Source organism: Oncorhynchus mykiss, chromosome 21, assembly GCF_057628025.1.
Source record: "Oncorhynchus mykiss isolate SJ-2025 chromosome 21, ASM5762802v1, whole genome shotgun sequence".
NCBI classification, from domain to species: domain Eukaryota; kingdom Metazoa; phylum Chordata; class Actinopteri; order Salmoniformes; family Salmonidae; genus Oncorhynchus; species Oncorhynchus mykiss.
In genome coordinates this window covers 10,837,581-10,909,669 of record NC_143042.1, presented here as the reverse complement: position 1 = coordinate 10,909,669, position 72,089 = coordinate 10,837,581, and the positions used below count along the sequence as shown (strand labels likewise).

Genomic DNA, 72,089 nt, shown 5'->3' with positions numbered 1-72,089 from the left:
AATTTGTTCTTTTTAACTGACTAGGTAAACAAAGGTTAAATATATATATTTTTAAATACAGTTGGATGAAGCATGAATAATAACCCTCTCCAGCGGGGCTTCCTGCTGTAACTTCAAAGGCAGGCCTTTCTAGCACATAGCAGGATCGGTAAGTTTGTCAGTTTACATAGGTACACATTAAGATTTCGCTCTTGCATTTCAGGTTCCTTAATATGGGTTGTTCAATGTCGAGTTAGGTAGGCCTACAGGTGTAGGATATTAATTTGACCTATATTGTCGCAGCAAAAATGTTGCTTGATTGGTGGTTAAGTTATTAGCTGGTCAAAATTAGGCTACATGAAAAGTGGGAAACTGTTAATATAACCTCAGTAATTTATGTAAATCCCGAAGCTCATAAGCACTGCGCAGGAAAATTCTCAGCATCAAAAGAGTGATCAAATTAAGATCCTACATCTGTATAGCCTACAGTACATACACATGTCAAGTGTCTCTAACTGTTTGAACTCTGAAGTATACAGTTCTCAGAATATTATCTGTCCAGCTTTGTGGCATAGGCTATCCCTGGCTGTCACGATCGTCGTAAGAAGCGGACCAAAGGGCAGCGGTGTGAATGCATCATTTTAATGGATGACGAAAATATAAAGTAAACTGACCAAACCAATAAATGACCGTGACGCTATATACAAAGTGTGCTGACACAAACACAACACATAGACAATCACCCACATCCCAAAATGACAAAACAGGCTACCTAAATATGGTTCCCAATCAGAGACAACGACTAACACCTGCCTCTGATTGAGAACCATATCAGGCCGAACACAGAAACAGACAAACTAGACATACAACATAGAATATAGAAACATACAAAGCAAACTATGGTCAGGGCGTGACACTGGCGTAATGCACGGCCAGCAGACCAGTCAATTAAATGTTAGTCTGTGTACACCTTAATACTCTGATGTGGTACAAGCATGCCTATGCACTGCTGTGTGATGTGCTGGAGTTGTTTTAAGCAGTACATTTTGGAACAGCTCAGCTGTTGTGATGTTGCTTGTTGATCAATGCTCTGTTTTAGACCGTTTGATCAACAATCACAGTAGAAGTTGTGTAGTGTGTGTGTGTTGGGTTGTGCATAATGTGTGTCCGTTTGTACTTCTGTTGTCTATTTCAGTGCTTCTTAAACCTCTCCTCAGGGACCCCCAGACGTTTCAAAACAATTATTTTTCTGAACTAGCTCACCTGATTCAACTAGTCAAGGACTTGATGATTAGTTGACAAGCTGAATCAGGTTTGCTGGCTCTGGAATAGATGAATACATGGAACGGCTGGCGATCCCCGGGGAGAGGTTTGAGAAGCACTGGTCTATTTGATGCACAATACTATAGTATATTTTCTGAGGTCCCTATGTAGTGCTCTGACAGGGCTTACTTTTACCCGTAATCACCACCAGAGAGAGACAAATACCATGGTATAGAGAGGATGTTATGGTCTGTGGCAAGACGACAAGGGATGGACATTTTTATTTATTTATTTATTTTATTGAACCTTTATTTTTACTAGGCAAGTCAGTTAAAAACAAATTCTTATTTACAATGACGGCCCACCCCAGCAAAAACCCTAACGACACTGGGCCAATAGGGCCCTATGGAAGTCCCAATTACGGCCGGTTGTGATACAGCCTGGAATCAAACCAAGGTCTGTAGTGACGCCTCTAGCACTGAGATGCAGTGCCTTAGACAGCTGCGCCACTCAGAAGCCCATACATTCATACAGCTAAAATCAAATCAAATTGTATTTGTCACATGCGCCGAATACAACATCTATACTGTATTTGTCACACACCTTACAGTGAAATGCTTACTTACAAGAACATTGCTACTAGTAATAACATTGTTACACGTTACAGAACCCACACAGGTTAATAGGATAATCACTTTGAACAGTCACTTTTGAAAGAGATAACTTGTTAAAAGATGGAACAGAGCATCTAACACTGTTGACACGTTGGCTCGTCCATGAAAGGATTTGTAGTCACATATTGTGTATTCAGTGAATTACTATGAATGTCTTGGTTTTGCCAGCTATTTCTGATTCATGAGTTATGTTAGATTGGTCTATGTGTTTCATAGATCCGTATTCGAGTAGTGTTGTCAGTTTGCAGACCTACCGTCAACCTGTGTGTCTGACTCATGTTCCCATCTCAATTGATTGGGGTTATAATTGAAGCGATGAGACAAAAGAAAGAGATTGGTCTCAATACTCAAACAATTTAACCAGGGGTAGACAGATCACAAGGGCAGGAAGAGCGAGAGACGAACCTGAATGCCTCATTAGGCAAAATGTCTCAAGGCCTCCAAAGGCTCATTAAATTTGTTTAAAAACCTGTTCTATTTTGTCCTCATTTTATGAAATGGTCATGTAGTGTTCCATAGTTAGAAGTGTGACATTTGATAGAAAAAGGTAGAAAATCCCACCTAAAAAATTGTTGAATTAAATGTACAGGATTCTGATAAAATACATTTCACAATTGTGAAACTGGTAGAGGATTTTCAGCCACACCACTTTACGTTGGGGACATTGAGGGAATTTTCAAAAGAGATAATATCAAAGTCTAAATTAAACTATAACAAATTAAATGAGTGACATTATTATTGTTATTTTATTGTTACCTTTTCGGATTGTATTTTTTACTAAATATTTTCTTAACTCTATTTTCTTAAAACAGCATTGTTGGTTAAGGGCTTGTAACACCTGTTGTATTCGGCACATGTGACAAATAAAATTGGATTGATTTGATTCAACATACCAGTAGTGAAATGAGTCAGAAATTACAAGACAAAGCAAGGCCACTATTCAATATATACCAATCTAGTTGTTAATTAATTTGATTATTTATTTAACAGGACAATGCGTCATTAGTTATTTTTCGACACATTTGTTCATAGTCCAGGAGCAGTACCAATATGTTGCCTGAACCACAGCATGACAGCATGTTGTAATGAAAGACCCAAACTACAGGCCTAGCAGTAATATTTTAGAACCCAGAATCCCAAGTTTGGTTGATTAGGACCTTATGACTTCAAATGAGTCACCATAGACTTAAACAGAGACCATTCTCCCGATTACACAAAGGGCTATTGAATTACTGACAGGGCTGTCTAGATTAAAACACTTTCTGTCTTTCTACATGTCAGGAAGCCAGCAGAGTTGGGCCTTTGCACTTGGCCTCAATCAATCTCAGGTAAAATGATAAGCTGCGGTTTATCTCGCCCAGGTCACTGGGATGAAAATAGGTCATTGATTCCCTTGTCTGCCACTGTAGATTGCAAACAGCCGCTCTGCCCTAGTGCCCTCCTGAACATTGAGGACATTTCAAGCCAATCAAAGAGTGAGATCTTCTGTGGCTGACCATGACTGTTGTAGGGGGAGGAAGTATGTTAGGATGCAAGGGGATCATTCCTTGTGCTACAGGCAGATTCAGAAACCTTTGTAACTTCCTGCTGAAAGAAAGCAGGGCTAAAACATACAGTTTTACATACAGTTTTTACATACAGTAGGAGACAGAAAATGATATCCTGATATCAGAATAACTCCTTTTTGGTGACACTAGTAACAACAATGAATTTAGGCATATTAACATATTGTTGCACTATAGTTTAGTAATTGTATAGCAATTGAGTTGAGCATTTTTTTAATCACACAAGATGAATAGAGATCATAATTACAGTGTTACTACACAAGCATTTGTCTGTAAACGGGAGGGGGTGTATAGCTGGAGGGGGGAAAGAGACATAAGGATGACTGAGACTGTGTTAGAGTGTGTGCGTGTGTGTGTGTGTGTGTGTGTGTGTATGTGTGTGTGTGTGTGCACACGCACACACACACAGGTTGTTTTTTTTGGCAAAAGGAGTGCGATGAGGCAGGCTGGTGCTCAGCCAGCCAAAATCCTATTGCATTCCCAGAGTTGGAGAGTGGGGGTCTGCGCAGTAATTACTTTGGGGGAGTCGCTGTGCTGGGGTGGAGGGAGCTTGGAGCGCGTAGCTGTGCAGCTTTGTAGCCGTGATCTTTCCATCTCATCTCATCACCTTCGTCTGGCAAATTCCCTCGACGGCTCTGTGAAGCCTGCTGCATTCAGCGCTGTCAGTCTGGGCCGTCAACTAAAAAAAAAATCGATGCCCATCTCGTCCACTTCTATATTTAACCAGGTTCAACGACTCAGGCACTGATAGGGAGCCTCCCCCCTTGCCGCTCCGCTCCCTCTCTCTGAGGTTAGATAAGCAGCAGCTCCAGACTGATCAATGCAGGATAATACACTCTGCAGCCAGATCAGATCAGGCTGAAGCTCTGCCTTCTGTTACTAAGCCAATTTGAATTGTAATTATTTTTGTATGCAGTGACGACCCGTCATTCAGTGCAGTTGGGGCACCTGTTTTGCATGTTACTTTTGCACTTTTACGTGTCACATATCAGTTTGCAAACAATGTAAAAAATAAATTAAAAAACATTAATTGAGTTAATAAAGCTGCATACACACTTGGTCTCTTTTTTGCTTTCTTGAATAAGGCAGCTTCAAAATGCAGGTGTTTCAGCCTAGCTCAGTGATTTTTGTAGTGGTGGGGCAGCCAGCGGAGTGTAGGTGTTGGTAATGTTCTCTAGTTGTGCCGTGATTGGCTCAGTGTTGGCTCAGTCACTTATGGGGATACTAAGTCACTGAAAAATATACGGTAGAGCTCAAAAATTCAAGCCCTTTGGGTGCTGCCATAGAGTTACATTAGAAGTGCCCATCCAAGAAAGCTAAAGGTCATTGGCCACAGCTAAAATGATGTCAAATCACATTATATCTACAGTAGCTGTGATTTGATTGACATGTCAACATCATACTTTCAAAATCATAGCTAGCAAGCTAGCAGTCATCATCAGGAATCAAGTCGACAATCTACTGGCAAATCATTTTTAATCCTTGTCATATGAAGAGAAATAATGAAGAGAAATTATAGATAAAACGTATCTGTGCTTATCAGCCATTGGACATAAACATAACACAAGAAGTTTGAAATCGCTAATTCAACAATGAGTGGTTTGGAAGGAATCAGTGGCTAACTGCAAGCATTGCAAAGCAATCACTAGCCTGCTATTCAGTGGAGTGTGTGTGGTCCAAGTCTGGGTTTAAGGGTCTCTTTTCCAAGCTTAAAAAGATAAACCTTCAACATTGGCCATGCTTTTAATCCAGCATGACTTCAGCCGCACTCAAAACAACTAGAAACTCAGAACTGGGACATCTCAAACTTCAGTACGTTCAAGACAACTGGGAACTGAAAAAAACAAGCTCAGACTGGGAAAATAAGTTTTGAACGGCCATCCAACTTGGAATTGCAAGTCGGGAACTCAGATCTCTTTCTAGAGCTCCAACCTGAAGATCACTGACGTCATGATGATTCGACTTTGTTTTTTTCAAAGTTCCTAGTTGTCTTGAAAGCACCATAAATCCAGAAAATGCCAGACTTTGATAACAAAGTTTGATGACAAAACTTACCCACAAAGGACCGCCGCGCCACATTCCTGTTCAAGTGAGCACAGCAAGGTGAGTCCAAAAATGTATTGTATGCTGCTGCAATAAATTATGTAATGTGCAAGGGAGATACAGTGGGGAGAACAAGTATTTGATACAGTGCCTATTTTGCAGGTTTTCCCACTTACAAAACATGTAGAGGTCTGTATTTTTTTTTATCATAGGTACACTTCAACTGTGAGAGACAGAATCTAAAACAAAAATCCAGAAGATCACATTGTATGATTTTTAAGTTATTAATTAGCATTTTATTGCATGACATAAGTATTTGATCACCTACCAACCAGTAAGAATTCCGGGTCTCACAGACCTGTTTGTTGTTCTTTAAGAAGCTCTCATGTTCTCCACTCATTACCTGTATTAACTGCACCTGTTTGAACTCGCTACCTGTTGTTTAAAAGGCAATAAATTAGGCTGAATGAACTGTTTCACTGCCAGACAAGGCTCTGTTGATAGCCAGGTCTAGCAACGGTAAGGGACTGCTGTTGGAACTCTGCTGTTGGGACAACTTTATGTAGGCCCTAACAGTTTGTGGCCACCGTTTATCACTGCTAAAGTGCAATTAATGTATTGTTTAGTGTTATATTGTGTAGTGGCTTTATTGGCATGCATCTAAAAACAATTGGTGGGAGTTTGCCCCACCAAGATATACTTGCTAAAATCACCACTGATTGTATGGACACTTCACAGTTGTGCAAAAAGAATCAACTAAACTATAAGCTAATGACAATACAGTTTCCTCCAAAGACACACTTGAGATGTTTGTCAGGACATTTAGAATGAGAGCCCAAAAGTCAAACTGTAATAAAGGACTTTATCATTATCAGTCAATGGAACATTTGTCCATTACAGTCAAATGTGCCATACTGCTGTAATTGCACACGGTAACGTTTGACATTTCCCTCATTAACGTGACCAAGTGTCCTCAGGAAGAATGAAAGCATATGAACAAGGTTGATTAACATCTTACTTTTAACCCTGTCGCTAAGCGATGGTGAACCCACCTGGATGAAGGGTGGCTGCTAAATTAATGAGTAAGGAATGGGGGAATGAATGAAAAGCGGAGGAACGTGGTGAAGAAGCATATTTGAGACAGGTGGCACAGCCAACTTCATCAAGGGATGAAGCTTTCTCTGGCAAGAGATGGGCCGATAGTGCTGTGCTAATTAATCCTTGGCATCATGGAGACGGCAACAGTGTGTGTGTGTGTGTGTGTGTGTGTGTGTGTGTGTGTGTGTGTGTGTGTGTGTGTGTGTGTGTGTGTGTGTCAACTAGTTCTCACAGTCTCACGTCAGAATTAGACGTTCGTCAATGTTTCTCAAAAATCTAATTTCGAAGTTGTTCCAAATGTCACATTTCAAAGTGTTTAAGGTTACGTTTAGGCATTAACTCCGAAATCTTAATGTTAGGCATTAACCCCAAACGGTCAAGGTAAGGGTTAAAGTTCGGGAAAAGCTTTTTAAAAAATCTAAAAAACAACTTTCTATTGCTGGTTTTGAACTTGCAACCTTTTGGTATCAGAGGCAGATGCTTCAAACGTGCAATCTTTGGAATCAGAGGCAGATGCTTATGCCAATCCACCATCCCCGTCCACAACGCCCTAGCGAAACCAAAACCTACTTGAAGATAACAGCGCTCACTGCTGCCCCTGGTGGCCGGTTTCCACATCATCTCCCGACATCCTCAGACATGGATGGACGTTGAATACTGACTTGTATGACAGGTGACCTGGCTGGTGTGTGTGTGTGTTTGCACTGGTGTGTGTGTACTGTGTTGCTGGTTGCTCTGAAAGCCTGTTGCTATCTGAACATAACACAGGCTTCTTTTTAGTGTCTTTTGTTTGATGAGGCCCTCCACTCTACTTTTGTTAGGCACTTTTTATAGGCTTGGAGTAAGAGAATGAGGGAGGAAATATACTTATTGATTACCAATATAATTAAAAGATAATGTCTTTGAAACCAGGCAATGGAAATTATGACTATTTCTGTGTTCACGTGCTAGTCGGAACTATAGGAAACTCAGAAATGTCCGACTTGCTAACTGGTTTTAGTTCTACACCTGCCGCGTTCAACCATTTAGTAAGTCAAAAATATCTGACTTTTATAGTTCCGACCACGTGAACATGGCATATGACTGCATTCTTGCGTTAAGAAAGCATCTGGCTCGTTGTCAAAAAAGATTTATAATAATAATGATAATATAGAATGAATGTTTGAGAACTTATTGTTAGTATTCTGAGGAAGCACCACGTCTGTCATTTTTTAAATTGCTTTTCCATGAACAGACAGTACATTTGGTAGAAAAGTTTTACAAATAACTTCCTCTATGTCGTTGGCTGCACACCCAGTCAGTGCTCCTGCAGGCATTCCCATAATGATACCAATCAGTGAGACACTCCCATTTAACTAATCCCACTCTTTATGTATGATAGTGGTTCTCTGTATTTACAAACCACCCAATTGCAACATAGCATCACTTCTGACTTTTCAGGATCTTGATGGAGAAAAGTAGGGGTTCTGTGTTACGCTGAATGCTTGAGAGCAAATTACACTAATTAATTTAATCAAATGTGTACAAGGAGGGGATGGAAGTAGACCCCAGTTGTGAGCACTGTTGATCATTGTTCTACCATGCTAAATCAGATGACACCTGTAGGGAGGAACACTTGTCAAGCGTAGCAATTGCATCTTTTAATTGGGAAGACTTCAGCTGGGGCACAGACACAATCAATAGCCCACTGTGAGAGGAAAGTCAAACCCATTCATACGCTGCCATGAGCGTTACGAAAAGTTTGAGAGTACATTTAGTATTTATGCACTTTGTTTCAGATCGATTGCAGAAACCAGAGAGTATATCATAAATAGTCCAAATAGGACAAGAATAAGCTCATATGTAGGCTAACAGCTGTGAAATCATTTGGGACTCATTGTGGCTCCTTTAATTCCACAATGGTTAAGTTTGCCCTGCGGCATTTTGGAATGGCTGACACTCTAGGTAACACAAACTGATTGCGTTTATCATGTATGGATTCAGAAAGGTTTATTCTACACTCTTAGAATTTTTGAGTGTAGAACACCCACTCACTTTACATGCCACTGTACACTCTTACACTCTATCTAGAACCTAAAATGGTTCTCCGACTGTCCACATAGTAGAACCCTTTTTTGTTTGATGTAAAACCCCTTTGGGTTCCATGCAGAACCCTGTGTGGAAAGGGTTTTTCATGAAACCAAAAAAGGTTCTACCTGGAACCAAAAAGGGTAATTCAAAGGGTTCTCCTGTGGGGACAGCCAAAGAACCATTTTAGGTTATACATGGCGAGTGTAAGAGTGTACAGTGGCATGTAAAGTGAGTGGGTGTTGCAGAATCAGCCAACAGCAGGGGGTGCTGTGTCTATTTTAGTCATTACCCAGTATTGGGTTCAGGTGTGATCACTGAGCTGCTTTGCTTATGCACTACCCTAATATACAGTGTTGGGGATCTATGTTGACATTAGTCCATGCTGTAGGTAGGTGGTTGTATGTGTATGGCAAGAAGGGACGAATTGTCTTCAACTGGACATTCAATCAGGTTTCATTTATCTTCAAGCACCTGTTCAGTTGTGAATGCAATTTTCTTTGCAGGAAAACCTTTTTGTATAAACCTATAGAAATGCAGCAGATATAGTATGCAACCCTGTCTGGATGTAATGAATACTCATGGGAAAAAGGTGTAGATTCACAGGCAGAGTGTGGCAGATGTTTATTAAGCCTTCACAGAAGGCAGGCATTGTGGTCGCAGTCAAAAACAAACAATACCTCACAACCATACAAACAGAAAGAACTGAACTAAATAGGGAGCTGATGAGACCAGGTGAGAAACGAACGCAGGTGAAATAAAATAACAAAAATGAAAGACGGCTACGTTCCAGAACACAAAGAAACAGGGCTACGTTCCAGAACACAAAGAAACAGGGCTACGTTCCAGAACACAAAGAAACAGGGCTACGTTCCAGAACACAAAGAAAAAGAACACAAGGTTGACCAAGAAAAGAAAAGCAGAACCTTACACTGGATGGTTGTGGGGAGAGAATATAGCCATTCCTATCGGGACTGGAATTATTTTCCAGCCAACATTATCCAGTTGTTGACTGAGCAAAACTCTAACATTCTCAGTAATTACAGGTTTAGCTTGATACTGGACACAGCAGCAGCAATTGAAGCAATGAATGTTGTTTGGGCAGCTGGGATGCAACACAGCAAAGACCATTAACAAACCATTAAAAAGTCATAACCACTGTGATCACCGCCAGAATGCTGACACACTCGTTCGAGGACCTGGGATAAGGAAGCGTTATTGTGAGATATGTCTTGCTAAGACATATTTAGCCAATAAGACTCAGCAGCAAGGTTCACTATAGGTCAAAGATGACTAATTAAACTACTGGTATTGAGGACGCAGATACTGGCCTTGTCCGAATACCCATACCTACAGTAAACTTGGGTTAAAAATACTGTAGTAGCCAATTTCAACATTTGAGTACTCTTTAAAACAAATACTGTGTATAAACCCTGGATTGCTGATGCCATGTATTGGCCAATAAAATGTAATTACCTCGCTACTATGGCCTATTCATTGCCTTACCTCCTCACGTCATTTGCACACACTGTATATAGACTTTCTTTTTTTCTATTGCGTTATTGACTGTACGCTTGTTTATTCCATGTGTAACTCTGTGTTGTTGTTTGTGTCGCACTGCTTTGCTTTATCTTGGCCAGGTCGCCGTTGTAAATGAGAACTTGTTCTCAACTAGCTTACCTGGTTAAATAAAGGTGAAATAAATAAATAAAAATACAAATATTGGTACTCCTCAGAAGGCGCAGTCATGGGAATTAATGGAATACTATAATATTTCACAAAAACGTTTCAAGGACATAAGTACATGTATTTAAGTATTTCCTTGTTGTAGTTGGGACAGTAACATTAGCACTCTCTAAAAACTACTTTAAGGAATATGTTTTTATATATTATTCATGTTCATGTCTTATTCACATAATATCATTGTAAAGTATGCATTAAGGTGTCTGTATTAGAATATACTTGTGAAAAACGACTGTAGACATTAATAAATGCATTTCTGTAGCTTCATATATTTTTTTTTACAATGGAGTACCAAAATGGCTGTGTGGTGGCTTCCAAACAGCATCCCCCTGTCAGTCATTGTTTAACGCCAGATGTCAAACTAATTTAGGCCTTTCATCTAGTAGAATTGGCTGCGTGCTATTGAGGAAGAGAATCGTCTTTTCAGACCCATGTGTGTTTGACAACAACTGATCATTTGCTGGCAGGACAGGCTGTACCAAAAATGAACAATTGGCGGGAAATGCAATTATGCATTAGATGACGCATTCTCAGTATATGTGAGTCCTAGTATGCTGACATGTTTTGCTTACTGCATCATTTTTACTAAGCAGTACATTCAAAATAGTGTGTACTACGATTAACAGCCTATACAGTATGCTGGTGTAGTAAAATGTAGGCAAGACAGATTTCGGACATGACCATTGAGTATCACTTTCTGAATTAATGGGGAAACAAATATACACATGACTCTGGCTGCATTTACTCAGGCACCTCAATTCTGATATTTTTTTACCACTAATTGGTCTTTTGACCAATCACCGCAGATCTTTTTCAGAGCTGATCTGATTGGTCCAAAGACCAATTAGTGAAAAATAGATCGGAATTTGTCTGCCTGTGTAAATACATCTTAATCCTTTTTAGACTGGCATAGTTTAGGCTACATTTGGCTCACCCTGCAGTTGTTTAGCATGCGTTTCACTCACTGGGCTCATCTGATTCAATATTTGTCAGAAGTTCAGGTTTAATTACAAACTCCCCGAACACACTGCCGAAATTCCATGGATTATCCAATTACCATTTTATTTCCGTGCTGACAAACAAGTGGGCTTCTTTGCGTTCCGCTAATTGCGGTAAGAAGTGGAAGCAGCGCTCGGGGGGAAAAGGCTACGAGGAGGAATTATTGAAGAAAGGAGAGAAGAAATAGAAAAGAGAATGTGTGGTGTGCCGGCAGCAGTCGGATTTCCTCTAGTTTCATCATGAAACCACAAACTGGATCCCCCAGACAAATGGCTGGTGTGTGTGTGGGCGGGTTGCTCCCAACCACAGTGAAGAAGAAAAACATGCTGGTCTTCTATCAAGTTTCCACTTTAACTCAATCACTCACTCCAGACTGCTCCGCTCCACTCTGCTGTCACGGTTCGCCAGTCCCTGCAATCACTCAAACTCTCTCAGGCTTTCCCTGACAATCATGTCCGAAATATTGTTTGCCAAGCCAGTGTCAACTATTAACCCATCAATATTGCCTTGATTTTTTTTTTATGACAACACATTGGCACAAATGTATCAACATTGACCATTTATGAAAGGATTCAACACAGTGCTCTTACAGGTGTTAGGGTCAAAGGTCATGATTGGGTGTGTTTTTTAATTGCTATTTATATACGAAATGAGTAGGAGTTTAGACTTCTTCAACCCCTGCGACAGCCTTTCAGTATTTAATTTGAGAACACAAGTTTGCCTAGGTGTTGCGAAAAGAATGCTTTGGTGTGTGTGTGTGTGTGTGTGTATCATTTAAATAACAGTGCAGATGAGCAAAAGAAACAGATTGGTACAGAAGGTTGGCTGAATGCATAATTTATTAATCAATTCGCACCATTGAAAATATGAAAACAAATGAAGAACGGCAACAACACAAAACACAAAAGAGCATTATTTATTACAGGAAAATCTGCTAGGAGATAGATTCTTAAAAGACAGAGATGCATGTATATAAATACAAAGACTTCATATTAATGCATCAACTCAACTCAGGAAAACAGACAGCCACACGCAGCCTCAGGCAGTGAATCCATTGGCAGTAATCTATTCCAACACATTCTCCCTGAAAGCTTGGAGGTCTATAGAAAACACTGTCAATAATTGATGCTCCTATCATGTGTTGTGATGTAGATTTATAGTGTGAACATTCATGTACATTAGTGAGGGTGTTGAATTATTACACTTCAGCTATGATGGCAGCTAGAAGTAGGTTTTATGAAGCACATAGAATAACATTTCACACTTTACAATGATTCATCTCAGTATTCCAATGTTCATCCTATTTGGGGTTGGGAACCTGGACGAAACTCACCTCAGTTTAGATGGATGTAGTGGACCTACCTTAGCTTGAAGTATTCCATCCATTTGTTAGTAGACCATGGCTTCCCTTTTCTTAAGGATTTCTTGAACAAGGTTGTTTGATAACCAGTGAATTACAGAGTGGTTTTGGACTATATCTTAGGACTTTCTTTGGCTTTGTTACAGCCTTTAGTACTGGGCCTTTGTTGGTGGGTCTTTGAGAGTTGCCATTCTGTTTAGGCCTATGTGTTTGACATTTCTGTTTAGAAGTAATTTTTTTCTCCCCAATTTCGTGGTATCCAATTGGTAGTAGTTACAGTCTTGTGTCATCGCTGCAACTCCCTTACGGACTCAGGAGAGGCAAAGGTCAAGAGCCATGCGTCCTCCGAAACACAACCCAACCAAGCCGCACTGCTTCTTGACACAATGCACATCCAACCCGGAAGCCAGCCGCACCAATGTGTCGGAGGAAACACCGTACACCTGGCGACCTGGTCAGCATGCACTGAGCCCGGCCCGCCACAGGAGTCACAAGTGCACGATGAGACAAGGATATCCCTGCCGGCCAAACCCTCCCTAACCCGGACAATGCTGGGCCAATTGTGCGTCGCCCCATGGACCTCCCGGTCGCTTCCAGCTGCGACAGAGCCTGGGCTCGAACCCAGAATCTCTGGTGGCACAGCCTTAGACCACTGCGCCACCCGGGAGGCCCGTTTAGAAGTAACTTAACGGGTGCATGTAGGCCTAGAGTTAGACAGTAAATTCCACTGTAACATCACCGCAGGCTATTTTCTCTGTGTGGAAAAGGAAGCTTTGGCTCTACTGGCCTGCACGTTGACCTCTCACCGTGTGTTTAGTGGCTTCTATCCCTACATGAACACATCTACCCTCACGTAGGAATAAAAAGCCATAAGACACAGCAGCAATCTCACAGGAGGAGGAGGAGAACGGACATCACCTGAAGGAGGGCAAGGAAGAAAAGAGGGCGAGGAGGAGAGGAGAAACCAGTGCTCGGAAACTAGTGGAGGAGGAGAAGAACAGTGGGGCAGCAGGGAAGTAGGGACAGGGGGAGACACAGAGACAGGGACATTAAGGGAACTAGCTACTAGCAGGCAACAGTCAACATGGACAGGTGGAGGCTTGGCTGGACCGTGTGTGCATGACTCTGCGTGTAGATCATCACTAATACACTTCTCGTCAGATCTCAAAGTGTAACTCATCTCATCTCCCCTGTTTGCATGTGAGAAACTGCCTGTTTATGTGTCGGTTTGTCAGGTGATTGACATGTAGATTTCACTGACCATCCTCACTCAGGACCTCTCATGCTCAAACCATTAGGAATGCACCTCGGTTTCCTCCCTCACTTATGTACCACGACTAAGTTATGCCTGCGTGCGGGTTATTGTGCGAGTGTATTCGTGCGTAAGCCAGGCACACGGCGATAAATATGCATGACTCTGCCGCTGATATCCTGCTTTGTATGGAAATGAGCTTGTGTAAGTTTAATAATGCAATCCCGGTGGATTGGAAAGCCGACACGTTGCAGAGCGGAATTTTAAACAGGGCTCTCCGCCTGTGGGCTCCTCATGGCTGGGATCAGACCTGGCTCTCCGTACAGCAGAGACACCATGAGAGCCTTCCCCTCTGCAGCCCAGGGCTCTGACATGGGGGCCAACGTTAATGAGGGGTACAAGAGAGGGAAGGCCAACTGGATTCTCGTTGAAAGCCACTGTCACAACTAGACTGCTGGGTGGAAACAGCAGGACTGAACAACAAGAGACTGGAGTCAAGTTGGTGATGGGAACTGGAGTCATGTCAGGTTGAGTTCGAGCTGGATTGGAGCTTTTAAACTCCTAGGGCATGATGGGATTCTTGGGATTCATGGCGGGTGAGCCCAGCACATCTTGTGACCTGTTTTAGAAAGAGGGGGGATGGGGGGTTACACAATTGCAGGTACAATTATGGACATGTAAAGTATTATGTAGACCGATAACCTCGCTCTCTCTCTATAATAGATGTCTTCTGAAGACATGACTTACCTGTATGTGAGATGGTGGCACCAGCCGACCCACCTGTTAATGTGCTAATTGCTGACATGTTGGTCACTGAAACAACTTCTTCCAAATGATTTTGTGGGGCCCTGAAAGAAGAACGGGGGGATAGATTATTATAATTATTATATAAAATAATATAAATGTAATGCTGTGACAGTTACTATCACCATTGCTAAACATCACTATTGTTAATGGCAGCAGTAAAAATAGAGTTAGTAGTACTGCCATTAGCAGCACAATTGAAGCCTCCTCGAAGACCCTATGGACCTCATTTGATAGATGTGCAAAAAATAGGTTCTCTTTTCAAAGTGTCCTATTTTTTTCCCCTTCTCAATTTTGTTCCAAATGGTTCAGTATTACATGGCACACAATGAGCAGTGACATATTTATTGTAAAAAGATCGATTGATCTGCCTCAAACTGGTGCTATTGGAGAGACAGATTGCTCAAATTTTTTTGCTCCAATAGCACTACATGACAAATGGGCTATTTACACAACAGATGAATAATGACTCACTCTAACCATTAGAAGTGGACTCTGGAACTACCCCAAAATGCAAAGGGCTTGCCATCTATTAACATGTTGTACATGAATAATTAAACTCCTATAAAGTGCTAATTAACGTGTAATTTATGTACTATCCACAGATTTGATTGGGTTCTGGCTCTGATGGATCTTTGGGTGCGATTTCACAGTGGGAACAGATGTATACTCGTGCATCTGAGAGAGCTACGGTTGCTAGTGATCATTCCCACCCCACTGAGAACAAAATAGCCCTCATATATCCCTGTAATCTGCATTAGCACTGGAGCGGGAGCTCCGAGACAGCAGCTAGGAGGATGAGTAATGGGCTACTGCTGTAATGGCTGCCCCTGAGCCACACCCCAAAACCAAACCAAACTGCATCCAAGAGAATAGGAGATGTTAGTAAAAGGAAGCTCCCCTCAACACTGTTTCTAATAACCAGCATCTCTCCAGCTATTACGACACGTTTCACGATGATACACCTGTTGAGCTAAAGACCAAAGAACACATCCAAGTCAGAAAACTGCCCTAATACTGTAAGTCCCAAGAAAATCATGGAGCAACTCCTCACACAGACTACTGCACTCAATAATTCAACACAACCAAGACCTGGCCTGAAGACCCCTTCCCAACTTAGCCAACAATTCTCTGAAGAGTGTTTCCCTGCAGCAAGATAGGACAGCCATATCTGATGTTGGAGAGCCAAAGCCAGCATTTCACCCTTGAGGATGAAATAGCCTTCAGAATGTCATGATAAAATGCCCTTAATTTAAAAATCAAATCTGTCCTCCCCTGCAATCTTCCATTCAGCTTCTTTCTCCTTCTCTTTCTACCTCTCGTTCTCCATAGCACTCCCACTCCCTTCGACTCCTCGATAAGTGAAAAGATTTTAGAGTAGGCAATAAAAGGCTCATCAGGACAAGCTGGATGATTTCTTAATACGATGGCTTTTTAATGAGGACTGAACGAGACGGCCGTGTGGCTGATGGCAGGTCCCTCTTTATCTACGAGGGCAGGGCAGGAGGACTGATGGCACTTAAACACTCTGGCTGGCAACCCTCTCCACGGTGTGTGTGTGTGTGTGTGTGTGTGTGTGTGTGTGCGACTGTGGATCATTGATTGGCCTTTATTCAGCCTACTCCAATCATAATTTTTTACTCTGAAAACCTGCCTCCTGCATTGTGAGAAGAGAGCTCTGCTATGATATACAGTGCCTTGCAAAAGTATTCGGCCCCCTTGAACTTTGCGACCTTTTGCCACATTTCAGGCTTCAAACATAAAGATATAAAACTGTATTTTTTTGTGAAGAATCAACAACAAGTGGGACACAATCATGAAGTGGAACGACATTTATTGGATATTTCAAACTTTTTTAACAAATCAAAAACTGAAAAATTGGCCGTGCAAAATTATTCAGCCCCTTTACTTTCAGTGCAGCAAACTCTCTCCAGAAGTTCAGTGAGGATCTCTGAATGATCCAATGTTGACCTAAATGACTAATGATGATAAATACAATCCACCTGCGTGTAATCAAGTCTCCGTATAAATGCACCTGCACTGTGATAGTCTCAGAGGTCCGTTAAAAGCGCAGAGAGCATCATGAAGAACAAGGAACACACCAGGCAGGTCCGAGATACTGTTGTGAAGAAGTTTAAAGCCGGATTTGGATACAAAAAGATTTACCAAGCTTTAAACATCCCAAGGAGCACTGTGCAAGCGATAATATTGAAATGGAAGGAGTATCAGACCACTGCAAATCTACCAAGACCTGGCCGTCCCTCTAAACTTTCAGCTCATACAAGGAGAAGACTGATCAGAGATGCAGCCAAGAGGCCCATGATCACTCTGGATGAACTGCAGAGATCTACAGCTGAGGTGGGAGACTCTGTCCATAGGACAACAATCAGTCGTATATTGCACAAATCTGGCCTTTATGGAAGAGTGGCAAGAAGAAAGCCATTTCTTAAAGATATCCATAAAAAGTGTTGGTTAAAGTTTGCCACAAGCCACCTGGGAGACACACCAAACATGTGGAAGAAGGTGCTCTGGTCAGATGAAACCAAAATTGAACTTTTTGGCAACAATGCAAAACGTTATGTTTGGCGTAAAAGCAACACAGCTGAACACACCATCCCCACTGTCAAACATGGTGGTGGCAGCATCATGGTTTGGGCCTGCTTTTCTTCAGCAGGGACAGGGAAGATGGTTAAAATTGATGGGAAGATGGATGGAGCCAAATACAGGACCATTCTGGAAGAAAACCTGATGGAGTCTGCAAAAGACCTGAGACTGGGACGGAGATTTGTCTTCCAACAAGACAATGATCCAAAACATAAAGCAAAATCTACAATGGAATGGTTCAAAAATAAACATATCCAGGTGTTAGAATGGCCAAGTCAAAGTCCAGACCTGAATCCAATCGAGAATCTGTGGAAAGAACTGAAAACTGCTGTTCACAAATGCTCTCCATCCAACCTCACTGAGCTCAAGCTGTTTTGCAAGGAGGAATGGGAAAACATTTCAGTCTCTCGATGTGCAAAACTGATAGAGACATACCCCAAGCGACTTACAGCTGTAATCGCAGCAAAGGGTGGCACTACAAAGTATTAACTTAAGGGGGCTGAATAATTTTGCACGCCCAATTTTTCAGTTTTTGATTTGTTAAAAAAGTTTGAAATATCCAATAAATGTCATTCCACTTCATGATTGTGTCCCACTTGTTGTTGATTCTTCACAAAAAAATACAGTTTTATATCTTTATGTTTGAAGCCTGAAATGTGGCAAAAGGTCGCAAAGTTCAAGGGGGCCGAATACTTTCGCAAGGCACTGTATCTCCCATATGATGACAATGTTATGAAAAATATTGCAGTTAAAGCTGCAATATGTAACTTTTTGGGCAACTGGATTAAATTCACATAGAAATGTTAGTTATAGATCTGTCGTTTTTGCTTCTTTTACTTTTGGTTTTGTACACCAGCTTCAAACAGCTGAAAATACAATATTTTTGGTTATTGAAAAATATTTCCCAACAATTTAGATGGTACAATGATTCTATACACTATAGTTGCTTGTTTTGTCACATAAACTGAAATTAGGCAAACTATTATAATTTTAGCAAACAGGAAATGTGTGATTTCTACATAGCGCACCTTCACATTTCTCTGCCTGTTGGTGAATGACTCGGCAGAAGTATAGCGTTAGGTTACAACTAACATAACCGTACATGCTGCATTGATTCTGACTGGAAAAGTCTAACTTTGTTTGTAGAATTATGTTCTACACCATTCTTCTATTCTTCCAGCATTCCTGTATGTCTGTCCTTATTCAACGTTATTTCTTATCCTCTCACATCTCTCTCTTTCTTTAATTTCTCTCACTCTCTCTTTCCTTTGACGGCTCTCACGTTGGATGAGTGGTCAGAGTTGGCTGACTTTGCTATGAAACCTGGAGGTCAGATTAGAACGAAGGCTTCACAAGACGAAGAAGGGGTGAGGAGTAGCAAGTCGGAACGGAGGAGGAGAGAGGCCCCCTGCTAGGCAGACAACAAAACGTGTTTGCGAATCGCCCGCGTGGGCGTCCCGCCAAGCCGCCCCCCTCACATAATCAGAGCCTGGTGCGGACACAAGGTCGTTTCAACACCGGCTACGCCTCCCCAATTAGCATGCAGCCCGTGGCGCGGCCTGTCTGGGAGCAAACACGTGCAGGGCGCTGCCCTAATGAGCTGCCAGTCAGCAAGGAGCAGGCGGCAGGCACAACGTAAAAACTTTCCCGGAGTGTTTGCGTGTGGTCTCAAGGGCGGAAGAGGACACTCTAACCTTGAGAATACCGTCCAGCCATATACTCCACAGGTCACCCTGCCAGCTCCTTTGGAGAACAGGTGCTAAACTGGTGCTGCTAATTTACTTCACGACTCTGCCCAGAGGTCCTCAGAACTGTGTCTGAACCACTACAGCACTAGAACTTCCAAAGCTCTGTCAAAATTGCTTCTACATATTTGCAAAGGCCCTTTCCAAAGACACAGACTGTCTTTGCATGTTCTGTCCCATTGACAAATAGCATATTAAATGTCCGTTTTCAACTGAAAGTGACTCTCTGTTGTGAGCCAGCTATATAGCAGTCTTCCTGTTGTGTTTGAATCTGTAATACTTTACATAGAATACTGTCCTTCAGCAGTTTATCAGTCTGCATCAAGTGATGATGTGGTCTACACAGAGAAACAGCAATAACACATTCAGGCCAAGTACACCGGGAAGCCTCTGTAACTGGGTCTGTCGCTAAGAGACGTTACTTAAACACAAAGGACAATATTTAGACCTGAGCCATCTCTCTCTGTGCTGAGGATCGATGGTAAGAGGCAGTGGGGGATCTTGACTAGATATAGATGTTTTTTGGGGCTAAGTGAGTGTCAGCTTTCCTAGAAGCTCTGTAAACCGTCTGGAGCGTTCATGATTCAACATTTCGCTAAACAAACACACCACATATTGCCCATTATTCCATTCATGATTTATGTTAGACACCTAGTCTTTTAAAACCCTAACCCTAAAAGAGTTATCTGTCTCAGAAAGTGTAGCTTAAACCATTTATAATGAAGTATATATCAAACCCTGTGTAATGCATGCATACAGTATATTCCTTGACTATTCATAATGGTTGGTCCGTAGTCTGGGGACTTTGCCAAATGTAGCATAACCCTTACGTCACCCTTTAGTATGATACATACTTCGTTTAGCTTTTGATTCCAACAATGATCTGCGACGATAAAACTTTCAAAGTCTAAAGGAGATCCACCGTAACTCCTGTTATGGGATCAACCGTCTGGCATCAGTGGGCGCAGCTGAAATCGATTGAAGGGTGCGTTTCAGGTTTGCCGTCACTAAAGACATTTGCCAATTTAAACAATGAAAACAACCATAACAACAGCTGTTGGTTTATCAACATGCCGTGGCGTGTAACAAGCATATAGAGAGCTGAAGGCAAAGCTCTGGCTTGCAGGCCCACCAAGTGTATGCATTGGTATATTACACTGATATATTTTAGTAAGAGAGGGGCTTTAATGGAGGATAATTATCCAACAGAATCTTCTGCTTCCCACACGTTTGTTCCAGATTCATCCTCCACACCAATCTGTCAAGACAATCTGCTCAGTTGCCGTGCCCAAAGTGTGATCAAACAGCCTGAACCAGCAGACTGGGAAAGGAAATACAAGAACTCACTAGTTTGATACTCCTTTGAACTCTCAATAAAGCACCGTGTCATTCTCAAACATAATAATTTATTTGTTTATTTGGGCATGAATGACTCAATTCATTAAATTCTTTCTTCATCCACCTCACTGAAGACGGAGGGATGTTGGAAGATGTACTGGCATCTAATGGGACCATTTCTGATAGACTGTAGCAGGTTTATAACATGCTGACAGCACTGAATAACAAGAGTACAGTAACACAACGAGTACAACATTAAGGTGCATGTAAGTTTACGTACGGTATTATTAAGATGGACATTAGGCCATGCTTAACATTAAGGTGCATGTAAGTTTACGTACGGTATTATTAAGATGGACATTAGGCCATGCTTAACATTAAGGTGCATGTAAGTTTACATGTGGTATTATTAAGATGGACATTACGCCATGCTTAACATTAAGGTGCATGTAAGTTTACGTACGGTATTATTAAGATGGACATTACGCCATGCTTAACATTAAGGTGCATGTAAGTTTACGTACGGTATTATTAAGATGGACATTACGCCATGCTTAACATTAAGGTGCATGTAAGTTTACGTACGGTATTATTAAGATGGACATTACGCCATGCTTAACATTAAGGTGCATGTAAGTTTACGTGCGGTATTATTAAGATGGACATTAGGCCATGCTTAACATTAAGGTGCATGTAAGTTTACGTGCGGTATTATTAAGATGGACATTACGCCATGCTTAACATTAAGGTGCATGTAAGTTTACGTGTGGTATTATTAAGATGGACATTACGCCATGCTTAACATTAAGGTGCATGTAAGTTTACGTGTGGTATTATTAAGATGGACATTACGCCATGCTTAACATTAAGGTGCATGTAAGTTTACGTGTGGTATTATTAAGATGGACATTAGGCCATGCTTAATGTCCCCTACGAACCAATACGGTCCTTTACTGCTTCAAGTCCTCTGTAACAGTTTCCCATCATTACACAATCACACTACTGAATGGCACATCTACAATCAAGTCTATGCGAAAGCAAGTCACGCCTCGTAAAGCCCTGACGGAGTTCGCTAACTGTCTTTTTTGTCATTGCATCCGCATAGTGCCGGTCCCTGTCGGCAAAAGGGTGTTCTGTTATTGCTGAGCCAATCACCCTGCTGACTGTTTGCTGGCCCCTATTTCCCTTCCACTAATCTGCCAGCTCTCTGATGCAGCCGCTAAATCAGCTTTCACTCCTGAGCTGCCACCCCATGACGACGCAGGGAGCATCCCAAGGGCGCCTCGCGGAGCAGCCAGAGCCCAGGGTTTCCATGGAGATGTGAGCGTTAGGACGTGGATGGGCGGGCTAATGATGCCGTTATCTCCACTCTAATGGTTCTGGCAAGAGGCCAGGGTTATTAACACCATGAGATGACCCTAACAAGGAGGTCAGCCAATGACCGAGGGCCTCTACTGTCCAAATACACCTGCTGTCTACTACGTGTTTTGCGTGTTTGTGTGAGTGACAAAGAGAGAGCCGTTTTAAGGAATACAGGATGTTGAGGCCTTACAGCTCTCAGAATATATAACAACTCATGTGTTACAAACACAATCATCTTTGATACATGTTACACCAGGGTTTCCCAAACTCGGTCCTCGGGATCCCAAGGGGTTCAGTTTTAATGGTGTAACACAGGGTATCCCAAACTCGGTCCTCGGGATCCGAAGGGGTTCAGTTTTAATGGTGTAACACAGGGTATCCCAAACTCGGTCCTTGGGACTTCAAGAGGTGCACATTATTGGTTTTTGCCATAACACTACACAGCTTGATCAAAGCATGATGATTAGTTGATCATTTGAATCAGCTGTGTAGTAGTGGCAAAAACCAAAACGTGCACCCCTTGGGCTCCTGAGGACCAAGTTTAGGATATCCTGTGTTATATTATTAAAACTAAACTAAGGAATACTTTACCTTCAGAACAGAATTTAGTGTCCATTTGGCTGTAACAGTGTGAAATCTTGTTGGTAAGAATTCCTCCACAGGATTGAATGGAGGGCTTATCTCACAACTTGAGAGGGACAAGCGGTGAGAGATGTAGCTAAGAAGTGAATAAACTCAGAGGACGGTGGTATGATTAATATGCGAGAAGTTACGGCTAGCACACAGACACACTTAGCCCCCCGTTATCGAGAAGCACAGATGTGCACAGCCACTTCCCAGCCCTCCCCTCATCCACATCCATCAGAGAAATGCACCTTGGGAGATTAAGAGGATGGCACCGGCGCCAAGCCCACCATCTGCTGTCATTTAGAGATAAATGACGGCCCAAACCTAAGGGGAGCTCTCCATCCGCCTGTCTGGTTCTGCTGCCAGCCCCCGACGTGGTGACGGATCCGCCCAACCTTCGCTTCCAAAATCGATGTCTGAGACCCTGGCTGTCAGAATGGAGCGCACCTCGGAGAGAAACTCAGCCTGGCTTTGGTTGGCCGAGCACAGTCTTTTCCTCTGGAGGGTGGGCAGTTGGAACAGCTCCACTGCCACTGATGCCACTTTGTAAAGGTACTCACTAATACCTTACAATTGGTCAGGTTAATCAAGGCAACATGATAATATTTTGTGAACTATGCATCTAAACAGTTGTGAGTTAGAACTGTATGTAAGGAGCACCTTGGGGAACATTGTTGCTCCAGGTCTAGGAACATCCTCTGTTCCCTGGGAAAAGCACTAAAGTTCCAGTTAGCTAAGTTCTCACACTGACTCCACTATGCCACTATGTCACCGAGCCACCAAGCCATAGCAGTCTGCTGATGGGAGGTTAGCTTGATTAATTTCATGGATTTGGAAATGAGCCGTGGTGATAAGGCTATCGCTCCCTCATCTGGGGCTGACGGGGGCGTAATTAAACAGATAGCCAAAGATGATGAGGAAACGGTCTGGAAAGCCTGGGGAATATGAGGGTGGAATCGTCGGCCCGTTTACGCAGGCGGATGATTAGATTGGCGCTTAATTGCCGCCTATGCTATTTTTAGGGGATCTGCTTACATGAGGCGTTCCCCCACTCCGTCATCTGAGCGGTCAAGGTCAGCCTACTGCCCCCCTACTCAATTGTTAAGGCTGTGTCAAAGGGATGGGTGGTAGGCGATATTGAGAAAAGGTGCCCACGAATCTCCACCGAACCCCCCCCCCCCCCCCCCCCCCTTCAAGACAGGCTGGTGAAATGCCTGCTCTTGCAATAGAAGAAAATAAAGTACATTATCAAGCTCCTTCGGGGTGCATACTCAATAGAACTTTAGCTGCCTCTGGTGCTGAAACACACCTTTCTGCAAGCCAGAGAACAGAAGAAAAAGTCACTTGGGTATTGGAGCCACACAATAGCACTTATTTGCAAATTGAACAGTTCCTATAGTGTTGCAGCAAACAGAAGGTTTGGGTGGTATTACTGAAAGAAAATAGTTTGATAAATTGTCCCCTGGCTAGATCAATATCATAGCCTGATTGTTGCGCCATAGCATCGAAGACCGTGAGACAGAGATGGATAACTGGATAACGGCACAGATGCCATTGTGTATTTCTCACAAAAGCTATTGGATGAGAGCTACCTGAGCAAAAAGTAATCAGGCAAGGCTATTGGGTGAGGTGATTTCATACATACGGACACATGACACGATTGGAGGGTGCGAGTCTTTCGAGAAACAGAGAGGACGATTGGATGAGACAGATGTGAAAACGTGCTGTAGACGTATGTCTCATGCTCGCGCAGTCTGCCTGAACGGCCATGGTGTCTGTGCTGCATGCCGTTTTCCAAAAGGCTCTGCGAAATGCTAAAGCCGTCCATAAAACCATAATCCCGGCTCTGCAGACACAGAAGACAATAGAGCTTTATCGCTTTGGGTGACACTCTGTGTGTTTCCCAGCATCCTCCGGGCTTATCGCGCTACGGCACCCAGCGTATCGTCCCATTATCCCAAGCACCGGGGCAGTCCTTAGAGCTGGAGAATGAGCCGACTTGTCAGACAGCAGTACAAAGAGAATCTGTAGAGCCATGGATTAGAGCGATAGAGATAGATAGATGCAGGGAGGGAGAGAGAGAAAGTCAGAGGGAGAGAGGTGCCTAGAGAGAAAAGGATGTTGAAGGCGAGTTCTACCTTATACCTGTCGTGGAAATTCTACACAGGGACAATCACATACCATTTGCAGTCGTTCAGTGAGTTCTGGGCTGACCAACTGAATTGTTGCTAAAGGTAGCAACAATCTTTAATCAATAAAAAAAACAAGCAAGCATTCAATCAATCAAACAGGATGAAAGAGAAAACACTTTATTTGTGCAATAAAGTGTGATTGCAGAAAACACCTCCTCTCCCGTCCACAATCACTCACACACACCCGGACGCCAACGCTCGTAGAATCCCAATATCACCAAAAAGCTATATGGTGCAGACGAGCACGCACGCCATCCCAAGATCCCACACTTCATTACGTGCCCAGCCAACCTTGACAGGAGGAAATCGATGCAGGATAATAGCCAGCAGACGCCTCCTCCCTCCAACCCACCCGCCGGTTTTATCAGCACTGCAGATCATTCCGCTTATCAGACTGGGCCAGTAATAACCCTCACATATAGCGTCTGTTGTGATCACTGACAGCTTGGCTCTGCTCTGTGTGGTGACAGTATGTATATGTTAAGCTCACTCTCCTGTTCTGTCTACCGTGTGTCAGACTCCTTTCAGTTTGGGGCTGTTCTGTTTGATGTATTTTCAGGTATCTGAGATGTTTGTGTTTGTGAATGACAAAAAAAAAGCCCTGCACAAGGTTATTGCTACCCAGTATCATTGCGCTCTATTTTCAACCATGACAAATGCATGTTTATAACTTAGCCTATATCGGGACATATCACATTTCTTTGTGTGACAGTTAAGGCATTTCTAATAACCAAACGCATTTTTTTTTCTGTGGAATTAAAAGGGAACAAATCAATTATGGGGATTTGTTAAGATGTGAAGAGGGAAAGGAGGTAGAGAAGAAAAGACAGAGTCAAAGGTCAATATCGCAAAGTTTTGCGATATTAGAATTAAATAAAGAAAATGTCTAGTGTGGAGAACCGGTCAGCTCTGTCAAACGAACCATTTCAAAAAATGTTAAAGACACTTCTTAAAACAAAATATGGTAGTGGGAAAGAAAGGGAATTCAGATATTTCAAAGAGCTGTCAAAAAGCAAGGTTGGCTCAGGTGATGATAATCTGTAAGCAGAGTATTGATCAGAATTATGATCAAAGACGGCATCCTTTCACCTTACCAGTGGGAAGCAAAATCCCAACTGAAGGTCTTATCTATGATGGAGAGCACGGTTGGTGAGTTTTTAAAAACATTTTTTTGTCATTTTTAGCAGACACTTTTATCCAGAGCAACTTATAGGAGAAATTATAGTTAAGTGCCTTGCTCAAGGGCACATCAGCATATTTTTCACCTAGGCTGCTACGACATTCAAACCAGCAACCTTGCGGTTCCTGAACCAACCCTCGTAACCGCTAGGCTACCTGATGTCCGATCTCATGGTGTCTCAAAGCTCTAACATTTCTTGCTATCCTCATTTCATTGCCTGGCAGGAGCTCTGTGTAAATACATTTAAAATGCACCCTTCCTTTTTCCTTTCCCTGAGGTAATGACTGCTAGGCATGACTAGACTGGTGTAGCAAACACCACTATCTCCTGACAGGACGGGGACTAAATAAATATCAAAAGACTTACAAATAGTCAAATATCACGTCGAAAGAAAATTGTACTATGAATCAACTGAAAGTCTAAAAACATGTTAAATAAAGCCTACAGCACATAAATGTAAAAGAAATTCAATCACTCTTCAGCTGTTTGGTAAGTAAATTCCACTGCAGACGAGCTAGATGTGAGGTAAACCTATCGGAGGCTGGTGTTGATGCAGAGTTAATATTGAAGCAGCTGCAACTCTCAGTGTGGCGGCCATTAAGATGGGGAGGGTGATCGAGGGGGTTCTCCAGAGAGGAGGTATCTAATGAAGGAACATCGCTCCTCGACATCTGCCTCCCCCCATCCCCGTTTACACCCCTCCCTCTGCCGCAGCAACCCCATCGCCTCCATCTCTTCTTCTCCTTGTTAGCTATGTTTGTTTTCAGCCGTTTTTCGGTGGGGGGTCTGGAGAGTATGAAGGAGGGGTGCCCCCCCCCAACACCTTCTCCCCAGGGCTGCTCATAAACCCACCATCCATCTCCATTATGCCCCAGAAAATGCTGTTTGTCACTTTGCGGGGGAAAAATAATCAATATGTCTTGTGGGGGCAGCGAGCGCATTAGAGGAAGCAAATTGATGTCTCTCGCCCCAGCGCGCCTCTCCAGCACACTGCACCCCAACTAATGGGAAACCTCACAGGTCTGGCAGACAGGGACACATGGCCTGTGTGTGTGTGTGTGTGTGTGTGTGTGTGTGTGTGTGTGTGTGTGTGTGTGTGTGTGTGTGTGTGTGTGTGTGTGTGTGTGTGTGTGTGTGTGTGTGTGTGTGTGTGTGTGTGTGTGTGTGTGTGTGTGTGTGACTGAATAATTGAGTGAGCAGGCCATAGGGAACCGGTAAGTAATGCATTTGGCCAATGGGTTTGGCAGTGTGGCTATATAACTGTATCTCTGTATGTATGTGGCTCATTCTTCCCTAAGCCTTAGCTCTACTAGCCATCTGGTACCAGATCTCTGGGCATGTCTCTCTGTCTCAGGGCCTCCACGGAGCACCTTAAAGACCACCTCCCAGACTGACACTACACTGTCAGGGCCAAGAAACCCCCTCCCCTGATTGGTGCCTTGCAGACAGGAGTGACTCCCACTCACGTCTCATCACCATGTTCCTAGAGAGCTCTGGTCTTAGCTCAGGTGGTCGGAATCACAAAGGTCCAAGTCGAGCCTGCCAACATATTTTAGAATCTATCATATTAAGTCTCTCTCCTCTTCCTGGAAGGGTGATAGTGGTTTCAGTCAGCTTAAGACACTTGTCTTTAATAGCCCCAACCCTGGGTAGGTTGAGACAAGGTATGTGGTTGGGTGTCTCAAAGATAAAGTTGGTCGCAAAATGAGAAAAGACACACACACACACACACACACACACACACACACACACACACACACACACACACACACACACACACACACACACACACACACAGACACAGAGAGAGAGAGAGAGAATCATTCTCAGAATCTGTCAGAGCTCAGAAGGCTACAGTGGGGCAAAAAAGCATTTAGTCAGTCACCAATTGTGCAAGTTCTCCCACTTAAAAAGATGAGAGAGGCCTGTAATTTTCATCATAGGTACACTTCAACTATGACAGACAAAATGAGAAAAAAAATATCCAGAAAATCACATTGTATGATTTTTAATGAATTTATTTGCAAATTATGGTGGAAAATAAGTATTTGGTCAATAACAAAAGTTTATCTCAATACTTTGTTATATACCCTTTGTTGGCCATGACAGAAGTCAAACGTTTTCTGTAAGTCTTCACAAGGTTTTCACACACTGTTGCTGGTATTTTGGCCCATTCCTCCATGCAGATCTCCTCTAGAGCAGTGATGTTTTGAGGCTGTTGCTGGGCAACAAGGACTTTCAACTCCCTCCAAAGATTTTCTATGGGGTTGAGATCTGGAGACTGGCTAGGCCACTCCAGGACCTTGAAATGCTTCTTACGAAGCCACTCCTTCGTTGCCCGGGTGGTGTGTTTGGGATCATTGTCATGCTGAAAGACCCAGCCACATTTCAGGAGGAGGTTTTCACTCAAAATCTCATGATACATGGCTCCATTCATTATTTCCTTTACACGGATCAGTCGTCCTGGTCCCTTTGCAGAAAAACAGCCCCAAAGCATGATGTTTCCACCCCCATGCTTCACAGTAGGTATGGTGTTCTTTGGATGCAACTCAGCATTCTTTGTCCTCCAAACACGACGAGTTGAGTTTTTACCAAAAAAGTTATATTTTGGTTTCATCTGACCATATGACATTCTCCCAATCTTCTTCTGTATCATCCAAATGCTCTCTAGCAAACTTCAGACGGGCCTGGACATGTACTGGCTGAAGCAGGGGGACACGTCTGGCACTGCAGGATTTGAGTCCCTGGCGGCGTAGTGTGTTACTGATGGTAGGCTTTGTTACTTTGGTCCCAGCTCTCTGCAGGTCATTCACTAGGTCCCCCCGTGTGGTTCTGGGATTTTTGCTCACCGTTCTTGTGATCATTTTGACCCCACGGGGTGAGATCTTGCGTGGAGCCCCAGATCGAGGGAGATTATCAGTGGTCTTGTATGTCTTCCATTTCCTAATAATTGCTCCCACAGTTGATATCTTCAAACCAAGCTGCTTACCTATTGCAGATTCAGTCTTCCCAGCCTGGTGCAGGTCTACAATTTTGTTTCTGGTGTCCTTTGACAGCTCTTTGGTCTTGGCCATAGTGGAGTTTGGAGTGTGACTGTTTGAGGTTGTGGACAGGTGTATTTTATACTTATAACAAGTTCAAACAGGTGCCATTAATACAGGTAACGAGTGGAGGACAGAGGAGCCTCTTAAAGAAGAAGTTATAGGTCTGTGAGAGCCAGAAATGTTGCTTGTTTGTAGGTGACCAAATACTTATTTTCCACCATCATTTGCAAATAAATTCATTAAAAATCCTACAATGTGATTTTTCTGATTTTTTTTCTCATTTTGTCTGTCATAGTTGAAGTGTACCTATGATGAAAATTACAGGCCTCTCTCGTCTTTTTAAGTGGGAGAACTTGCACAATTGGTGGCTGACTAAATACTTTTTTTGCCCCACTGTATGTGTCTCATTCCAAGCTCTGGATGGGGGCTGGCACCATAGGATATTATATTATTCATCTATTCGCTGTTGAGTGCTTAAGGGCCTGTCAATCACAATTTACCTGGGCTTTCCACATACTCCCACTCCCGCCAGCTCCCGCTAGCTCCCCCCCCCTGCTCAGCCACACACACAAACACACACACGCACACGCACACACACACACACACACACACACACACACACACCAGCTCTGAACACCTCTATTTTGCACATTTCCCTTAGTTGTAGTCCTTGATCCAAGCAAGGTGATCTAGAGAGATTACATCCGCCTTACAATACAAACCTGGTTGCTTTCGAGCAGCCAGCAAACAAATTCATCACACAGACTCACAAAGGGTTGACATTGCAAGGTCTTTTGGGAGGCATGTAATAGAGAGGAAATAGGATTTTGTATATTTATGAAGCATTCTCTTGAGTATTTACCATTATAAATGGAATATTTTAAATGTTTTAAGCACCATATTATCCAATGACTTTCAGAGATTAGACAATTAACAACTTTACTTGATTAGAATATCTAATTTCATGCAGCAACAAGAACACAATTCAAAGTTGAATATTTTAAAACTTTACAATGTATGCACACATCCCTACTGAAAAATACGTTTTTTTTTAAGTAAGCACAGATCCACCAGGAAAAGGTGGATACTTAGGCTGTGTTTACACAGGCAGACAAATTCTGATATTTTTTACACTAATTGGTCTTTTGACCAATAACATCAGATCTTTTCACATCAGATATTTTTCAGAGCTGATCTGATTTGTCAAAAGACAAATTAACGATTAAAAGATAAGAATTGGTTGCCTGTCTAAACACAGCCTAATCAAACATTCTTCACAGTTAAAATGAGTAAAGATGATGCAGTAGGTGGATAAATACAGACTAATGGTTTCAGTATTAATGCACACAGACACACACATGATGACACACCTATGGTAGAGCTGAATGGTCCTCATGGCCTGTTCCGCTCCAGTCGATGTCAGTCTGTACCACACACCGTCCATAGTAGAATATGAACATCAGTTTATCTGCATAACAAAAACAGATGAGACCCATTATCAAAGACAGTAAGACATCTCTTATCTTTATCATAAAAACTGTATACTCTACAATCCCTTCCATGTAAATTCAGAACACGTTATCTAGCAAGTGCTATTATCCTACCATCTATCTCAAAGGGAGGATGCGAGCAGATTTGGATCTCATTCTCTGGTTGCTGCTGACAGCATGTTTGCACGGCCATTTGTCTGCCTGTCCCTACCTGACTATGGCAATATGTTAAGACTGTCACATAGAAACCTGTGCCTGATTGATGATGACAGCATGTTTGGTTTCTCGTCTGTCGTTATGTTCATTGCTGATGATGATTAATGACAAACAGTTGACTGTCATGACATATTTAAGATTCTAAACTGGGTGGTTCGAGTCCTGAATGCTGATTGGCTGACTGCCGTGGTATATCAAACAGTATACCACGGGTATGACAAAACATTTATTTGTACTGCTCTAATTATGTTGGTAACCAGTTTATAATAGAAATAAAGCACCTCAGGGGTTTGTGGTATATGTCCACCATACCACGGCTAAGGGTTGTGTCCAGGCACTGCGTTGCGTCGTTCCTAAGAACAACCCATAGCCGTGGTATATTGGCCATATACCTCATCCCCTCGGGCCTTATTGCTTAAATAGAGACTGATGATGATTAGGAGAAGTTCTCACTTGCTGCAAATCCAGGATCAGCTTGTGTATAAGTAACTGCTAGATTGTGTATAAACTGTAACTAAGTACAATGTAAGTATTATATAGCAATTTGCAATATGCATTAGTTTGCAAGTAATGTATAATAAATGATGTGCAGTTCAGTTCCAGTGGTAGAGCAGGTGCAAATTGGTTTCAGTGAAAAAGACCTAGCAGTGTATGTAAGGGTTTAGGTGAAAGAGACATTATCATTCTAGTATACAACATAAAAAGCTTCTCTCATGTCATTTTTATGATATCCCCATAATCATTTCCGTTCTGATTGAATAAGGAGCAATGTTTGGCAAAGGAGCCATTTTCAAGAAGAAACATTTTGATCACATCACAGACAGAATGAGATCGAGACGCCGTAGGGTAAATCTGAGCTTTGGCTGATGCCGACAGTGAAACTGTGGCAATTAGAAAAACAGTGTGTGAGTTGGCTGGTGCATGCACCGCTGGGCACAAATGAGTCTAGCAGCCCGGGTGACACAGGCGGGCTGTAGCGCAGCCGCCTAAGACACGCCTAAGACTCCCATTGTACCACGGCTAATCCATTTCCACTCTAACAAGCTGCTGCCTCCGACTGAGTCATCCAACTAGTCGTTTCTCTCCCGTCTGTTGGGCCTCGTTCAGGTCCAAACTCAAGCTGTACTGGGATCTGTGTGAAGCTAACATGATGGCTCTGTTACAAATGGCAAAGTCACTCCCAGGGAAATAGTTACTGGTTCAGGGACTGTCCACGTTTATTGTTAAGTTCAATGAAAAGCTTTAAGGCTGGTGGTGATTATGATCGTAACACCTCAGCAAATGTGGGTGTAATATTCAAAGCAGAGCAATACATGTGCCATGCACAGACTCAATAATAGTACGTTTGAACCGATACCAGCGCAGTGAACATTCTTTAGATGACTGAAATATCCAAACGCGCATTTCTCCAGCATAAGAAGAACATACTCTGTACCTCAGCAGAGAGTTGTGTGAGGTTACTGACTTTCCTCTAGACGTTTGATGCTGACAGGTGGCAAATCAGCTACAGTGCATCAAGTACCCTGCAGTCAATGTGAGATGATGGGAGTTTCTCTCTAACCAGTCGAGTATGAGCATCAAAGCAGCCACAGCAAGCCGCATATATTGTACAGAGAATTAAAACTGCTCTTTCAACTTAACACCATTGTAACTCCCTGGGGAGACCATGGAGAAGATATTGGCATGTCTCCAGTCCGGTATCATGAATGGGATCGTGCTCTTCATCACTTAAGACATGTAACCCCATTTATACATTCTTTAAAACACTGCCACAAAATCTGTTCTCTACGATTCATTTTGGTGATGGAGTGGATTTTGCACAGACAATCTGGTCATAATCGATAGACCTACTTTCCAAGTCAGTAGTTCCTTTTCACATAGTTTAATAATTCAAATGATTGTGACAAATACCTATCTGGAAGTTAGTCCAAACAAACAGATTTTTTAGCAATAGCAATACCTCCCATGAATGCATTTCCCTCACTAGAGACAATACAACTAGCAGAAATTGGGGGCTCTAAAGCTGGTTTAAACAGTCCAGAGCAGTGGGGCTCCCAAAGCCAGGTAGAGGCTTGCAGAGACCTTACAAGGACTCACAGAGAGGAGACATGGGGCTCTCCTAATGAAGCCCTTAGAGACAGAAAGGAGTGACATACATGTACTGCCTTTAAAAGGTCCCATCGAGACTGGAGGTTGGTCCTCCACTTTTTTTTTCTCAATTATTCTATTTTTGTCTGCCTCTAGCCTTCCCCCGCTATAGGCCTCTGACTCTGGAAATTAGAAGAAAGTGTTCATTACATTTAAAAAACCATGGAGGTCCTATTTCAAAGAAAAATGTGTATTGGCCAATTTCGGCCTGTCTCTGTCTAAGCTGGTCCCAGTTTACAATAAATGTCCCTCAGACCATGTTGAGTGCAATTACAATTGTGAGTTAATTTGTAAATCCTTGAAATAGGATGCATGATGCAAACAGGTATTAATGTGTAACAATGTATAACTAAACTGTAGCTATAGTCTATAGAACGACCATGTAAATGCATAGTTACAGTTTGATTTTGGTTTATTGTCTTAAAAAGTCAGCAGTAGACCTGGGTTCAACTACTTGTTTTGTTATTTAAATACTTATTTTCTGTGTGTTTGAGTATTTACAAATAATGTGACCCGAATCCACTACCTCTATTGAAGTATTTTAAAGTATTTTCAAAGACTTATTTAAAATACTATTTTTAAAATACTTGGTTTAAATGCATGGGAGTGTAGTTGAGTTAGTGTATTTGAGTATTTACAAATACATTCCATTATTCAACTACTTTTCAAATAAAAATATCTGAATACTTACTTCCAGAGGTCTTTGAAAGTAATTGAAATAGCCTAAATAGTATTTAAACCCAGGTCTGGCCAGTAGTAAAATTACCAACAGACCAACATGCTTCTGACATACCAGAAGATGACCAAGTGAGAGTCCTCCACATCTCACATAACATCAACAGTCACCACATCTCACTTAACATCAACAGTCACCACATCTCACATAACATCAACAGTCACCACATCTCACATAACATCAACAGTCACCACATCTCACATAACACCAACAGTCACCACATCTCACATAACATCAACAGTCACCACATCTCACATAACATCAACAGTCACCACATCTCACATAACATCAACAGTCACCACATCTCACATAACATCAACAGTCACCACATCTCACATAACATCAACAGTCACCACATCTCACATAACATCAACAGTCACCACATCTCACATAACATCAACAGTCACCACATCTCACATAGCATCCACAGTCACCACATCTCACATAGCATCCACAGTCACCACATCTCACATAACATCAACAGTCACCACATCTCACATAACATCAACAGTCACCACATCTCACTTGACATCAACAGTCACCACATCTCACATGACACCATCAGTCACCACATCTCACATAACACCAACAGTCACCACATCTCACATAACACCAACAGTCACCACATCTCACATAACATCAACAGTCACCACATCTCACATAAAATCAACAGTCACCACATCTCACATAACATCAACAGTCACCACATCTCACATAACATCAACAGTCACCACATCTCACATAACATCAACAGTCACTACATCTCACATAGCATCCACAGTCACCACATCTCACATAACATCAACAGTCACCACATCTCACATAACATCAACAGTCACCACATCTCACATAACATCAACAGTCACTACATCTCACATAGCATCCACAGTCACCACATCTCACATAACATCAACAGTCACCACATCTCACTTGACATCAACAGTCACCACATCTCACATAACATCAACAGTCACCACATCTCACATAACATCAACAGTCACCACATCTCACATAACATCAACAGTCACCACATCTCACATAACATCAACAGTCACCACATCTCACTTGACATCAACAGTCACCACATCTCACATAAAATCAACAGTCACCACATCAACAGTCACCACATCTCACATAACATCAACAGTCACCACATCTCACATAACATCAACAGTCACCACATTCATACGCTTAGGATCTGGAAACAGATTAGGTATTTTCTTAACATACCCACTGTTTACATTGACAGACCAATTTTCCTGCATCATGCTTTCCACCCTGCATTGGATGATGTGGTGTTTTCACAGTGGAGGGAGAAGGGGCTCACAACAATTGGTAATCTATACATAGATGGTCAGTTAGCTTCATTTCAACAATTACAGGGAAAGTTCAACATGCCAACAACAAATTTTTTCAGATACCTCCAAATCAGGAATTTCGTAAGAACACACATCCCACAGAAGCCAAATAGTCCTACATTAGATAGCTTGATCCTTGTCAAGCCCCATTCAAAAGGGTCGGTCTCTAGACTGTATGATGTGCTACAGGCCCACATAGAGGTATCCACAGACACCATTAAAAGGGCTTGGGAACAAGAACTTGGTTCAGAAATCTCAGATGAGGACTGGGTAGAAGCTCTCAGGAATATAAACCACAGTTCAGTGAATGCCAGACACAACCTTGTACAGTTTAAGGTGATACACAGGTTACATTACTCAAAAGTAAAACTGCATAAAATATTCCCGGGCACCTCACCACTGTGTGAGAGGTGCAAGCAGGATGAGGGGAGGTTGACCCACTTATTCTGGACATGTCCTAAGTTACATGTTTACTGGGCTCTCATTTTTGAATACTTATCTAAGAGCCTTTGATAGAGTTCTAGCCCAAGACCCATTGATCGCTCTGTTTGGTACAGTTGATGGGAATAACCAGGAAGGGAAAGCTGTCTCTCATTGTACTCTATTAGCCAAAAGGCTCATATTGCAATTTTGGAAATTGAAGAGTGTACCTACCTTTGAAATGTGGTTACGGGATTTAGGAAATGTAATACATATGGAAAAGATTCGATACAATACCTCCAATAGAAGTCCAATGTTTTACAAAATATGGCAGCCGATACTGGATAAATGGTCTAGTCCCGCTTCATAACTGGGTTGACGATCTGCTGCTACTCTGTGCTGTACTCCACTCAATATTTATTTTTGGCTTAACTACACTGCTTGTAATGACTATATGCTGTCTTCTTATACATGTACCACCTTATAGGATTTTGTTTTATTTTGTGTATGTGTGAGTTAAGTTTTGTTTTGTCCTCTAAATTGGCCATACCATTCAACAAGTACAATGAATGTCATTGTTAGTATTGCTGTCTTTTTTTATTAGATTTTTTATTGGAAAATAATAAACATATTATTTAAAAAAACAAACAGTCACCACATCTCACATAACATCAACAGTCACCACATCTCACATAACATCAACAGTCACCACATCTCACATAACATCAACAGTCACCACATCTCACATAGCATCCACAGTCACCACATCTCACATAACATCAACAGTCACCACATCTCACATAACATCAACAGTCACCACATCTCACATAACATCAACAGTCACCACATCTCACATAACATCAACAGTCACCACATCTCACATAACATCAACAGTCACCACATCTCACATAACATCAACAGTCACCACATCTCACATAACATCAACAGTCACCACATCTCACTTGACATCAACAGTCACCACATCTCACATAACATCAACAGTCACCACATCTCACATAACATCAACAGTCACCACATCTCACATAACATCAACAGTCACCACATCTCACATAACATCAACAGTCACCACATCTCCCTTAACATCAACAGTCACCACATCTCCCTTAACATCAACAGTCACCACATCTCCCTTAACATCAACAGTCACCACATCTCCCTTAACATCAACAGTCACTACATCTCACTTAACTTCAACAGTCACCACATCTCACATAACATCAACAGTCACCACATCTCCCTTAACATCCACAGTCACCACATCTCACATAACATCAACAGTCACCACATCTCACATAACATCAACAGTCACCACATCTCACATAACATCAACAGTCACCACATCTCACATAACATCAACAGTCACCACATCTCACATAACACCAACAGTCACCACATCTCACATAACATCAACAGTCACCACATCTCACATAACATCAACAGTCACCACATCTCACATAACATCAACAGTCACCACATCTCACATAACATCAACAGTCACCACATCTCACATAACATCAACAGTCACCACATCTCACATAACATCAACAGTCACCACATCTCACACAACATCAACAGTCACCACATCTCACATAACATCAACAGTCACCACATCTCACATAACATCAACAGTCACCACATCTCTCTTGACATCAACAGTCACCACATCTCACATAACATCAACAGTCATAGGCTACGCTACACCATCAGCTATTGTGTGCTTTCAATGCAGTGTCCCCTCCACCCACTCCCTGCCAGGGTGTAGTGATATGAGATTATAGATTAACAGGCTGTTCAAAGTGACTGCTACTTGCGACTTTTCTGATTGGCAGAGGGAAAATCAACAAAATATACCTCCAGCCAAGGACAAGGCACGTCAATAACTGCCAACCTCGGCTTAGAGGAGCTTATAACAGGGTCTCATTTCCTACGTTAAAACAACGAGCCCGGGAGACCGGCTCAGTGCAAACAACAGAACAAGAAGCCAAATCCCACTCACCTTCATTTTGAACACGTACAGTTGGTGTTTTGAGCCACAGCAAATATTAGCATTAAAACTAGTGGGATGCTATCTGACTTTTTCGCTGTTGTTTGGTTTCTAGAATCCTCTGTTAACAAAATCAGAATAGACAAAGAATGTACTATTTTATGTGTATGAAATTTTTAAAAGTAACAAACTAGAATGTGCGTCAATGTTTAGATAAGTCTGGACACGACCTTTTGATGTCTGATGCGATCTGGTATAGCCTGGCAGTAACAGCAGTATGCCGTTGGTAAGTTATGACTATGTATGCTACAGTATACACTCTAAAAGCAAACTCGACATGTGCTGACATTGTGTGGTCACCAAACACTTGGGATATTGCAAATGTCAATGTTGGTGTTCTACTTGTGTAGTATCCTGGTGGCAAGCTCTTCCTGTGTGGTATACTGGTAGTTAACATAAGTTAGAGAGGCTACGCAGTGTGGCTTTGGCTATAGCACCTCTCCAGCTCTTACCTAGTTCTGCCTCTGGTAGAGTTGTTTCTCTGGTCACCCACACATTGTGGAAGGATGAGTTTCGCTCAGTGGTAATGTGTGCAGTGAAGCCTCTATCTGGGGAGCGTAGACTTCTATTAGAGCCATAAATCATGTTAGTGGGAGAGGAGGGTGGACAGGGGGAGGTGGAGGGTGGACACGGGGAGGTGGAGGGGGGCTCAGGGTCGTAAATCTCATTACCTGAGACTGTTGCTCCCGTTCTCAATCACTCCCATTATCAGCTGACCTTGACCAGCAGTGCAGACACTCACACTCAATCAGGCCTCGGGGAGATGTATGCTTGCGTGTGTTGTGCGTGTGTGTGTGTGTTGTGCGTGTGTGTGTGTGTGTGTGTGTATGTGTGTATGTGTGTGTGTGTGTGTGTGTGTGTAGTGAGAAAATGTCAGAAACCTCTTTACTTTTTCCACATTTTGTTGTGTTACAATGTGGGATTATAATAGATTTAGTTGTCATTTATTTGTCACTAACGTCAAAGTGGAATGAAAAATAAAACTAATATACTGTATCTTGATTAGATGAGTATTCAACCCCCTGAGTCAGTACTGTACATGTAAGAATCGCCTTTGGCAGCGATTACAGTTGTGAGTCTTTCTGAGTAAGTCTCTAAGTCTCAGGGCTTTGCACACCTGGATAGTGCAATATTTGCACATGAATCTTTTCTTCAAGCTCTGTCAAGCTGGTTGTTGATCAATGCTAGACAGCTTTGAATACCAATTTAAGTCAAAACTGTAACTAGGCCACTCAGCAACATTCAATGTTGTCTTGGTAAGCAACCAGTGTATATTTGCCCTTGTGTTTTAGGTTATTGTCCTGTCTGGGGAAAAGCAGACTGAACCAGGTTTTCCTCTAGAATTTTGCCTGTGCTTAGCTCTATTCCATTTATTTTTATCATAAAAACAGATCCTAGTCCTTGCCGATGACAAGCATACCCATAACATGATGCAGCCATCAAAAAAATATATGATGAGTGGTACTCAGTGATGTGTTGTGTTGGATTTACCCCAAACCTAACACTTTGTATTCAGGACAGAAAGTTCATATCTTTGCCACATTTTATACAGTTTTACTTTAGTGCCTTATTGCAAACATGATGCATGTTTTGGAATATGTTTTATTCTGTAAAGGCTTCCTTCTTTTCAGTATGTCAATTAGGTTAGTATTGTGGAGTAACTATAATGTTGTTGATCCATCCTCAGTTTTCTCCTTTCACAGCCATTGTTTCTATTTTAAAGTCACCATTGGCCTCATGGTGAAATCCCTGAGGGGTTTCCTTCCTCTCTGGCAACTGAATTAGGAAGGACACCTGTATCTTTGTAGTGACTGGGTGCATTGATAAACCCAGGATCAAGGATATTCAACGTCTTCTTTTTGTTGTTGTTGCCATCTACCAATAGGTGCCCTTCTTTGTGAGGCATTGGAAGACCTCCCTGGTCTTTGTGGTTGAATCTGTTCTTGAAATTCACTGCTCGAATGAGGTAACTTATAGATAATTGTATGTGTGGGGTACAGAGATGAGGTAGTCATTAAAAAATCATGTTAAACACTATTATTGCTCACAGAATGAGTCCATGCAACTTATTATGTGACTTGTTAAGCCAATTGTTACTCCTGAACTTATTTAGGCTTGCCATAACACAGGGGTTTAATACTTATTGACTGAAGACACTTCAGCTTTGAATTTTTTACGAATTTGTAAACATTTTGAAAAACATAATTACACTTTGAAATTACAAGGTATTGCGTGTGGACCAGTGATGAAACATCTCAATTTAAATTCAGGCTGTAACACAACAAAATGTGGAAAAAGTGAAGGGGTGTGAATACTTTCTGAAAGTACTGTATATCTGACTAGGTCAGGGTCGTTCAACCTCCGTACAGTATAACCATTAGTTCCAATGTGTCCATGATATTCGTGATCTCCTTAAGTGCATGAGGGTGATAGTTTGCAGTGTGATTTCCTTCACGTTCCACTGAAGTACTGGAAACCTTTTTTTTTATAGTCTCTCACCACAACACAACGTGGAAAAGTCAAGGGGGTTGAATACTTTCTGAAGACACCGTGTATTATGTGTGTGGGCGTTCATGTGTTAGAGGAGTCTTGTTGTCATACAGGTCAGCTGTTACGATGCTCATAATGTCAGTGGTGCGAATGGATTTGGACATGAACGTGTTCCTGTTTGTTCATATGTTTCTGCATTTCCATGTACTGTATGTTGCGTTTCAGCTCGTTTAGTTCTTTGATTCCATTTTTGTCTTTGCACTCCAATCTTCTCTATCGTCTCAGCCGACTTTCTCCATCTGTCGTCTTTATTGGACCTCTCTGACCTTTTCTCAGTCTCTGTCCTGTGCTGTTTGCTTTTCTCAGAGTGGAGTTGCAGCTCTGTGGCGTTGCCCTTGGTTTCTCTGTTGTTAGAGCACTCCTGCCATCAATCTAACAGTGGGGAACACCGACCAAATGAATGTCAGGATTCCAAAAAGAGCAGAGAAGCCAGTCTTGTGTTGCTTACACACACACACACACACACACACACACACACACACACACACACACACACACACACACCACAGGAGGCTGCTGAAAGGAGGACGGCTCATAATAATGGCTGGAATGGAGTGAATGGAATGGCATCAAACACATGGAAACCAATGTGTTTAATGTATTTGATGCCATTCCACCACTTCCGCTCCAGCCATTACCACGAGCCCATCCTTCCCAATTAAGTCAACCTCCTGTGACACTCACACACACACACACACACTGATCGTTATTCACAAACCAATTTCTCTATTTCTCTCCCCACTGTTGGTTTCTTGCTACTTCACGTCCTCTTTCAAGCACACAACAATCAATTACCAGGTGGATGCAAACCACAGTGCAAGTTCACTTAGAATGTTTATGCTATATAAGGGGTGTTGACTGCATTCAGACAACGTACCCTGCAAGCTGTCCACCAACAATGTCATTGGATATTGAGGCAAAACAACATCAGTCCTAACAATACACCTTGACAAACATTTTTTGTAAACCTGCAGTGCGGTATATGTTTTTGGGGCTTTAGTCACCTACTGTAGAGCGCACACACACACACAAACACACACAGGTCTTGGAACAGGTCTCGTTAAAGACCACTGCAGGGTCAGAGTGCACCGTACCCGTGTCACTTAGCCATCCCACAATCCCCTGGGGCCTCAGCACAAACACAACAAATCACTGCACAATGCCTGCTGCCGGCATCCTAATGCCTAGATCTTTACACTTCAAAAACACAATTATGCTAATGCCAGGAATCATTTGCCATTCCGGGTCTGATTTAATTCACCCTTTTAGCGAAGAAAGCTAATTAGAGGGTTTAATTAACATTTGCGACACAAACCGAGAATGGGTCGGCGAGCCTGTCGATCGTAGAGAGCAACTAGCACTACTGAAGACGAGGGAAGAGAGAGCGAGAGAGAGAGAGAAAAGGTCTGAAACCCATGCAGATGAGGAGAGGGAGCACCATAGGGAGCACTAAGTGAAGCTCCTCCAGCCGTCTGCCAGGGAATCAGAGCACTGTCTTGTGATGTCTACTGCTGCAATGGTTTGGTAATTATCACAGTGTGACTTAGCCAACGGCTGCCTCAATAACACACTACGGGTGACATTTTACACTAGCAGTGCAGTCTGGCCAATGAGCAACAGGGGGGAAGGAAGTGCAAAACAATACAGCATGGAACAAGTGGTGACATCCCACCCACGGAAAGGAGGCATCCCAGTAATGCACTCTAACCCAGACCAACAGGTGATCACAGATAACCCTGGGAACATGGGAACATGTCAGTCACACACCTTAATGGAGTGTTAAAGGCCCAACAGTAGTAGTTGTGTAATACATCAGCTGGAGTCATCACAATGACACCCTACGATCCTGGCTGAAGCTAGTCATCAACGAGATGAGGATATTTGACAGGAGGGAGAATGGCACACCTTTGTATGCAGTGCACTCCACTCAGCCTGGGGCAGGAGAACACTTTCACCTTCGTCTTCATGGCACAGAGCAGCTCCTCATCTCCTCCACCTGAAGGACAATCATAAAGAATACATTAATGACGGATTAACTTCACGCTCTCTCTCTCTCTTCACTTTCTCATTTTTTTATGACATGACCAATAGAGGTCTTCAACATCAAACCTAAAACCAACTTGACACTGGCTCAGTGGTACTCTTAAAAAAAAGGGTTCCTAATGGGTTCTTCGGCTGTCCCCATAGGAGAACCCTTTTGGGTTCTACATGGAACCCAAAAGGGTTATACCTGTCCCAGAACCAAAAAGGTTCTGTCTAGAACCAAAAAAGGTAATTTAAAGGGTTCTGCTATAGGGACACCTGAATAACTCTTTTAGGTTCTAGATAGCACTTTTGTTTCCAAGAGTGTCAGGTGGTGCTCTGTCAACACCACAGCCCAGAGACGAACAACAACAGGAATATATTCTGCTATGAAGTGCATCAATGTAGCGATTGACTTCAACAGTGTGTCATTTTGATAAGACTTGCTGGGGTCTCGCTATCGTGCGAAACACGGTTTTTATATGAAGTCAATCACCGGCATTAATCCCCATCTTCAAAGAACTGTGAACATAAAGGCAGTGGGAGAAAAAAAACTCTGATAACTTCAATCGACAGTCTGCACCACGCAACGCTCATTAAAAAAACAATACGAGCCTAGAGGAATAGAACAGCGGCAACAATGGCGGTATACCAGGGTGGTTGGATGTGAGGGCTTTGTAGTGAACCTGATTAGAGGGAAATTGCTTTCTAGCGCTCTCAGGGTCTGCCTCCCCGAGTGGCAAAGCTCTTGTCAGCACTAAAGGTAGAGTCTCAGAAACTATTCTGTCAGTCAGAGATACCCAACATGAGGGGATGCTCCTGAACTGCTGGAGAACAAAGAACGAGGAGGTTCTGATGATGCCTAACAGGGTGATGGGTTAAATGGCTGTTGAAGAGGGGGACTTTGTTTGAGTTCATTTCGGCTTGATCGAGTTGATGTTTCACTTGATACCAACGCAGGCAATCCAAGTCACCTCAACCATCTGGGAGGTTCCCTCTCAACTCCTCGACTCGCAAATAACTACAAAATATTCCAAATCCTGGTGGTCTAACATCACTGTCAATTCTGCTAAAATATATTTTGGCCAACTTGGGCTATCAAGTTAAGTTCAGTTAATTAAGTCAAAAAAGTGTTTGGTTGATGTTTGATTGATGTCGTAATTAAACTGAGTGAGCACTCGGACCCGTGTCTGTATTGTATTTGTGTCTTTGCATTAGACTGTGTCGACTTGGCTCTAGATAGGAGATATGTCAGTGACTGAGCCAGGACAGGAATCCCATGGCAACACTCATCCCACACGATCGATAACCACTGTGACAACCGCCGCATCCGCCTCGCCCTCGGTCGAGGTCCACAGAACAAGCCATCCTGGGGCCTGAGACTGACGATAACAGCCCCGGAGAGGTAGCTTGATTTACGACCGTAGTATCAAGATTGAGGCACCCCCATCCACCACAGTCGCCCCCACAAACGACCTGCCTCCAGTGGGGCTTAGCCTGATGCTCACACCAGTCTCCCCACCTCCACGCCTGTCCACCCTCCAGTGTCTGTCTGTCTGCCATTTAATAAGGCTAATATGCAACACAGCTGAGGTTAAAGTACCTGCCCTGGAGGAGTCTGGGTAATCAAACTGTCATTTTCTGTGTTAGAATGGATGTCACATAGGACAGATAAGAAGACTCCATTTTAAAGGGTAAACAGGAAGGCAGAATTAATATATCCCTCACCTCAATTAACTCGACTGCCCAAGTTAAGGGTGTGTCAGTCTGTCGGCCAAATGGAGCTATTCGCAGATGTTGTCCCATACCTCAGCCCCCACCACCACCCCCTACCCACCTATCCACGACCCCCCCCCCCCCCCCCCCCCCCTCCTGTTCATCGGTGGAGGTTGATGAGCGATTGAAGACATTGCCTCCATCTCTCTCCCGAGCCGTATCAATATTCATGGGGCTGTCGGGCGTGTGTGCGCTGCCTGTCTCGTTACCCTTTGATCCCCCTGCGAAGGCTGTCGGAAGCCCAGCCGCACCAACAACACAGGCGGCGTTTGAAGTGAGGAGAGAACAGCTGCTCACATTGATCTCCAAACACTCTCTCGCTCTCTGCAGCACCCCCACACACATATAAAACACATACAAAACACATACGAAACACATACGAACACATACGTTCAGTCCCACCCGCGGGCATGCACAGCTCCGCATGAAGTACATTGAGTCTGTGATGAAACATCAAACACAAGTGAACAACCTCTATGTAGACACCCCACTATGCCAAACATAGTAATAGAAACAGTACAGCTGTGACAAGTGCCTTGTTAATTTACTCTTCCATCATATTGTCACAACAAACTAATCAACAAGTTTTTACGGTAACGAATTACCGTAGTTGCGTGGGGTCATTGCTGTATTTAAACACAGTAAAGAAAAAGCAGGAAAACTAGTTGCTCGTAAATCATTTCGGTTTAGTTACTATCAGTGATATTATTCAGATCCACATCTAAATATATTATATTATATTTCACTTACTTCTTTATGCCCTTTCAATTTCGTAATATCTAGCAATTAAATTAAATAAAAATAGGAAGAAGTTGGCTTATTTGAACATTAATTGGTTTGAGTGAGTAAATGTACATTTTTATTTGCAGTGATTGGTTATTTTAACTCTCAATAGAGAGTAAGTAACCTCAGGTTCGTTCAGCCAATCCTATGGGGGAAATTAATGAGTAAAGAATAAGGTTTTGCGATAAACGTTAAAAAAAAGGTCTGTGGTAAACACAGGCTTAGGAGATCTTGAACGTTTTGTTCTATGAGATAATATCAGTCAGTTAACATGACCTTAATGAATTATGAAGCCTTTATGTGATTTTTTTTATTACAAAAATACAAAAAAAATCTGTGACATTAGCTGATGAAGATTATCTCATAGAACAAAAACGTATAAGATCTCTTAAGCCTGTGTTTACCACAAACCTTATTTTCAGTGTTTCTCCAAAAACCCTAGAAAAACTCCATTCATTTCCCCAGGCTTTGACCAACAAGTCATGCCTACAGTTAGAGTTGGTGCCTACAAAAAGACGCCATTACTATTGCGCTCTATTGCAGTCAATTTTGCACAAATTTAAACCTAGAGTTAAAATAGGTCTCTGACTTAATTTGTAATTCTAACCAACCCAAACTATGATGACGACATCTAAAAAAATACATGAAGATTGAAATAATACATCTATTATAATCCTATTAAATTAAGGTTTATTGTCAAATACAATCTGGAAATCAGGCAAATTAGTAATATCAATACAGTCAGTTATTACAGTGCATTAGAATGACATTATCCAGGCCAAAGGGTGTAATCAATATAACCCACTATCAGACATTTATAAACCTGTAAACCTCACTAACTGTAGCCTCTGCATGACTCCATTTTATTTTATACTCAGTACGTTCTCATGCTCTCTTTATATCTTGTGTGATATCTCATAACATACACATTGGCAAATTATTGTTATGGACTATGTACATAGAAACACATATTTCCCATTGTTCTACCATCGGTTGTGGTGTTGGTTGGAATTGCTTCACACTGACTGAACAGAAATAAGAGGTCAATCTAATTTGACAAGCCCAGAAACAAATCAAGGTTTTAGTTTAGAACACCCTATGAGAACATCCTATGAGAACACCCTATGAGAACACCCTGTGAGAACACCCTGTGAGAACACCCTGTGAGAACATTCTATGAGAACATCCTATGAGAACATCCTATGAGAACACCCTGTGAGAACATCCTATGAGAACACCCTATGAGAACACCCTGTGAGAACACCCTGTGAGAACACCCTATGAGAACACCCAATGAAAACAACCTACAGTATGAGAACACTTTATGAGAACACCCCCTGCGGATTTTGTTCCAGTGACCAAATAACCTCAGTAAGTCTAGTTAGTTAATCAAATTTTCAATTCATGATCATATAATTGAATAAGCTAATTATTTCCCCTGGGCCTCGCTTGCCAAAGTAATACGATGCACCATTTTCAGCCTTGTATGTGAAGTTAGATGAATGTCTTACATTCTCAAGAGAAATCCAAGGACAAATCACGGGTCTCGATGCAAAATGTCTCTTTCATTGTTTCTGATAGCACCTTGAGTGTGCTTCGCATGTCAAAATGTATCTTTCACAGGGAGTGCTCACCAAATTGTGGTCACCCATGTAATATTGACTGCACAGTCCCATTCACTCAGATGCAAAGCAGAGAGCTGTTAAACACATCTGACCTATTCAAAAAGAGGGCATTGCAACAGTGCTATGGTAACCATGCTGGTAGTACTAAGTGTATTTTTATCTATGAGTGGAAATGCTCATGGAAAACAAGATAAGTGTATGTTCTTAACAACGCTCTTATCGCAGACTGTTGTTAATCCGTGTCCTGGTTCAATTCCAAACCTGGCCCCTCACTCCATCGTGGCCATGTAGCTTGGTTCCCAGTGTCAAATTAGCATAACCACTTCACTGTGACAATGGATATGTGGTGAGAGTTCTGGCACAAAATGGCTGTCATGCATCACCCAGGTGGGTTCTACGATGTGGTGAGTTTCTCCATATGACAAGTCCTGAAGAGCTACTGGGTGTGCAGGCCTGTCCCAAGTAGCATGAGTAAATCTGATGATCTCATGAGTTGGACAAATAAGGCGGGGGAAGGTGGGGCTACAGTAGTATACAAGGTTTACAAAAAAATTGAATACTGTGTTGACCACACTCTTTCTTTTCGGTCTATAATACAGCCTGCTAGGAACCATCTCGTTTTTCTAGAGATGGTACAGTGAATCATGGGCAACCCTCCAGGGATGATCCCCCAGAGAACGACAGGAGATAAGAAAGAGTCAGCTCTGAGAAATACACCCCAGCTGGAAGTTAACCCTAAGTACAGACCTAGGATCAGCTCTGAGGAATACACCCCAGGTGGAAGTTATCCCTAAATACAGACCTAGGATCAGCTCTGAGGAATACACCCCAGGTGGAAGTTATCCCTAAATACATGTCTAGGATAATCTCTCCCTACCCCAGTCCTACTCTTTAAACTTACCAACTGATCAGTGTGTTAAAAGCATCTTAACTCATTAATACGATATATGACACTTGGTTTGTTAAGATGTTAAATCGAGAATGACTGAAAAGCTGCATTCAGATCAGCAGCTGCATCGTCCATTGCTCCCAGAGGGAGAGGTTGGAGATCGATACAGCCAATCTTCAGAATAACGTTAGCCACTTCCTACTGGCGCTAATGAAGAGAGCTGTCTACAGAGAGCGAGGAAAACCTTTCTCAAGGGACCCACAGTTACCCATGATCACATTACGAGAGACGGGCAGTGAAACAGACGTAACAGATTGAGCAAACACATACCTAAATACACACACACACACACACATACACACAGACTACAAACACACACCTAAATACACACACACACATGCACACAGACTACATGCACATACCTAAATACACACACACACACACACACACACAGACTACAAACACACACCTAAATACGCACACACACATGCACACAGACTACATGCACATACCTAAATACACACACACACATACACACAGACTACAAGCACATACCTAAATGCAAACTTGTTATAAACACTCACACAAACATAAGCCAAATGTGAGCCTGATACAAAATGACACAAAGTCCTATATATGTATATTAAACTTTCCACTGTTTTAGTGTACCTCTTAAAGAATTAGATTTAGAATTAGTTTCTCATTACGTTCAAACAGTAACTTGTATGATAAGTCCTTTATAGCACCATATATATATATAATACTCTCCCAAGGCACTTCAGTGCTCTTGTCTCTCTTCTGAACTTCAAATATGTGTATGGATTTCTTTCCGTACAGCTATATTCAACATATTCCTCAGTGTTTACATGACCTTCACAGGACTAATGAGGTGCTTTTGTCCCAGCCTGATCACTAGAAATAGACTTGGATGTGAAAAGGTCCTGAGAGCATAGATATCTGCCTTCCTCTGCACTCGCCCAGCAATGGGCACAAGCTCATCATGCTCAGAGCCGGAGCGCGCTGCTTCGACCACTGCGTCACCGCAGTTCACAATGCTCTAGCAAGCCGTGAGAATACTTGATGATAGAAACAGGGCATTGTTTTGTATTATTTTGTTTTATTCCTGCCCCCAAACCATAGCCCTAACCTTAACCACTCAGACTTAAAGTCTAAACTGTTAACCTTAGAGTTGTTTCTGTTTTAACTCTGTAACCACACGGAATCAACCCATGTACCCACACAGAATTAATGCTTCAAAAATAGACTTTCATCCATAATACGTAGAATTTCAAAGGGAAACTATGAGATTTGATGTTTCGTCCACCCGCTGAATTACACTGTGCCCTATGATGGCCGAGGGATTGTGTTGGCAAATTATTTGACCGCTTGTAGAACAGTTTCCATAATGACTGATGGAAAGGTATCACGACTATATTAAAATAAAAGTTGCATTTAATATTTCTCACTGTGATATAGGAACTTGAACTACTGCAATATTGCCACAACCTGAACAAACTGCTATGACAATTATTATATTTTTTTCACAAAGTAAAATCACTGTCCATTTGGAAACCGCCACAAGGCTTTTCTTGGACATATAGCTGGAGCTGATGAATACAAATAGAGAATAGAGCTGATGAATAGAGCACACATGTACGTAAATTCACCCACACTTAAGTAGAACAACATGGAAGGATAGTAACCTGGCCGCAGGAGGACGGTTAATGTCAATGAGCTAGCTATGTGAATAGCCCCACTCCGCAAATATGCACATTGGTTCATATTTTTTTTACAAATGTTTTTGTCACTGCTCGACCAACTTTATACATGAAATCTATCAATATATTTTTTACCTAAGACCACAAAGGAAACAACCATGTCGACTATTTAGTAGTATATATTTACTATATTATATATAGCATCCTGTTCGTATTAAAATGTACACAAAATATATCCACAATCACACAGGTTATAAACCAGAAAGCATATCAGTTAGAAGTCAAATCAATTCTCTCTTGGCTTAGAGATGCAGAGACACCGCTGACGCAATGTTCGAACTTACCATGTCTCTCTTGAACGCAACCCAACACAATAGCTGAAAATGATGCAGACACCAACAAAACCTACTGTAATCCTCCTGTAAACCTCCTGTAAAACCTGTTTCCTTTGTTGTTGAGGTAATGCAGAAAGTACATACAATCTGCTCTCTTTTATTAGCCGACTCATATTGTCTCCTAAAAAAGCGCACCTGGCAAACTTCCCTTTATGACACACTTGCACACGCGGACAAACACACACACATCCACAGTTTCTTCACTTGGGTCAATATCAACAGCACATTTTGTAGGTTCATGCAGATGTAGACATACTAGTTGCACAATACTCCAGGTTGCATAAAGCACCTTATCTTTCCTACACACACACACACACACACACACACACACACACACACACACACACACACACACACACACACACACACACACACATTCCTCCAACCTTCCATTGACTAGCCTGCTTTGTACTCTGTAGAGTTTGTCACTCCCTTGCTATAGAGCTAAGCACACAAGAGCCAGTCTGATCTGAGCTAAGTGTAGGCAGTCAGGACAGCTGAGGGACATGGTGGGAACACTGCAGAGAGTGTAGAGCAGAGAGAGTACAGCGGAGAGAATAGAGCAGAAAGAGTAGAGCAGAGATAATAGAGCAGAGAGAGTAGAGCGGAGAGAGTAGAGCGGAGAGAGTAGAGGGGTGAGAGTAGAGAGGAGAGAGTAGAGCGGAGAGAGTAGAGAGGAGAGAGTAGAGGGGAGAGAGTAGAGAGGAGAGAGTAGAGGGGAGAGAGTAGAGAGGAGAGAGTAGAGAGGAGAGAGTAGAGGGGAGAGAGTATAGGGGAGAGAGTAGAGGGGAGAGAGTAGAGCGGAGAGAGTAGAGGGGAGAGAGTAGAGGGGAGAGAGTAGAGGGGAGAGAGTAGAGGGGAGAGAGTAGAGCGGAGAGAGTACAGCAGAGGGGTACTTCGGTACATACCTACAAGGCTGTGCAGAGGCTGTGGAGTCGCAGTGGTGAGATTCATCTGGACGAGCAGGAAGGATGGATGGATCAGTGCTCCTCAACAGCTCTCAGCTGAAGACTTGACATCCTTTAACAGGAGAGGAGCTGTTTCCTCTCTTCCCTCCTTCTCTCTGACTCGCTCCCCCACTCTCTCTGCCTTACGTCTCGCTCCCTCCCTTCCCCTACTCCCCTCGTTCTCTCCTCCCCTCATTCTACCCCCTCTACATTCCCCCCCTTTTCTAACCCACTCTTTCTCTCTCTCCTACTCTGCCCACCTTTTTCTTTACTTGTCTCGCTCTCTCTCCCTCCCTACACAACACTACTCTTCTCAATCTTTAGAATCGCTTTTATCCCAATGAAATTCTGAAGTTCTATGAATTTGAGGATTATTTAGAAATCCTGAATGGAGGGAGTTGACTAAGTATCACCTGTCCCTCTGCGTACGTAGGATGAAACCCCTTTGTCCAAGCCCGAGTGTGTGTGGTTTAGGAACAATTAATTAAGTCTAGAAACAGGTTGAGGTGTGTGTGTGTGTGTGTGTTTGGGGGGGGGGGGCTGGTCAGTAGTGATCAGTAGTGATCGCTGATCGCCCCATCCTTCAGAATAGCAGAGATGCCGATGAGCTCTTGCCATCATCCGTGAACTCTGCTGTTTAATGCCTATTGATTGTCACGCACAAAAACATGAATTTTTTTGCCAATGCTCCAGTATACTGTGGAAGAGGAGATACAAACATTACACACACAGGTCAGCTTATGGCCACTGTAGCAGTTGAATGGTAGAGTAGCGGAGTGGTCTCTTCACATACACAGAAACACACTCAGAGGATTGAGCTGATGATGGCAGAAAAGGTGAAGTGCTCTCCCTGCCATTATCAGTGCCAGAGGGAGAGCGGGTGAGATCATCCCTGGACTCTGACTGCAGTCGGTGTTCCACCTTCCACCCCCCTCTGTTTTCTGCTCTTCCCTTCACTACGAAAGAGAGCTCTCACACACTGCCTCATCCCCTGTTTCCATAGTGACTCTTTCCCCCGCTCAGGCTCGGCATAATCAAGAGCAAAGGAGTGGGGAGGGGAGTGGAGTGTGGCGGGGGGGGGGGGGGGGGGGGGGGCGGGGGGGGGGGGCAGAGAGAGTGAAAAAGGAAGAGAGATGAGGGAGGAAGATAGGAAAAGCAGAGGGGAGAGAACGAGTACACAGGCTAGAGAGAAAGAGAAAGAAAGGTGAGGGAAAGAACTGGCTGCAAAGGGAAAGAGAGAAGAGGGAGGAATGGGGAAGGAGAGAGACCTAAGAGAAGGGATTTTGTAGTTGAGTGAAGGAACTAAGGGAATGTAGTTGAGTAGGAACTAATGGAATGTAGTTGAGAAATACTGTATGCAAAGATTGTTTTGACTTGTGTTAAAAATATTTGCTTTTAAATTGGTCACAGCATTTTCTCTGGCATCAATGTCAAATGTAAAGAAAACAGACATGCAATACCAATTATGTCAAATAAACTGTTGTAGCATTTAAACGTCCAAATCCTCTCCCTGAGTTGGATCCTAATTATCCCAATATACAGGATCAAAAGGATCCCAATCTCCACCTTTGAAATCTGAAAAAGAAATAGTTGCTGCATTTATGACAGAATGTCAGATTGGACGACCACCAGAAAATCTGGATCAGAGTGATCGGAATCTTATCTTGACGTTTTGAAACACCTAATTGGAACAGATAATCAAAAATGTGAAATCCCACATTTTTTAAAGCCAGTGGGCATTAAAGGTACAGTGGCTATCGAAAGTATTCACCCCCTTGACATTTTTCCTATTTTGTTGCCGTACAACCTGGAATTAAAATGTTTTTTTGGGGGGGGGGGTCTGTATCATTTGATTTACACAACATGCCTACTGCTTTGAAGATGCAACATATTTTTTCTTGTGAAACAAACAAGAAATAAAACTAAAAAGCAGAAAACCTGAGCGTGCGTAACTATCCATGCCCTCCAAGCCACCTTTTGCAGCAATTACAGCTGCAAGTCTCTTGAGGTATGTTGTTGTTATGGTATTTATGCCCATTCTTCATGGCAAAACTGCTCCAGCTCCTTCAAGTTGGGTGGGTTCTGCTGGTGTAGAGCAATATTTAAGTCATGCCACAGATTATCAATTGGATTGAGGTCTGGGATTTGACTAGGCCATTCCAATACATTTAAATGTTTCCCCTTAAACCACTCGAGTGTTGCTTAAGCAGTATGCTTAGGGTCATTATCGTGCTGGAAGGTGAACCTCCGTCTCAGTCTCAAATCTCTGGAAGACTGAAACAGGAGTCCCTCAAGAATTTCCTTGTATTTAGCGCCATCCATCATTCCTTCAATTCTGACCAGTTTCCCTGCCGATGAAAAACATCCCCACAGCAGGATGCTGCCACCCCCATGCTTCACTGTGGATGGTGTTCTCGGGTGATGAGATGTTGGGTTTGTGCCAAACATCGCTCTTTCCTTAATGGCCAAAAAGCTCCATTTTTTTGAGTACCTTCTTTCATATATTTGGGGAGTCTCCCACATGCAAACACCAAATGTGTTTGCAATTTTTTTTTCTTTAAGCAATGGCTTTTTTCTGGCCACACTTCCGTAAAGCCCAGCTCTGTGGAGTGTACGGCTTAAAGTGTTGCCTCTCTGATTAATGCCCTCCTTTTCTGAGTTTTGGTGGGCAGCCCTCTCTTGGCAGGTTTGTTGTGGTGCCATATTCCCTCCATTTTTTAATAATGGATTTAATTGTGCTCCGTGGGATGTTCAAAGTTTCAGATATTTTTTAATAACCCAACCCTGATCTGTACCTCTCCACAACTTTGTCCCTGGCCTGTTTGGAAAGCTCCTTGGTCTTCATGGTGCCCCTTGCTTAGTGGTGTTGCAGACTCTAGGGCCTTTCAGAACAGGTGTATATATACACAATGAGATCATATGACAGATCATGTGACACCTAGATTGCACACAGGTTGACTTAATTTAACTAATTATGTGACTTCTGAAGGTAATTGGTTGCACCAGATCTTATTTCGGGGCTGTAATTTTTATTTATTTATTGCTCATTTGCACACCAGTATCTCTACTTGCACATTCATCTTCTGTACATCTATCACGCCAGTGTTTAATTGCTAAATTGTCATTATTTCTCCACCATGGCCTATTTATTGTCTTACCTTACCTCATTTGCACACACTGTATATATACTTTTCTATTATGTTATTGACTGTATGTTTGTTTATTCCATATGTAACTCTGTGTTGTTGTTTGTGTCGCACTGCTTTGCTTTATCTTGGCCAGGTCGCAGTTGTAAATGAGAACTTGTTCTCAACTGGCCTACCTGGTTAAATAAAGGTGAAATACTTTTAACAAAAATTCATAGCAAAGGAGGTGAATACATATGACCACACCACTTTTATTTTTTTAATTTTTCACTTCACCAATTTGGACAATTTTGTGTATGTCTATTGCATGAAATCCAAATAAAAATACAGATTACAGGTTGTAATGCAACAAAATAGTAAACACACCAAGGGGGATGAATACTTTTGCAAGGCACTGTATATTCCACCTTTTTTTTTAAAAGATTCTCCATTGAAAGCACCAGCCCTCAGAGTGTCTATGGCGGTATCACGGTGCTATACTCAGAGTACCAGACCCTGTCTGCCTCTGAGAGGATAACCACAACTCTATTTCTACGATGAACTTGTTGGACTCTTCTGCCGTTATCCCAGGTATTAGTTTGGCAGCAGGAATGATTGACAGCTGGCTGATTGGGAGCTGTGGTTTCCCTGCCCTAAAGCCTTCGTTATCGGTGAGATTCAGCCAATTACAGCTCAAGGGCATGGAGACAGAGCACGGTGCCTGTGCAGGTGCTTCTCTCTGCCACCCACACTCACACAGTAGGGCCATCAGTGCACAGGCACGCACAGAGACAGAGACACAGATTACAGAGCACAGGGAGATCTTGAAACAGGAACAGAGAATGCACTACAGACAGAGAGAGATGGATATTGTGTTGTACACAGACACAACATGGAGAGAGAGTCAGACAACACATGCAGCTTCATGAAGAGATCAGTTAGGGGAGAATGTGCAGTGGCTACTTTGAAGAATCTCAAATATAAAATATATTTAGATTTGTTCAACACTTTTTTGGTTAATACATGATTCCATATGTGTTATTTCATAGTTTTAATGTCTTTACTATTAGTCTACAATGTAGAGAATAGTAAACATTTAAACTGGAATGAGTAGGTGTGTCCAAACTTTTGACTGGTACTGTATATGGATATGACATTTGGTGTGTGTGTGTGTGTTCCAGTCTTCATTCAGGTCATGTCACTGGCCAGAAACTCAGCTGGTAATAGTGTCTTTCATCCTGATGTCAGATGGCTGTCATCCAGTTCAGTTATACAGAAAATGAGCAAAGACAAACTGAGGACTGACTCAGAGACAGGGATGGAGAACAAGGGAACACACACTCATGCCTAAGGACTCACATACTGTCTGCACACACATTTCTGCTAGAATGCGTACACAAAAACAGTGCACACCTCACACACACCTACAGTATGACCACACACCATTTTCTTCTTTGCTCTCTCCAATATTATTTTCCAGTTCTGGCAGAAGAGGATACAATTAGTGTCTCAGGGTGTTGTCTATACCTCACTGCTGTGTCTGTGTACTTGCATACGCGTGTGAGTATGTTCTTGTGCAGTGTGATACAGAGCTTATATTTGTTCTTGTTACCGCTCAGGTAATTTGTTACCGCTCAGGTAAACTTGTTTATTCCATTTGTTGTCTGGGAAACTTCAATTAAATGTTTTACCTTCTTCCAGGCAAATGTGATGATGATCTGCATCTCTGTGACCTCAGAATGTCTCTGTGATAGACCTCTGCTCCACTTGGGAGGCCCTAAGGCACTGCATCGCAGGGCTGGCGCCGCTACTACAGATCCTGGTTTGATACCGGGCTGTGTCGCAGCCGTCCGGGACCAGGAGACGCACAACTGGCCTAGCGTCGTCCAGGTTATGGGAGGGCACATGCACGCTGACACGGTCGCCAGGTGGACAGTGTTTTCTCCAACACATTGGTGCTGCTGGCTTCCGGGTTAAGCGTGCATTCTGTCAAGAAGCAGTGCAGCTTGGAGGGGTTGTTTTTCGGGGGATGCACGGCGCTCGACCTTTGCCTCTACCGAGTCCGTACGGGAGTTGCAGCGATGGGACAAGATTGTAACTACCAATTGGGGTTATGACCATCACAATGTCTCTGTGATATCAGAATGTCTCTGCCATTATCTGGAGTTGATAAGCCTTGATTCGTGAACATCTCTCGCTCTCTACACACTCTATGCAGCAAAACAAAATGGCAGCATACCTTTCACGTTTATCATAAATAACAGCCTTTCACACCTTAACATAACACAAAGGTTATTCATGAAACATTGCAATGTACATTTCACTTTTGAAAAATGCTCCTCGTTGTTCAGTTTAGAGTCCATTCGGCCACAACATTGATTTATGCTACATGCTTCCAATAGCGCTGTCTCTAAAAGCCTCTATGTAGAGATGAATGTATTAAAGAGCCTTGTTTACCTGGCCCGTGAAGAACCCATTAGGGAATGTAATATAGCATATCTGTCATGTTGAAGCCATACGTAATAACCTGTGGATGAGGCTATCCCTTTCTATTTCTGCCCAGAGACCTGAGTGTTCTATATTCGGACGGTGTGATCTGTGTGTCTACTGTCCACCCAAGGCTGTTCATTTGACCTGTCCTGAGTTTCATTCTGCCCTCACAATTTTTCATTTTATTTTCTCCTCTGTTCATTGGACTTATTTGACTGCTATTCCTCTAAATGGAATAGATGGCTGTGGGGGAGAGGGTGTTCGGGGACTGCCACAGGGGTAGCCAATCGGTTTCCAATGCAGGGAATTCATTTGGAGGGAACAAATCATGAATCCTTAAGCCCATAGTTAAATATTTCACGTCAGATAGTCAGGTTGGTCACCCAAAAGCAATAGACTAGACTAGAAAGACTGTCAAACATACAGTAGTTTTGGGGTGGCAGGTAGCCTAGTGATTAGCGCGTTGGACTAGTAACCAAAACGTTGCTAGATCGAATCCCTGAGCTGACAAGGTAAAAATCTGTCATTCTGCCCCTGGACAAGGCAGTTAATCCACTGTTCCTAGGCCGTCATTGTAAATAAGAATTTGTTCTTAACTGACTTGAAATAAAGGTAACTGACTTTAAATAAAGGTTAAATAAATAAAAAATGAAAACGGGAATTGCTAAACAGAGGTTTGAAAATCAACCACAATGAGACAAACAGGAAGAATATAAAAAATATATTGCCCCTGTTCAAGAGGATCAAAACCAAAATGTATCATGGGTAAATTGACTGATCTACAAATAATAATGAGTAGGTATTTATGATGCAAGGTTCTTTGAAGATCAGTCATTCGGCAGTCACCTGCACTGTCAACTGCAATGTCAAACAAGCCCATTATGTTGTTATCATTACAGACAACTGACAATGGGGAAAACATGAAAACAGAGTTAACAAAACCAGACAAAAAACACACAGACAAACAGACACATAGACAAGCAAGCAGTCAGAACAGACTTTATGATGGCAAACAGACCAACACAAAAATCCTACACGTAGGCAGACAGTAATACATCACGGCTAATAGCTTTCGCCTCTTCTCTGGAGCCAAGGCATCCCAGAGAAGGCTCTGAGGAAGGGAAAGGTCATGGGCGCTCGCCGCTGGTGTCGAGACCCTCGCCGAGACCCTCGCCGAGACCCTCGCCGGTGCCGGCAGCTTCATTAAGTCTGCTGGATTATATGTCCCTGCTTCTGAAACGGCAACAGCAGCAGGAGAAATGGAGAATCAACAACACAATAATAACGCTGACATTTACGAGGCATTGTGTATCATATCTGATTTCCCCTGCACGCTCTTAATTCCTTTTTAATTGCCTGTTGTGCTGGTCCCTGACTAAGGCTGTCCCTTCTCATTTCTCAGGATGGAGGAAGCTAGGGTGGATGGGTATAGGTGGTGGGGTGGAGGGATGGAGGGTGTATCAGTGTTCACTGACGGGGCCTGAGAAAAAATGCTCAGAGACATCATTCCTTTACTTGCTGTATGGATAAACAGTCCGATTAAGAACTTTTACTATGACATGCAAATGTATTTGATAATATTTTACTGAAAGTCCTCAATCATTTGAAGTCAGAGAGCATCATCATTCAGATACTACAAACCCATTGTTACTTGAAATGTGTCCTAATACTGCACATACTGGGGTTGTTTTGGGTCCCTCAATGCAGTATAACATATGTATAACATAGTACTCATATGGATAGTCCATCTGTAGATGCTCTACAGACTATCAGTAACATTTCAACTATCTACTAACCCTAGCCCTAACCCTTATTCTAAACCTAACAGAAGTTGCTTATCAACAGATACTAGTTTGTTGATGGTGTGACCATTTGTAGAGCATCTGCAGATGACAAACCCGGACTATCCAAATAAAGTGTGACCCAGTGCACTTCTTCCTAGTTGAACTGTGAGTATTAACGTCTTAACCCACGGTCCCGGCAGCTGGCACCCCATTGGGTTTCTACCCCCGTTCTCAGTCAGCTCCATAGCCCAGGGGTATCACTATAGCCCGGTTCCCTCCACGGCTCAACGACCCATGACGGCCCGCACCCCTCAGACGAAGCTCTGTGATCCAGCCGTGTGTGTAGTGGTTAATTAAATCCCCTGAATTTCCATAATTCATGGATGCCCATCTGTTTGCCACCACCCCTGTGCCCGGCAGAGAATAAACAAACACAGGAGTGGGGCTGAGGGGCCATTTACTGACAGCTCCAGACTCAGAGAGAGGATACACACACGCACACACACACAGATACTCACACACACGAGCACATAGACACACACACACACACACACAGAAATGCACATTACAAACATTCAATCCCCAAAACCCCTAAACACACACACACACACACACACACCGACACACGCATTATTACATTTGGCAAACACAAGCACCTGCTCAAAGAAACACAGTCAATCATCCGCACTCATTTCTCATGAATAAAAACCTTGGAATAAGGTTGGTGAGTTACACCCATGTGGAAATATTAGTGTAATGTACATTGAGACCATTGCATCATTATTGTGTTATCTTCAGGCTCAGGGCTGGCAGGGTTTGGGGGATGGGAGGGTGTTCCATCTTCATACAGAGGGATAGAGATGGATGAGCTAATAAAGCCTCAGCTATTCCTCCTGTCACTCTCAGACGTATCAGTGTGAATACCGACCGTTCTGCTGCAATGATATATTTAGAAATCCATATGTCTCCCATACTGTACACACAAAGATAATATCCAACTCATCCACATATGGGCGTGACTGACAACACACACTTGTGAAAATCTGAACCCTGAACAAATCAGCAAACCTCTTTTTATGCTTCTGTATCACAGCAACAGCAAATGGATGCAGTTTAAATGTTTCACCAAAACACATGGCAGTGTAGAAAAATGTATTTTTTGTTTTGTTTTATACTGTAGGGCTGTGAGCTTTCCATTTAGCTTCTCCACTAACGGTCAGCATACAATGCATGTGGTTAAGCCACATGTATGAAACGTGTAGCCTGCAACGTGGCGTAGCAGGGCCGTAACATACAGACAAACATACTAACACCTGCAGACATGGACACGATACTGTAGCCTACACATAGAGATACACACAGTGTTTCTTATGGCGTTCTTTTTTAGAGAGCAAATGGATCACTGGGACTTAAGGTGAGCTTAGGTTAGACTTGCAGCTCAAAAGAAATGACCTGCCACACAGACCACTGCAAACCCAAAGCTTGTTACTGGGACATTGGGCCACCTATAGATAATTGGAGCAGGGTTAAGGGGTCTCCCTCCCGTCTGGCCTGCAGGAGGCCATGATTTAATGGAGGGAACACTGTTTTAATTGTGTGGGTGAAGGAGATGAAGCAGTCTTTTCTGAGATTTCACACCTGTCTGCCTGCCTGTCTCTCAGCCTTCTCCGTAGATAGAGAGAGATAGAAAAAGGAGGGAACGAGACAGAAAGAGTTGGTGGAGGGGAAGAGAGAGGGGATGTGAGAGAGAGTCAAGAAGGAGGGCTGTCGTGGGTGGGTGTTGTCTTGTAATGACAGAGAGAGAGAGAACAGGAGGTTTTAATATGCGATATAGGTAACATGGGCGATTTCAAAGCATATGTTTTCACGTTCACACCTCTCCCACATACAGCATGTCCTATTCTCTGGTTATTAGTTTTGATCCCATTCAAGAGCAACCAACCCAGTAAAATGCATGCAGGTGTTCCTGGCCACTGAGCTTGCAGTATGACCATTTCTATGGAGAAGGCTTCTTCAATATATTAGCTGGGGCCTTGATATAGACATAGACCAGTGGAGGCTCCTCAGAGAAGGAAGGGGAGGACCATCCTCCTCAGTGAAATTTCATAAAAATAGTGAAACACTAAAAAAGTTATCCTTTTGAGATACAACTATACTAAACATATTCACATGTCACCAAATAATTGATTAAAACACACTGTTTTGCAGTGAAAGTCTATAGTAACTTCAACAACACTTTCTGGGGTAGCACCATGGTGTACCCAGAGGACAGCTAGCTTCTGTCCTCCTCTGGGTACATTGACTTTAATACAAAACCTGGGAGGCTCGTAGGCCTACTCCTTCCCAATCAAAACTTTTGCAGTGAACTGTCATGTTGTCCATCCAATCATAGGATTAAGATCAGATAATTAACCTAGTGTGTCATATTGGGGTTGTGCCGCAGAGCATTATGTGTGTGTTGAGAAGCTTGGTGGCATTATTGGATAGAGAATTAAAAGTGATACTTGAGCATTTTAGGGATATTATTCAATTGAAATTAGTTTTGTCAAATTACAGGATGCGGAGGATGTAGATTCTAAATTGTTATCTTGGTTTTAGAACTTTTTTTTTTGTGTCCAGTTACTGCAATTTAGTACAATTTGTTTCAATGTAGGCCTTGCTAACTTCAGTAGCAAGTAGCAGTAAGTTAACGTTAGCTAGCTAGCTACCAGCTTCAGTGTCCAGTTTTCACCGCGAACGCAATTTTCTTTGACTTTTTGTTGAAGAACTCCTTTCATTCTCAGGGCTACACGGAAAAGGTGCGAATTAAAACCGAGGATCGACCTCTGCCTGAGATCAGTTTCATGAAGAAGGATGAAAAGGTGAGGCCGTTCACTACCAATTGGTATCAAAAGTACAGCTGGTTAACAGGCCAGGGAGCCTTTCATCAAGCAGCCTGTATTGCTGGCCTTGCCTGCTTTTTTGGAAAGTCTGAGTCTTGGGCGAAAGAGGGGTACAAGTGACCTGAAGAACATCGATTGTTAAGCTAAACGTCAAAACAAAAGCAGGGAGCATATAAATGCCCACATCAGATTCAAGCTTCTGGGAAAGAGCTGCGTCGATGATGAGGTCTGCGTATTCAAACTGAGCAACAACGAGAAAGTAAGAAGAAACAGGGATGTTCTCAAGCGGTTTATCAACACCACTGCGTTTTTGGGCACGCAAGCATTGGTTCCGCTAACAAGTGCAATTACAAGGAGCTTGCAGTGGTAATTGCATGTTACGATGCTTTACTTGCTGAACATATGGAACTTTCTACTGTCTTTTCTGTGATGTCAAAATCAATTCAGAATGATTTGATAGCTTCCATCACATCATCCATTAAAAGTTAGATTAAAGAGAGCAGTGTTGTCAACTCCTCAGTAAGGAAAGTAACTATTGGCTGTCCTAAAAGTCGCTAGAAGTGGCTAAATGACATGATCACCTAATTTGCATAATTTGCCATGTTCATGTAATTGGGATGGACGCTGTAGGAGAAAGGAATAAAGTCATGGGAGAGACAAAAACATCCTAAATATGTTTAGAACTACAAATCAACTTTCTTCTGTCGATTCTGGGTTTTTTTGTCACAATTCCAACCCTCCTCCTTTATCCGGGCTTGGGACAGGCAAAAGTGACCCAAAAGAGACACTCTGGCGGAGTTACTTAGTATTTTATTTTATTTTATTTTTCTTAATTTGGTTAGGTTTTTATCCTTATGGTCAACTTACAAGTCTACAACAAAAAATTTTAACCATAACATTAAAAAAAAAATGTATACAATCTAAATGGACCAAAAAAGAGACAATTGACACTTTTTTCTATGTGAGAAAATTATGGTAACTCGTCTGGCCCTAATTCAGGTTTTTAATTTGTTTATGTAAGCCAGTGCGGTATCAGCCAGCCGCGGCTTTCCGCATGAGTGAATCATTTGCAGTCTGGACGCAGAGGGGTGAACTTCTCCTGACCACGGCATTGCCCGCTGCTTGTTGAGAAGAGTAAGAACGATACATGCTTTCACGTCAGAGTCTCCAATAACACCAGAAGAAGTCGCTAGATTTGTCGCTAGTCGCTTTTTTGAAAATGTGTCGCTAGAGGGTTCTGAATACTCGCTAAATATAGCAACAAAGTCGCTAAGTTGGCAACACTGAAAGCGAGAGGTTGACGCAGCAATTTTTTTGTGCGCGCTCAAGTCTTTCCTCCGGTATTTATTTAGCGAAGATGATAACATAATCACTCCGGACAGACACAAGCAAAAAGTAATTACATAAATGTTGCAGCAGCAAAAATGTGGGATGCATGCCACCAAAGCCACTAAACAATACATTAATTGGACTATAATGGTGACAAACCGTGCACAGAAACTGTTAGGGCCTACATAAAGCTGTCCCAACACCTTACCTCTGCTAAACCTGGCTTTCAGCAGAGCCTTGTCTGGCAGCCAAACAGTTAATTCAGCCTCATTTACTGCCTTTTCAAACAAATGTGGTTTCTACTGACAATTGAGATGTACAAATTATGGCATAAGGGGACGACAAGCGGATAAGATGCAATCCGTAATGTCGATTAAGACATTAATGAGCAAGCGATGACTGACCTTAGTTATCTTCGTTTTCTTTATTATTTTGGTTAGGTCAGGGTGTGACGAGGGTTGTTTTTTAGTTTCTGTATTGTCTAGGGTTTTTTGTATGTCTAGGTATATGTAGGTCTATGGTGGCCTGAATTGGTTCCCAATCAGAGGCAGCTGTTTATCGTTGTCTCTGATTGGGGACCATATTTAGGTAGCCATATTCCTTGGGTATTTTGTGGGTTCTTATTCTATGTTTAGTTGCCTGTCTGCACAGGCCATATTAGCGTCACGGTTTGTTGTTCTTTCTTTAATTAAAGAAGACTGTACGCCTACCATGCAGCGCCTTGGTCTCCTCTATGATGACAATGACATAACTATTTGTTCAGCGACAATTCAGAACATGGGCCGTTCTTACAGTGTACTCCCTGTACCAGTCAGAACTGTAGGATAAATAAATAGGGCATATAAACAGACAATGAAAGCCCTTACAATATTCAATGATTACATTTCTCTAAAACAGGTTATAGGCTATTTGTGCACCACCAAGTTAGAACAGTAGACGAAATTAAGTGAAAAAAAAAAAAAGAGAATGACCAAATTATTAGGGTAGGCACACTGAGCGACATTTGGGTCTTTGTGTCAAAAAAGATTTGTCATAACACTATTTGACGTGTTAAATAATCTTTAATATGACACGTCAAATAACACAATTCTACTATAGAATGTTGTGTGTGCTGAATTTTCACGTGCAAGCCCAGCGCCACCACTACTAATGTTATGTGTTTACAATAGACCAAATTATTAGGTTGAGGCACATGGGCTACTAACTGCGTACTACACAACATACGTATTATGCTCTTAGCTACAGTATACATATCTCCCTTGCATATTACGTAATTTATGCAGCAGCATTCAATACATATTTGGACTCACCTTGTGAAAGTGGCACAGCATTCCTTTGTGGGCAAATTTGGGGGGGGGGGAAACACAGCCACTCCACTGTATAGCAGGCTAACATTAGTGGTTTCTTTGCAACGATTTCAGTTAGCCACTGATTCCTTCCAAACGACTCATTGTTGAATTTGCGATTTCCAACTTGTGTAATCTTTATGTACAATGGCCAATGAACACCGATACGTTTTATCTATAATTTCTCTTCGTTATTTATCTTCATATGACAAGGATTAAAAAGGATTTGCCAGTAGATTGTCGACTTCATGACAACTGATGATGACTGCTAGCTAAGACTTTGAAAGTAAGATGTTGACATGATCAATCCAATCAAAGCTACCGTAGATATAACGTGATTTAATGTCATTCTATCTGTGGCTGATGACCTTGAGCCTTCTTGGATGGGCACTTCTAATATAACTCTGGCAGAACTGTCACTCCTGCTCCCTGTCATTATGCACTCCTGCCACCATTAGTACGCACACCTGCCTTCCCCGTCACGCGCATCAGCGATTATTGGACTCAATCACCTGTGTCCTTATCTCCCCTATACCTGTTTATTCCCAAGCTCTATTACCTGCTTCAGGATTAATGTTTGTTTGTCTTTGCATACCCGGTTCTGACGCAGTCTCTGTCCTGTTTGATGTCTGTTCCATGTTAAATGTTCTACTCCCCGTACCTGCTTCTCTTGCCCAGCGTCGGTCCTTACAAGAACCCAAGGGGCTAACATTTTTGAGCTCTAACCTTAGAATTGGGGATGACGTGACAGAAAAAATGAGCCAATCATGACAGAAAACTGAGCCTATCAGGCGCAACACTGTATTTTCTGCCGGCTAGCCCCACCACCACAGAAAACACGGAGCTTGTCTGCAATTTGGAGCTGCCTTACTCAAGAAAGCAAAAAAGAGACCATGTTTGTATGCGGATTTATTAACTCAATTACATTTTTTTTTTTACATTGTTTGCAAACTGATATGTGACATGTATTAATGCCAAAATAACAAGCAAAAAATATATTAATTTTTTTAACCTAAAAGTGTGGTGCTCAAAACAGGTGGGTCTCTGCCCCATTAGAGATCTGACATGCTGTATTGGATGAAAACTAGACAATTATCTAGCCTGATCAACTGTAGGCTACTACAGCCTAAATGCGCTGTCCATTTGGTCAGGGTAACTAATTGGTAACGTTATTTATTTATAGTCTATTTGTGTATCAGGAGAAAATATATTATATTCAAAATTGGTCTGGCTAGGCTGCCTATACGTTTTCAATCCAAAATTATTAACTGGAATGAATCAATCAACAGAATAGTGATGACACATGTGAGTACATTTGTTATAAGGCCTACTACAGTTGTTTAGGCTTGCATGATGCGAACATGCATGAAGCAAGCTCAGCCCTGAGAGTTTGTCTATCAGTTGTTGTCTCTGTGTCTGGGTAGAGGAAATCCCCCTCCTGATCTAGTCTAAACATAATTCATATGAACAGGTTGCTGCAGTTTGACAGCGTTTTCCTGGTTAGGTTAACAGATAAGGAAAAACTCCAGACCCCAGGGAGTAAAAATTGCCCCCCCACTCTGGGACCTATGGTGCCACCAGTCTGCTTGCAGTTGTCAGTTATCATCAGGTATGTGGATGATCGGGGCTTTATTCAGGAACTTCTCAGGAATTTCTTGAGCTACTTGATGTGTGAAGTGGGCGAGATGCGCAGTCTGTGTTTAACTTTATGGAGAAACATGTTGTTCAAACCTACGATGGCACAGCTGTAATGGAATGTATCTGCTATTTGTATTTCCAGCTAGGTCCCCTCCAGCACCATGATTAAGAGGGGATGACTACTCCACTCCACTATCATTGTCAACTCTCTTTCCCCTCCAAGCACTGTGAGTACCCCTATCAATTTTCTCTGATTACTGTATGTTGAGTCAATCACATACACAAACACAATCCCATTATTACACATCAATGATTTTACTCTTTGCTTGGACTAACTCATTCTTAGCTCTTTTGTCCAACTGTGTAATGTGTTATGTTATTGTATTTTGTCTTCCCAGTCAAATCCTGTCCTGCACGGAAGTCAAGACTCTGAACACCTCAACTCATGCATCATACTCTCATTCAATCACAATCCCTTCCCAACACTGTATACTGTAAGTAGCCCTCTCATTCCCATTCCCCATAATATTGCACTATAATGTCTTTATTAAATGCTTTATGTTCAAATAATGACTTTGATGATTTTTGAAACACCCTTTGACGTCTCCTGCGTTCCACGCTTATACCGTGGGTCTCCCATCCTCCTCAATTTTTCAAGTCACCAGCCTCCACTAACATAGATGTAGATTCGCTGAAAGAAACAGTGCTACTGGTGGTGAGGCAGGTTCTATATTGTTCCTTTTGAAGTAGTGAAAGTGATATAATGATGAGGAAAAAGGAACATGGGTCTGAGCTGTGAAGAACGTAGTCTATTCATGACCACGGCACTGTGGACTTTCAGTAACACTTGATTTGGAAAGTCCCTGCTTTACAGACTAACAGTAACATTTAAACTAACTATCTACTAAACCTAACCCTAGCTCTAACCCTTATTCCTAACCCTAACCCTTACCCTAACCCTTTGTCACGGTCGTCCTCCTCTTCGTCTGAAGAGGAGAGGCGAGAAGGATCAGAGGACCAATATGCGGCGTGGTAAGTGTCCATGGTGAATCTTTAATAAAGAAAGACTGAACACTATGCAAAAGAGTAACGAAAACAATAAACCAAATACGACCGTGAAGCTACAAAATGAGACCTGTGCAGACACAAGCCACTAACATAGACAATCACCCACAAACAAACAGTGCAACCCAGGCTACCTAAGTATGATTCTCAATCAGAGACAACTAATGACACCTGCCTCTGATTGAGAACCATACTAGGCCGAAAACATAGAAATGCCCCAAAACATAGAAAAACAAACATAGACTGCCCACCCAACTCACGCCCTGACCATACTAAATAAATACAAAACAACGGAAATAAAGGTCAGAACGTGACAGTACCCCCCCCCAAAGGTGCGGACTCCGGCCGCAAAACCTTGACCTATAGGGGAGGGTCTGGGTGGGCGTCTGTCCGCGGTGGCGGCTCTGGCGCGGGACGCGGACCCCACCTCATCATTGTCTTAGTCCGCCTCCGTGGCTTTCTCAGCATGACCACCCCTCTCAATGACCCCACTGGACAGAGGGGCAGCTCGGGACAGAGGGACAGCTGCTCGGGACAGAGAGACAGCTGCTCGGGACAGAGAGACAGCTGCTCGGGACAGAGAGGCAGCTGCTCGGGACAGAGAGGCAGCTGCTCGGGACAGAGAGGCAGCTGCTCTGGGCAGAGGGGCTCCGGCAGCGGCGCCGGACAGGCGGGTGGCTCCGGCAGCGGCGCCGGACAGGCGGGGGGCTCCGGCAGCGGCGCCGGACAGGCGGGAGGCTCCGGCAGAGGCGCCGGACAGGCGGGAGGCTCCGGCAGAGGCGCCGGACAGGCGGGAGGCTCCGGCAGAGGCGCCGGACAGGCGGGAGGCTCCGGCAGAGGCGCCGGACAGGCGGGAGGCTCCGGCAGAGGCGCCGGACAGGCGGGAGGCTCCGGCAGAGGCGCCGGACAGGCGGGAGGCTCCGGCAGAGGCGCCGGACAGGCGGGAGACTCCGGCAGAGGCGCCGGACAGGCGGGAGACTCCGGCAGAGGCGCCGGACAGGCGGGAGACTCCGGCAGAGGCGCCGGACAGGCGGGAGACTCCGGCAGAGGCGCCGGACAGGCGGGAGACTCCGGCAGAGGCGCCGGACAGGCGGGAGACTCCGGCAGCGGCGCCGGACAGGCGGGAGGCTCCGGCAGAGGCGCCGGACAGGCGGGAGGCTCCGGCAGCGGCGCCGGACAGACAGGACCACCTGCAGGGAGGAGACAGAGAGACAGCCTGGTGCGTGGGGCTGCCACAGGAACCACCAGGCTGGGAAGACCTTCAGGAGGCTTGGGGTTAAGAGGAGGCACCTGAAAGACCGGGCTGTGGGGGAGCACTGGAGCTCTGGTGCGCAACCTTGGCACCACTTCCCCAGGCTGGATAACCACTCTAGCCCGGACCGTCCAGAGTGCAGGCACAGGTTGAACCGGGCTGTGGGTAAGCACGGGAGATCTAGTGCTTACTACACGCACCTCTCCCTTCGGCTCCATTCCCACATTCGCCCGGCACGAGCGGAGCGCGGGCAGAGGACGCACTGCACCCTCCCAGCGCCCCGGAGACACAGCACGCAGAGCCGGCGCAGGATACCCTGGGCCAAAACTGCGTACCGGCGACCAGACCCGCTGAGCAGGCACCATACGCCCTGGCTCGATGCCCGCACTCGCATGACACTCTCGGGGGGCTGTCCTATAGCTCACCGGGCTATGGACACGTACTGGCGACACCGTGCGCTTAACCGCATAACACGGTGCCTGCCCAGTATCTCGCTGCTTATAATAAGCACGAGGAGTGAGCGCAGGTCTGCTACCTGGCTTAGCTCCACCCCTCGTGTGCCCCCCCCCAAAAATTTTTTGGGGCTGTCTCTCGTACCTGTCGCACTGCCGTGCTGCCTCCTCATATCGCCGCCGCTCAGCTTTCGCTGCCTCCAGCTCTGCTTTGGGGCGGCGATATTCCCCAGCCTGTGCCCAGGGTCCCTCTCCGTTCAGTATCTCCTCCCAAGTCCAGGAGTCCTGTGATACCGGCCGCTGTTGTTGTTGCTGCTGCTGCTGCTGTCGTCGCTGTTTTCTACCACGCCGCTTGGTCCTTGGTTGGTGGGTGATTCTGTCACGGTCGTCCTCCTCTTCGTCTGAAGAGGAGAGGCGAGAAGGATCAGAGGACCAATATGCGGCGTGGTAAGTGTCCATGGTGAATCTTTAATAAAGAAAGACTGAACACTATGCAAAAGAGTAACGAAAACAATAAACCAAATACGACCGTGAAGCTACAAAATGAGACCTGTGCAGACACAAGCCACTAACATAGACAATCACCCACAAACAAACAGTGCAACCCAGGCTACCTAAGTATGATTCTCAATCAGAGACAACTAATGACACCTGCCTCTGATTGAGAACCATACTAGGCCGAAAACATAGAAATGCCCCAAAACATAGAAAAACAAACATAGACTGCCCACCCAACTCACGCCCTGACCATACTAAATAAATACAAAACAACGGAAATAAAGGTCAGAACGTGACACCCTTATTCTAACCCTAACCCCAACCTTAGGAAGCGGTTGCTTATCAACAGATAATGTGTTAATAGTATGACCATCTGTAGAGCATCTACAGATGGAAAATCCGGACTATCCAAAAATAAGTCTGACCGTTCTCTCCCTTTCAGGGACTGAGTCAGACCTGCATGGGACGCCAGGTGAGTGGACTCTCTAGCCATTCAAGAACATCTATGTATTAACTCCCCGGTAGAACATAAAAATGTCATCAGTTCAGGCCTCAGGGCGTGGAATTGAATTGCCCTGATCTAAACACACATGGGTTTTGTATAAAATAGCTTGGCTGAGCTATTTCCCCTTGAGCCTTATAGGCCCATCTACCTTCTGAAAGAGGTAGAAATCCCTTGCCTCCTGAACACACAGAACATTTCTAGTATTGTAATGTCCCATGCCAACCTTGTAATAGTTCCCACGACATTCACTTGAGACAACAACGTTAAGGGGAGAAAACAGCAAACATATACTCATTAACCATTAAACTATCTTGGGACATGATACATAATTCTAAAAATGATCTTACTTCCCAGTAGAGAGATGTGTGTTCATATTCCCTGCATTCCCCGGTGGCCATTCTCCCCATCTAAGAGCAAGGGGGGTAGGGGTGGGGGTGCAAACATCCCTCATTATCCACAACAGCCAATTCATTTCTCTGCACCATGTTCAGACAACAACCCAATTATCACTGTCAGCATCGGCCGCAGAAGCACGGCTTATTTCAGTGATCTTTGGCATTTCCTCATATTAACATGCATGCAGTGTGGTGGTTTCACTATTGCCTGACAAAATGTCAATGCAACTGAAATATAATGAGAAGGGTGAGATAATGAGAATGTACAGAGAGGAAGTCATGGATCATTTGTTTGGGATCAGGGGAGAGAGAGAGCCGCGCATGAGTGTGGCCACATCATATAGGCTTAGTACTATGACATTAGCAAAGTAAATTTCCACAAGCCTAGACAGGTTGATCAGTTCAGGCGGTAAATCAATTTCTTGGGCGAAAATATAGGCAATGTGTTTCTTGTTTTTATTTATAACTTTTCTCTGTGAAGTGTGTTGAGACATTGTTCAATGCACTTTAAATACACTGAGGCTTGACTTGGCTACATAGCATCATTAAGGAGAGGTATTTTTGTAATTGGTCCTTATGTTAGTCAGTCTATTAAAATTGCATAGATATAGACTTCCCTTGGGTGTCCTGGCTGAAAGAGTTTTTATTAGTGCAGTATGTAAATATGATCTGTTACACAACCCTGCTTTCCTGCTGTGCCTGACTAGTAAGCTGTCATCCACAGTTTAATCAACTATGAGCCTCCTCTTCATCTAATATTGTGAGTCTAACCCACTAATGTATAATGCTAAAGTTGCCCTCAGAGGTTGTTCCTGGACAAGACCATCACCTGTCCTGCTGTGGTTAGCTCCAGTTGGCTGGGACTGTTGCCTCCAAACCAGCCCTCCATCCTCACTGGACAGCTGTCTGTACCATGCTGGTAATGGTGACTGAGCACTTCAGAGCCTTCTAGAGCGACTGTCTAGCCTGTGGTTGCTGGACCAGAAAGACAGGCCACCCACTTAGTTTGGGTTCCTGGATCCTTTCACAGCATTATAAGGTTGTGTTGAGACAATGACTTAACAATGACCCAAGTCCAGCTTATTTAATCCCTACCATTGTGTTACTGAGTTGTCATAATGCTTCAGGAAATGAACATTATCCCAGGGGCGCTGGAAGACACAATGTAAAATAACCTAATGTATGTCCCTCTTGCTGCCCTGAATGCCACTGCTGATCCTACAGCTATTGTATGCAGTAATCATATGCCTATGAAACAGATACTGTTAGCACTGAAGTGGTGTGCCCTAGTAGGAAGTCCACTGTGTGCAGCTCACCCTGCACTAATAAAGACAACCAGAGTATGTCTACCTTTGCTAAGCTTCCCAGTAAAGCAATAAAAATAATCAAGCATCCCAGAAAAGTGTTAGAAAAATAGCCCACGTTAACATATGTAGCTTAAGAAAAAATTGTTCATGAAATCAATCATTTGCTTGTAACAGATGACATTCATATTCTGACCATCTTTGAAACTCACTTAGATAATGCCTTTGATTATACAGTGGTAGCAATACATTTACGGAAAAGACAGAAATGCCAACGGGAGCGGTATTGTGGTCTATGTTCAGAACCACATTCCCCTAAAGCTTAGAAAGGATCTCATGTTAAATACTTCACCTGCCTCACCTAAAGCACATTCTTGTGGGAAGCTGCTATAGACCACAAAGTGCTAACAGTCAGTATCTGGATAACGTGTGAAATGCTTGATAATGTATTTGATATCAATACAGAGGTATACTTTATGGGTGATTTAAATATTGACTGGCTTTCATCAGGTTGCCCACTCAAGAGAAAGCTTCAAACTGTAACTGGTTCAGGTTATCAATCAACCTACCAGGGAAGTTACAAACAGTAGAGGAATGAAATCATCAACATGTATTGATGATATCTTTACTAATGCTGCAGAAATTTGTTTGAAAGCAGTTTCCTAATCCATCGGATGTACAGTAGTGATCACAATTTAGTAGCCATATCGAGGAAAACCAAAGTTCCAAAGGCTGGGCTTAATATTGTGTATAAGAGGTCATACAATAAGTTTTGCATTGATTCCTATGTTGTTGATGTGAAGAATATTTTGTTGGTCTGTGGTGTGTAATGACGAGCAACCAGATGCTGCACTTGACACGTTTATGAAATTGTGTATCCCAGTTACTAATAAGCATGCACCCATTACGAAAATGAATGTAAAAACGGTTAAATCCCTGTGGTTTGATAAAGAATTTTAAAAAAATGATGGTTGAGAAGGATGAGGAAAAGAGATGGCAAATAGGTCTGACTGTACAAACATACTGCAAATTGAGAATCATGTGACTAAACTGAATAACAAGAAGAATAAACTACACTATGAAACAAAGATAAATGACATAAAGAATGATAGTTAAAAGCTTTGGAACACCAAACTCCGTTCCATCATTCATTGAATCAGATGGCTCATTCATCACAAAACCCACTGATATTGGCAACTACTTCAATCATTTTTTCATTGGCAAGATTAGCAAACATAGGCATGACATGCCAGCAACAAACGCTGACACTACACATCCAAGTATATCTGACCAAATTATGAAAGACAAGCATTGTAATTTTGAATTCCGTAAAGTAAGTGTGGAAGAGGTTTGCTTTTAATGGAACTTTAACCTCATTCTACAGTAGGATACACACATAATGGAAAAGGACCCAAGACAGAGGAAAGATTGTTTGTCTTTGGTCAGACTACAGCTTGAAAAGCTAGGACTCCTTCCATCTGAAGATCTTCAATCTACTTTCCCTGTCCACATGGGATTTGCCTGTGAGGCTTTTCAGTGAGCGAGGAATCACTCCTCAAAGTGTCTGTAGAAACCATGGCAGCACTGCGGGAAAACAGGGTGTATTTAGGCGTTTTTCTCTGTGAGAGGGTTGTGGAAGAGATGACAGAGGGTTGGTGGAGGGTTGTGATCACACATCAAAGATATGTCCCCTTTAGATCTCACTCTGTGATGAAACACAAAACAAATGAGGCGCGGGCGGAGAGGGGAGGAGAAGAGAGGCGCGACTGCAGCTATGGAAGTGTGTACTATCTGTGCCCAACTAAAAGGACTGAACAGTGAAGAAACAGAGCACACTCTGCTCCAAAACACTAATAGGACAGAGATACATGCATAGTGTACACACAGCGTATATCTAAAGTTAGAATCAGTTCAATTTGTGTTTGGCCAAGTGTGGTGTTGCACTCA

At 43.0% G+C, this 72,089-nt stretch overlaps 2 long non-coding RNA genes across 2 annotated transcripts; both read right to left on the bottom strand.

The window, feature by feature from the left end:
• Nucleotides 1-12,252: 12,252 nt before the first annotated feature.
• On the bottom strand, nt 12,253-14,891 carry LOC110499953 (uncharacterized). The gene is made up of 2 exons (XR_005038552.2): nt 14,791-14,891; nt 12,253-14,662 (listed from the first exon to the last, which is right to left on the bottom strand). It is a non-coding gene; the product is annotated as an uncharacterized LOC110499953 (long non-coding RNA).
• A 22,933-nt stretch (nt 14,892-37,824) lies between these two features.
• LOC149972981 (uncharacterized) lies at nt 37,825-49,266 on the bottom strand. Its single transcript, XR_016490439.1, has 3 exons — nt 49,080-49,266; nt 41,828-41,918; nt 37,825-40,294 (listed from the first exon to the last, which is right to left on the bottom strand). It is a non-coding gene; the product is annotated as an uncharacterized LOC149972981 (long non-coding RNA).
• Between the last annotated feature and the right edge of the window lie 22,823 nt (nt 49,267-72,089).